We start from the raw sequence: 72,089 nt of genomic DNA, 5'->3' as shown, positions 1-72,089 counted from the left end.
CTATCTGTCTCTCTCTCTCTCACTGTCCACTCTGCCTGTCAAAAAATAAAAAAAAATAAACATTGAGGTGCAGACAGTTCAATTTTTTGCCAATTTAATTTCCTTTGGGTAAATTCTGAGGAGTAGGCTGGCTGGGTTGTGTGGTAGGGTTATGTTCAGGTTTCTGAGGAATCTCCAGACTGATCTGCATAGTGGCATTACCAGTTTGCATTCCCACCAACAGTGGGTTAGTGTCCCTTTTTCCCCACATCCTCACCAGCATCTGTTGTTGGTAGATTTCTGAATGTGAGCCATTCTCATCGGGGTGAGGTGAAATCTCATTGTGGTTTTGATTTGCATTTCCCTGATGGCTAGTGATCCTGAAATTTCTTCATGTGTCTGTTGGCCGTTTGGATTTCCTCTTTGAAAAATGTCTATTGAGGTCCATGGCCCATCTCTTAAGTGGGTTGTTTGTTTTGCTGTTGTGGAGTTTCTTGATCTCTTTGTAGATTCTGGTTATTAATTCTTTATTGGTTGCATAATTTGCAAATATTTTTCCCACTCTGTTACTTGCCTCTTCACTTTCTTGACTTTTTAGAAAAACTTCTCAAACTTCTCAATATGATGTAATCCCAGTTGTTAATTTTGGCTTTGACTTCCTGTTCCTCTGGGGTCTTTTCCAAGAAGTCTTTGCCTGTGCCTATATCTTGCAGGGCTTCTCCAATGTTCTCTAATAATTTGATGTTGTCGGGTCTCAGGTTTAGATTTTTAGTCCGTGTTGAGTGGATTTTTGTGTAAGGTGTAAGGTAGGGGTCTTGCATCATGCTTCTGCATGTGGAAATCCAGTTTTTCCAGCACCATTTTTTGAATAGACTCTCCTAGCTCCAGGAATTGGTTTTAGATCCTTGATCAAATATAAGTTGGCTGTAGATGTTTGGGTTGATTTCTGGTGTTTCTCTTCTGTTCCATTGGTCTATCCATCTGTTTCTGTACCAGTACCATGCTGTTTTGATTACAACTGCCCTGTAGTAAGTCTTGAAGTATGGTATTGTGATGCCTCCGGCTTTTTTTTTTTTTTTTGTACAAGAATGCTTTAGCCTTTCGAGGTCTCCTGTGTCTTCATATGAATTTCAGCATCAGTTTTTCCAGATCTGAGAAGAATATCTTTGGTATTTTGATTGGTATCACATTGAATCTATAAATTGCTTTTGGGAGAACGGACATTTTGATGATATTGATTCAGTGTGACTATTGATTAGTAGTGACTTTGCCCTGCCATTTTCCCAAAGATATTTGTGATATATGCTTTGAACTTCCAGTGATCTTTCACTGGGAGATTTTCTTCCTTTACCCTCTTTCGTATATATGGCCGTTTTTCTGTGTTTCTGTGTGTAACACATCTTTAATCATCTTTTTCAGGACTGGATGTGGTGACAAATTCTTTCAATTTCAGTTTGCTATGAAAGGTCTTCATTTCACCTTCATTCACAAGTGAGAGCTTTGCAGGATATAATATTCTGGGCTGGCAGTTTTTTTCTGTTAGTACTTGGGCTATATCTCGCCATTCCCTCCTAGCCTGTAACGTTTCTTATTAGAAGTCAGCTGTGAGTCTAATTGGAGATCCTCTGAGTGTAATCTGATGTTTCTCTCTTGCACATTTTAGAATCTTTTCTTTCTGTTTCACTGTGGTGAGTTTGATTACAATGTGTCATGGTGAGGCTCTCTTTTGGTCCTGTTTATTGGGGGTTCTGTGTGCTTCCTGTACTTGGATGACTCTTTCTTTCTCCAAACCTGGGAAGTTTTCTGCTAGTATCTCACTAAAAAGGCCTTCTAATCCTTTCTCTCTCTCCATGCCTTCAGGAACTCCTAGAACCCGAATGTTGTGTTTTTTAGATACTATCCTGAAGATTCCCTAATTTCCTTTTCTTGTCTTTGGTTTGACTGTATACTTTCCTGTGCACTGTCTTTTAAGTCCGTTATTCTCTCTTCTGCCTCACTGATTCTGTTTTTATGGCTCTCAACTGTATTTTTTATTTGTTCTACTGAATTCTTCATTTCATTTTGATTTCTCTTTAATATCTCAATTTCATGTTCTATTGAATTCCTCATTTCATTTTGATTTCTTCTTATTATTTCATTTTTATGAGAGAGATTTTCTGTCCTGTCCTTTATGGGTTTCTGTAGTTCATACATTTGTTTTTGATTACTTCCAAATGTTCTTATCATAATTTTTTTTGAATTTTGCATCTTGCATTTCTTCTATCTCATCATCTTCATAATCTTGTACTAGATTGTCATGTTTATTTGGGAGTGTCATGTTGTCTTCCTTGTTCTTGTTTCCTCAGTCTTTGCATTTGTTGTTTGGCTTGTGGAGATATTCTTTGGTTTCTTCTTTTTTTTCCACTGTAGTGGCTTTTCTCATTGTACTATTACTCTAGATTAAGTGGACTCTCTGCTTTTGGTGAATCTCTAGTGGCTTGTGGTGGGTGTGGCCAGAGAGCTCTATTCAGTTCTTCAGGGTTAAGGGTGTGCCAAAGGTGACACACCCAGGTTTGGTGTGGTAATTCTCTCTGTCTCTCTCTCTCTCTGTCTGTCTCTCTTTTATTCAGAAGGGTAGTAATTCTGCTCAGGTGAGCTCTTCTCGATTTCAATCGGTGCCTGAGCGCTAGCCCCAGTGGATATAATATTCATCTGTTCTGTCTCAAGGAGCACACAAAGGATCTGTGCAGTTTTCAGTGTAAGCTCAGATTCCACTGCAATGTCTCTCACTGGGTAGCCAAGGCCACTCGAGATTGTGAGTCTCCCACCGAGACTACTCACCTCTCAGCCATACTGTGAGTTCTCCCACACACCCTCAATTTTTTTTTCACAGTATGGTTCATAAGCTCCACACATTCACTAGGTCCTGTTATTACTCCCCTCCAGAGTCAGGTGTTTCTGTTTGGCTGAGCGTGGGTGCAGCCCTGAGCTGACACAGCGGTCACATATGTCCAAAATGGCACCTGCTCTATTGTCTTTCATGCCTTTGTAAGGTGTGTGGAGTGAGAGAATCGTCCGTACCATCCCTTTTATTTTTTTTTCTCTCCTGTAGTTAATCTGGTGTACTTTACCCACCTGGCTTCAAGCCTTGTTCCCTCTAGGCTCTTCCTGCTGCTTTTCCACCAGTGTCTCAGGCTGCTGTGGTTTTGCCTCACCTCTCTTTCCAGCGCTGGTGCAGAGGAGACTCTCGGCAGCAGGGCTCCTGAGCCATGGGTGCCCATGCCCTCCACGTCGATCCACATGTCCCTCTAACTCCGGAACAGTTCCCTGTGCAGTTTTTTCCCAAACTCAACCCTGAGACTTCACTATCTCCACTTTTATTAAAGTATCTTTTCCTGAGGGAGGTGCCTTTCTCTGAAGGGAGGAGAGAACCTCCACTTTGACTATGACCGTGTCTAAACAAGATAAGAGTCGGAGAACTCAAGGGGCTTCCATAGCCTTGGAAACTCATAACTGGTGCATGGGGAGATTACTGATGCCATAAACAGGAGTGTCAATTTGTAAAGTCAACAACAGGAGTCACTGTGCACTTACTCCTCATGTAGGATCTCTGTCCTTAACGTGCTGTACACTGAGGCTTAATGCTATAACGAGTACTCAAACAGTATATTTCACTTTGTGTTTCTATGGGGGTGCGAACGATTGAAATGTTTACTTAATGTACACTAAACTGATCTTCTGTAAAAAAAAAAAATTATCAATTCCCAACTTGACTCTCACTGGGATTAAACATGACAATAGGTCTGATTTGATTTCATCATCATTTAAAAAAATCATCTATTATTTTTCACTTTATGTTTCTGTGTGGGAGCAAACTGTTGAAATACTTACTTAAGGTATACTAAGCTGATCTTCTGTATATTAAGATAATCGAAAATGAATCTTGATGTGAATGAAAGGGGAGAGGGAGTGGGAAAGGGGAGGGTTGTGGGTGGGAGGGACGGTATGGGGGGGGAAGCCATTGTAACACATGAGTCGTACTTTGGAAATTTATATTCATTAAATAAAAGATTAAAAAAAATAAAGTATCTTTTCCTGGACTATCAGTGAGCTCTCTCCCTATTCCACCATCTTGGAACCCCCCTCCCCTCATTCTTTATACAGAATATTACACAAAACCATGACTATAAAAGCCACAATGTGCTATGTGACACTGGGACTTGTGACTTCTATCTGTCCAACAGTTTTTTTAAAATATTTTATTTATTAATTTGAGAGGTAAAGTTACAGAGAGAGGGAGAGACAGAGACAGAGAAGTCTTCTCTCTTCTGGTTCACTCCCCAAACAGATACAACGTGGGGAGCTGAGCTGATATGAAGTCTGGCGTCAGGAGACTCTTCTGGGTCTCCCACATGGGAGCAGAGGCCCAGGCACTTGTGTGTCTTCTACTGCTTTCCCAGGCCATAAGCTGAGAGCTGGATTGGAAGAGGGTGTGAACTTGTGCTCGTATAATGTGCTGGCACCACTGGTAGCGTCTTAACCCACTAAGCCACAGTGCTGATCTTCTTGGAATTGTACATGTGAAATACATGAAATCTGTTCTCTTTGTATTAATAAAACATTTTTTAAAATGATGATGATGATGATGACAATGATGATGATAGGGATAAACATTTACCTGCTTTCTTTATAGTTACTCGTCTTGTAACTAGATGATCATACTGACTGGCTACTTATATACTGTAAGTCAGCGGCATCACAAGGATGGATTTACACCCTTATTACTCTCTGTGTGGGATTTGATGAGTGCATCCCTTTGGAACTGATTTTTTTTAAATTTAAAAAAAATTTTTTTTATTTTTATTTTTTGACAGGCAGAGTGGACAGTGAGAGAGAGAGACAGAGAGAAAGGTCTTCCTTTGCCGTTGGTTCACCCTCCAATGGCCGCCGCGGCCGGCGCGCTGCGGCCGGCGCACCGCGCTGATCCGATGGCAGGAGCCAGGAGCCAGGTGCTTTTCCTGGTCTCCCATGGGGTGCAGGGCCCAAGCACCTGGGGCATCCTCCACTGCACTCCCTGGCCACAGCAGAGAGCTGGCCTGGAAGAGGAGCAACCAGGACAGAATCCGGCGTCCCGACCGGGACTAGAACCTGGTGTGCTGGCGCCGCTAGGCGGAGGATTAGCCTAGTGAGCCGCGGCACCGGCTTGGAACTGATTTTAAAGACAGGAACTTACAGCTATTCATGCCAGGCATATGTTGTAAGCTGAGGACAGCTTTATTATTATTATGTAGCCAACACTGTCATTTCTATCAATTTAACTCATTTGCATATTACCTCCTTTCTTAACTCACTTTTCAATTATTATAAGGTAGGAGAGATCCCTCATGTCAAAGCGTGTTCAGTTCCTAATGGCAGAATCTGTGGGTTTTGGCTGACTCCACCTGGGGCTAGTGTTGGTGTCTCCTCGTTCCAGGCCACATAGAGTCACTGCCCCAGTGGTGATATGATCACCATGCTGCTTATGTTTGAGGCTTGGGAGCAGTGCACAGAAAATAATTGTGGGAGAAAGGGGGAAGAAATTTAGACAATGAGAAAAGAGAATTTGAGGGCTGCATATGCATTAGGGGTCTCCCAGTCCAAATGCCTTACTTTACTTTTTATGACTTATTTACTTATTTTTAAAGTTTTTATTCAATGAATGCATTTTTTATAGATTTTAGGAATATAGTGGTTCTTTGCCCCATACCCGCCTTCCCACCCCAACTCTCATCCTACCTCCCTCTCCCTCTCCCATCTCCTTCTTCATAATGGTTCATTTGTAGTTTGATTTTATATACAGAGGACCAACTCCATGTTAAGCATAGATTTCAACAGTTAGCACTCATGCACACACACAAAATATAGAGTAGAGTTTGGGAACAAAATTTGCAGTCGATTCTCATAGTACAATACATTAGAGGCGGATGTCCTACATGTGGAGTAAGTGCACAGAGACTTCCTTTGTTCCTTTAACAATTAACACTCTTATTTATGATGTCCATGATGACACAAGGCTCTTGCCATGGGCTTCCAAGGCTATGGAAGCCTTTTGTGACCATAGACTCCATCGGTATTTGGACACGCAAATGCCTTACTCTAATCACAATCAGTACAACAGAGAAATTTGGGATCAGGAAATGATGGACTCTGGTCACTGGCATTTGGGACATGTCAATCAGAGGAGGATATGGGGAGGTCCAATGCAGAGACTGGTAACTGTGGATGGGCTTCTTAAGTTCATAAACTCCCTGAGGCTGAGCCTGCTGTGCTGTGTTATTAGAGTGTGGGTATCAGTCAGGTGTTTCATCGCATTTTTCAAGAATCAGTGCACTGTGAAAGATGCTGATAATCTGAGTCTGGGTAAGAGTCACGTGAAGAAAGGCACTGAGAGGATGGCAAGCATTGATCAACAACCCAGGGAATAATGGGGATGGAGCCAAGACATGACTGGGTGTAGCAGAATTTACAATAAATAACTTCCCAGGGAGGAGCTGGTGTTTTTGTGTTGGTAACAAATGGGGGGGAGGTAATCACCAGCTGGCAGTACACATTCAAAGGGATGGGCCCAAGAGTCCAGCACTTCTTCTATTTTAAAGGATTATTTAATTTATTTGTAAAGGTAGAGTTACAGAGAGGCAGAGAGAGAGAGAGAGAGAGAGAGAGAGAGGTCTTTTATCCACTGGTTCACTCCTCAAATGGCTGCAACAACTAGAGCTGCGCCAAACTGAAACCAGAAGCCAGGAGTTTTTCTAGGTCTCCCACATGGGTGCAGGGTACCAAGGACTTGGGGGCCATCTTCTACTGCTTTCCCAGGCATATCAGAGAGCTGGATTGGTGGTGGAGCAACTGAGACTCAAACTGGTGCCCATATGAGACGCTGGCACTGCAGACCAGGACTTTAACCCACTGTGCCACAGTGCCAGCACGTCTGTGTAAAATCCTGACTCAGTCACTAATCAGCTATATAGTCTTGGATGAGTGGTTTCAGTTTTCTTAGGGTGAGTTTCCTCTTCTGAAATCTATTGATAGAAAGATCTCATAGGATTTTGTTAGGATTAAACAAAATTACAAAAATAAACACAATGCCACTCCTTTAGTGGCAGGTACTCCAACGTACTAGGAATTCAACAGACACTTAGTTGTTGATCAGGTTTATTTATGTTCCCCAGGGGGTCCATACTCATATTTTCTGCTGTGAGCATTAAACTTGCTTGGATCATCTTCATTAACTCAGTATTTGATTAATAATACTGAAAATCAGTTCAAAATCTATTTGAAGTACATTTGTATAAATATAAAATTTGTATTTCACGAACCTGATGTTGTTCATGGACACAAGACAGGCACTGTTATATACAGTAAAGACACATTATGAATAAACCAGATAAAGTTCCTGCCCTCATGGCTGATACAAAGAGAAAAATGAGACAAATGTTATAGCATATTAGTTAAGTGCTAGGGGAAAGTAGAGCAGGAAAATGGAGATGGGACTCATGGAGGCAGAGTCACTTCAACTGTGATTTTAGATGTAGGGAGGGGTCACTGCAGGCCTCAAGGAACAAGTGCATGGAGGAAGTGGGGGAAAGTTAGGGTGTACATTTTCCAGCCAAGCTTCAGGTTAGGGAACAGCCAGTGCTAAGGCCTTGAGGTGGAGCTGTTCAAGGAACAATGCAGAAGCCAAAGTAGAGTCCGCTGGAGGAGAGGAATGGGAGACTGGCTCACATGTAGGGCCTGGCAGCCACATAAAGGGTGTGTCAGCCCGGCGGATTAGGGGAGTTCTGGAGGGGAATGCGAGGAAATCACATGTGATTCGTATCTCAAAGGGGGAGGATTTTGGCTACCATGTTGAGAGTAGACTGTAGAGAGTTAGGAATACAAGTCAGGCTGTTGCTGTCATCCTGGTGGAATGATGGTGGTGATGTGGACCAAGGTGGTAATAGTGGATGTGCTGAGAAGTGAACAGATCCTGAGGTGTTTAGAAGATAAAACTCAAAACATTTGCTGGCATATTGAATAGGAATATGAAGAAAAGAAATCAAAGATGATGCCAAAGCTCTGGACCTAAACAAATAGGAAGATAGTGCTGCTGCCAGGTGAGTGCTGATTGATGAGGCTTGTTGTGGTAGGCAGGGGCGGGGAAGATCAGGAGTTTAGTTGAGATGTGTCAGGCCTGAGATGTGGGCTGAGTTCCTAAAAGAGGGCCAGGCTAAAGACAGTTTTGAGAGCTTTGAGTTTAAGGACAGTATCACAAAAGAGACCTCAGGCATGCAAATTCTAACACTACATTTGTGGTTTGGATTTGAAAAAAGACTGGAGAGATATCAATTTAAAAAGAGATATTGTGGGTGATCTGAGTGTATCAGGATGGTGCCATGCAATTTCAGTACCCTGAGGTGGAGGGAATTGTGTGATGGTAACAGGTGGACAAGTAAGATGACAGATGACATCTTTTAAAAATCATTACTGAAGCCTTTGCATTGTTCCTCCATAGAAGAATTTTCACTTTGTTGTATGTTTGTGAAACGTCACTGTCGCTCCCCCTCTTCGTGGAGGAACGACACAGGACCCTGCGCTGTTCTTTTGTCTGCTCGGCCCTCCCCGGGTTTGCTGCTGGTTCTTCCCGGGTTGGCTACTATCCCTTCCACCTCCGTGGAAGGGCAGTTCCCCCTGGCCACATTCCCCACTTCCGCAGGGGAGCGGCACACCGCCGGCCGGCTTTCTCGGGGGCTGCACAGGTGTTCCTTCAGCTAGATGTTCCCCTTAGATGTTCCCCATAGATGTTCCTGGTGCATGCCGTCTCTCTCCTCCTTTATAGTCCTCCTCCGCCAATCCCAACTTGGCTGCCCACACGCCGAGTACGCTGCTCTCCTCCAATCAGGAGCAAGTCCTACAGTTTATTAGTTGAACTGGAGGCAGCTGTGCGGAAGCTGTTTACTTCTCTCCCAGCGCCATATTGTGGGAGAGCAGATGCATAGAATAAGTCTTAATTCCAGTAACTCAGTCCAGTCCGGATTGCTCCCCACAGTCACAATACAGTTTACCACCTGGCTAGGGTGCTTGGCTCTCTAGGCCTGAGAGAACAGCTGGAAGAATCTGGTCCTTCCAGGCATCTAAGACAGCTCTCTGCATTATTAGTTAGCATGACTCTACACCATACTCCAGTAATAAATAAACCACAAAACCTCTGTGAATTAACAAAGAGGACTTTATATCCATCTCACACCGACTCTGATGTGTGTGGGGTGCCCTCCTGTCTGCAGCTTCATCGGCCTTCAAGGAGGCAGTGATGGAAAGGATGAGGAGGTCAAGATGCCCTTTGCTGCCTTGGTCCCACTGCAGAGCATGCAAAAGTCCTGTTTAGAAGGCCAAGGTAACTGTCTGGGTTGCAGATAGTTGTGGGATGAACTAGCATCATGGTGTGGAGATCTGAGAACATAAACTGGGTGGCATCTTTGTAACACAGGTAATGAACTCCAGAGCACATCCCATGCAGAGTGGCTTTGGGAAGCCTGAGGACTCCTGCCTACCATCTCATCCACTATCGTGAACTCAATGTTCACTCCTCTGCCTACTTTGACTATTGCTTTTATTAGTTGAGTTTAATTTTATTTATAAATGACACATGTATACAAATTTATAAAATACAATGTAATCTTAAATAAAGGTGTACTCCATGTTATAATGCAGTATACTTAGTGCAACAGTCACATCAAAAGCTTATGATTTCCTTGAGGTAAAAACGTCAAAATCTTCTCTTTTAACTTTAAATATCCTAAGAAAAGGAGTCAAATGTGAGAGCCATGATGCAAACTGCCAATGCTTGGACTAACCACAAGAGGGCGCATCTTTCTTCAGATGAGGGTTATTTTCCACATGGTTTAAGTGGTTTGACAGGTGCATATTTTGTTCACTCTTCATTGTTGCAACTGCTGCAGGGCAGGAAGGCTGTCTTTCCAAGGAGCAAGGATTTTCCAGGAGATCCTCTCAGAATCCAGGTTCTAAAACTGGAGAGTCACCCTGACATCCGGGGTGCATCCAAGGACTTTGTCTTACTCCTAGCTCACCAGCCATGCTCTCGGTGTCTTGTTCAGTGACTGCGGTGGTCCTGCTGATAACTGTCAGTAAGTGATGTTTGGTTTTTTAAATTATTTTCTGTTCCTAGATCTTGGTGAAGATCTCTAGCCCCACTTTCTCCCTGGACTGTCCTGTTGACATATTCCTAAATTACAACACCTTAATCATTTTAGGAAGGACGAATGGAGACTCAGTGACCCAGACCGAGGGACCAGTTATCCTCTCTGAGGGCTCATCTCTGACCCTGAACTGCAACTACAAAACCGACTATTATTCGGAATTCCTTTTCTGGTACGTCCAGCATATCCATCAAGGTCCTCAGCTCCTGTTGAAGAGCGGAACAGAAAACCAGAGAATGAAGCATGAAGGTTTTCACGCCACGCTTGTCAAGAAGGACAGCTCCTTCCACCTGCACAAATCCTCACTGCAGTTATCAGACTCAGCTGTGTACTACTGTGCTCTGAGAGACACAGTGAGAGGAACCACAGAGGGAGCCGAGCACAAACCCAGAGGCGTGCAGCTGAGGGCTGGGGGTGGGCAGCCCTGGGAGGGTCGAGCTAGGTTTCCCTCCAAAGTCACGAGGTGTCTGCGGACACTCGCAGGGAAGGAACAGATTCCAGCTTTGATGTTCTAGGGATCTGGAGCCCTGGAAAAGTGAGACTAGGAGTGGGAAGAGGAAATCTAATGAACAGGTGAGTTCCAGTTATCTGAGATGATTCTGCTTTCAGTAAAGGTGCCTCTAGTGTTCCAGCAGGTTGAAGATGTTCCCTGGTGTCTGCTGAAGTTTGCAGTGGCTCCTCTGCCAAGAGAAAGGTGGATTAGGTCTCTCCTGAGATATTCTCATCTCTCAGTCTGGGAGATCTGCAAGGATCTCATCATTTTTGCTAAATATAAGATAAGTTAAATTGGATACTAGGGATGCAATCCAATTGAGATCAGCACTGGTGCAAGTCACCCTACTCACAGCCTGAGCTATAGAAACTCTTTCCCCATATTCCAGGACCTTCATTTCCTCTCCAGTTCTCCCTTTGCAGGAATCTTTCCATCTTCTCCCTGTCACGATATACAAGTGCCCAGTCGAGAAATACTGTGAGGGGAAGCTTCCCTTGTCTCTCTGTGTGAGACCCAAGTCAGCTGTGGGTGGGGGTGTGACCCTGGGTTTTGTGTTGCGATTGTTCTTGTTTTTTTGTGCATGAAAGGTACTTTAGTTTCAAGCTTGCTCTTCCTTTTTTTTAGGAGCATATTCTTTTTTTTAAATTATTTATTTATTTATTTGAAAGTCAGAGCTTCAGAGAGGCACAGGCAGAGATAGTGAGAGTGAGAGTGAGAGTGAGAGAGAGTGGTCTTCCATTCACTGGTTCACTCCCAAATGGCCACAATGGCCGGAGCTGTGCTGAAGCCAGGAGCCAGGAGCTTCCTCTGGGTCCCATATAGATTCAGGTGTCCAAGTTCTTGGGCCATCTTCTACTGCTTTCTCGGGCCACAGCCAAGAGCTATATTGGAAGTGGAGCAGCCAGAACTTGAACGAGCACCCATATATCATGCCAGCACTGCAAACCGTGGCTTTAAGGCATGCACCACAGCGCTAGCTCCAGGAACATATTGTTTTAATTATATTGTGCCTTGCTCTGTTCTTTCAACTGCAGGGGGAATCTCTCGCAGAAAAGAAGTGTGTAGGCATCAAAGATATGGGGTCTCAGAGGGCACCCTCATTACATGAAAATAATCTCCTATTTTAGTCCAAGGAGCCCATTCAGAAGTTGTACTTAAGCAAACACCCATCTGCTTGTGAACCCGGAAGTTGAATATAAATGTACCATTAAGTAGGGTGGGCCTGTGGTGTGGCGGGTAAAGCCGTTGCCTTTAGTGCTGACATCCCATTGTTGGGAGTTACAGTACTGAGCGCTCCACTTCCGATCCAGCTCTCTGCTATGGCCTGGGAAAGTAGTGGAGGATGGCTAAAGTGCTTGAGCCCCTGCATCAGTGTGGGAGACCTGGAAGGAGCTCCTAGCTCCCACTTTGGGTCGGCACAGCTCTGTCCATTGCAGACAGCTGGGGAGTGAACCCCCAGATGGAAGACCTCTCTCTCTCTGCCCGTCTCTCTCTCTCTCTGTATAACTCCGACTTTCATATATAAATAAATCTTTAAAAGAAGAAAAAGAGCAATGCCTATTCATGTCCTTTGCACATTCCTTAACTGGATTTGTTGTTGTTGTTGTTGAGCTTCTTGAACTCTTTGTAGTTCCTGGATATTAAACCTTTATCAGTTCCACTGTTTGCAAATATTTTATTTTTTGCAAATATTTTATTTTTTATTTTTATCCCATTCTGCTGGTGGCCTCTTCACTTTGTTGAGTATTTCCTGCTAACAGAAGCTTCTCGGCTTGATGTAATCCCATTTGTCTCTTTTTGCTTTGATTGCCTGTGGTTCTGGGGTCTTTTCCAAGAAGTCTTTGCTTATGCAAATGTCTTGTAGGGTTCCCTGAAGTTTTCTCTGTAATTTGATGGCATCAGGTAAGATTTAGATTCCTAACGAATTGTAGGTTGATTTTTGAAAAGGAGTATGTAGGGGTCTTTATCATAGTTCTGCATGTGTAGTTCCAATTTTTGCAACTCCATTTGTTGAAGATACTGTCTTCTCTCCAGGGATTGATGTTAGCTCCTTTGTCAACGATTAGCTGGTTGTAGATATGCAGATTAATTTCTTGGGTTTCTAATCAGTTTAATTGTTCTGCAAGTCTATATATGTGCCATAACCAGGCTGTTTTGATTATAACTGTCCTGTAAGATGTCTTGAGATATGGTATTGTGGTGCCTCTGTTTTTTTTTAATTGTTGTTGTTTAAGATTGTATTAGCTATTTGTGGTCTGTTTTGTGTCCGTATGAATTTTAGCATCCTATTTTTCTAGATATGAGAAGAATGTTGTTTGTAGTTTGATTGGGATTGCGTTGTATCTACAAAATTCTTCCATTAGTATGGACATTTTGATGATATTAATTCTTCCAATTACGAATATGGAATTTTTTTCCATTTTTTCTGTCTTCTTCTATTTCATTCTTAAAGATTTAAAATTTTTATTGTAGAGATCTTTCACATCCTTAGTTAAATGTATTCCAGGTATTTAAATTTTTTGTACCTATTGTTAATGGGACTGATCTTACAAGTTCTTTCTCAGCCATGGCATGGCCTGTGTATACAAAGGCTATTGATTTTTGTGTATTGATTTGATATCCTGCAACTTTATCAAATTCTCTTATGAGTCCAATATTGTCTTAGTGGAGCCTTTTGGATCTACTATCTACATGATTATGTCATCTGTAAACACAGACAGTTTGACTTCTTCTGTTCTAATTCATATCCCCTTGACTTCTTTTTCTTACCTAATGGCTCTGGCTAAAACTTCCAGAACTATGTGGATAGCAATGGGGAAAGAGAGTATCCTTGTTGGGTTTCAGAACTCAGTGGAAATGCTAACACCCTTCTCCCATTCATTGTGAAGCTGTCCTGGGTTGTCATATATTGGCTTGATTGCATTGAGAATGTTCCGTCATATCCAATATGCTCAAGGTTTTTACTATGAAAGAATGTTGTATTTAATCAAATTCTTTTTCTGCATCTACTGTGGTAATATACTGTTTTTATTCTTCCATTTGTAATGTGATGTATCACATTTATTGATATGTATTTGTTGAACCAAACTTGCATACCAGGGATAGACTTGCAAGTGGTGTGGTGTGAGTGATCTTTCTGATGTGTTGTTGGATTTGATTAGCTAGTTTGTTGTAGTGTCACTCGCCCATTTGCGGAGGAATGACACCGGACCCTGCACTGTTCTTTTTGCCCTGCTCTTCCCGGGTTAGCTGCCATTTCCTCACTCGCGGAGGAACGATGCCGTCCAGGGTTAGCTGCCACCCCCCCGCCTCCGCAGAGGAGCGGCACACCGCCGGCCGGCTCTCTCGGGGGCTGCTCAGATGTTCCTCAGATGTTGCTCGGTGCATGCTGTCTCTCTCCTCCTTTATAGTCCTCTTCCACCAATCCATGCTCTGCCGCCCACACGCCGAGCACGCTGCTCTCCTCCAATCAGGAGCAGGATCAGCTCCTGCAGCTTATCAGTCAAACTGATGAGGCAGCTGCGTAGAAGTTGTTTGCTCTCTCTCAGCGCCATATTGTGGGAGATCAGATGCATAGAATTAGTCTTAGTTCCAGTAATTTAGTCTAGTCTCAGTTGCTCCCCACATTGTAGAGAACGTTTTTCTGCAAAATTTTAAAATATGTGTCCATATTTTTCAGTCTTTTCTATTGTGGCTTAGGTTTTGTTACAAAAGTTCAATGATGTTTCATACTATGAGATCTTCACATAGCATTTCCCAATGATTTCTTCTGTGTGTTTTTTTTTGTTTGTTTGTTTGTTTAACTTTTCAGGTTTGGGTTTAGGGATTCATTTTTCATTTAATGAATTTATTTTGTGTGTCTTTATACTAATAGATAATACCTGGTATTCAACCATTAGATCTTTCTTGCATAATGGTTTTCCTAACATATATATATCTCCATGCATTGGTCTGCTTCTAGGATAATTATCTCCCGCTTCTCAGCAAGAACGTTTTGCTTACCCACCTACTTATCCATGAATTTTGAGTTTTTATAGTATGGCTGGTGGGACCTGCCTGGTCATTCCACTGTGTGAGCACCAGCTATGCTCTGCTTCCTCTAACTCTTTTGGATGGCATTAGTTTGGCCTCCCTCATGCATGCTCCTTGAATACTTGAAAGGAGCCCTGTAACTCTGCAGTTCTCTCTCGTGAGCTTTTCCTCCTGGTAGCTATGTTCTTGGATTCTGTTTGTCATCGTATCCCAGATCCAAACTATCTTCTCAAATCACAAGATGTAAGAAATTCACTACTTCCATCTCCCAATTTATTATTATAGAAATGATGTCATCACAGAAACATTTAACCTCCTTTCTTTCTGCCTTTCCTTCTCTCTGTGTAACTCTGACTTTCAAGTAAATAAATAAATCTTAAAAAAAGAATGAGTGAAAGAATCATAATTTTATTTTTTATTGCTTACTTGAAAGATTGAGCAACAGAGCAAGGGAGGTAGAAAGAGACATCTTCCATCCTCTGGTCATTCTCCAAATAGACACAACAGTTAGAGCTGGAACAGGTCAAAACCAAGAGCCAGGAATTCCATCCAGGCCCCCCCATTTGTGACAGAGACACAAGCCTGCAGACTCCTGGGTTGGTCATCAGCAGGAAGTGACTGGAAGTGGAGACATGACTGTATCCCAAGCACTCTGAAATGGGATGTCTCAAGCAGCAACTTAACTGCTGTCCCACAATGCACATCCTGAATTACAATTAATTAATGAAATTTTGTTAAGTGCATTTATGGTATATACCTCTGCATATATTTTGAAATATGTACATTTCTTTCTATATTAGGAATGTGATTCTGCATAGTCAGCATCTTGGGATGTATAAACTACAGTGTGGATAAGAAATAATATTAATTTCCTATATTTCCTGGAGTTGTATGGACTCAAATCACAGGAGAGGATCTGTTGCTTCTTACACTGATTGAGATTAGGTTCTCTTGAGAGCAGATTTCTCAAGGTCACATTCCCACATGTCTGCTCCACTGATAGGCATTGACTTATCCTTGCCCAGATTTATTCCTGCTGGAATGAACCCAAAGATGCAAGATATTAACACAAATGAGACACAGTTTGGGGAGAGAATTTAAAGGAGTGAAGGATGTAATCATAAGTTGAAATTCTAAACCATGATTTGAGACACTAACAGTAAAATCTAGGGAAGCCTGAATGGTCAGTGGTCAAGGCAACAGCAGGGAGTAATTCTACTGCAGATTATTCAGTAATCAGTTTTGAAGCGGGACCACTCACACTGACATTATGAAATGTAAGCACACCTGGGAGAGATGTACACTTGTTCCCATTACATCTACCTGTAGCCTGATGTTTCTGAGAGTTTCTATTCTTTTCTGTCAATTCTTGCCAATAGATAAACCACATGTCCATAACACACACACACACAATCTGTTCTTCCAGAAGAAAGAATCCTAACATCCACTTTAGGTTTCTCATCACAGTCTACAAGGTATACTCTCCCCATTGGTTACACTAATACAGTTGATTCATGGAAGCTTTCCCTCTGTTCGATCTTTTACTTTACAATTTAGTCATTTTTAATGAAAAAATTTTGCTGTTTTGATCCATGGCATTATTTCCTAGGAATGGCAAGGTCAGAGCAATGCCAGACTTGGGGGAGCAGAGACTGCAGTGGGGTGCATCTGAGATATTTAGCAAAGCTCTCTATTTTATTACAATCTTAGTGGGTACATATGTGACCTGTAGAAAGAGATTTCCTATTAGACTGAATCAAGATGGTTGTTTTGTCTGAGGGATTCTTGTCCAGTTTTAGAAGTCGGAAAGGTAAGAGGAGGAAGGACTTTATTTCTGAAGTAGTCAGTGGATGCCAGTGTTTTCCTGATCAAGTGGACTAATCCTGTTGGTGACAAACCAGTACCCTCAAGTTCATTTAAAATGTCTCTGAAGCGTGCTGAGAAGATGAAGTGGAATCCCGAACCCCACATTTTCACCATGTTTCTTTCTGCCAAACTTCATCATTTCTGACTGGGGACACACTTGGACCTTGGTTTACGTGACTCATGGCTGTTTCCCTTGTTCTCCAAAGATGCCTGTCAGGGTGCGAGGATCTGGGAAGCGGTTTAACAGTTGAGGCTCTGTCCAGAAGAGGGCAGCACGTCTCTGCTGATGCACGATGTGGGACTGGCTCTTTTTGCTTGGCTTCTCTAAGAGCAGGCTAAAGACAGAAGCAGGCTGCTGAGCTGCCAGTTTGAAAAACGACTGGTCTTAGGAGGTCAGGAAGAGACAACTGATAATCGCTGTAGCTTCCCTGACTGGAGATTGCAAGTCCTGATAGGTGGAGCCATGAGGACTCTTTCAGGACTGTTCCTCCTAATCTTGTGGCTGCAGCTGTATTGTGAGTTTGGAGCTTTGGGAAATCAGGGTGATTAGCAAATGTTCTTTAGAAGTCTGAGTGGAGGTTGGCATTTTCTAGGCTGCCTGAAATCATTGTCGAAAAAAATTTGCGGGAATGATGACTTGATGATCGTGTGTGACTTCTCCTTTTGCACAGGTGTGAGTAGAGGAGAGACGGTGGAGCAGAGTCCTTCTTTCCTGAATGTCCGGGAGGGAGACAGCTGTGTTATCAACTGCACTTACACAGACAGTACCTTCAACTACTTCTATTGGTATAAGCAAGAACCTGGAGCAGGTCTCCAATTGCTCTTAAATATTTTCTCAAGTATGGATAAGAAAGAAGAGAAAAGATTCACTGTCTTCATGAATAAGAAGGACAAACATCTCTCCCTGCACATTGCAGCTGCCCATGCTGTGGACTCAGCCACCTACTTCTGTGCAGCCCAGCACAGTGCTCCCCATCCACCCGAAGCCTGTACCCAAACCTGCAGCAAGGCTGTTGCAGTCATTGGGAGGAGTGAACCAGCACCTGTATGATCTCTCTCTCTCTTCTCTCTCTCTCTCTCTCTCTCTCTCTCTCTCTCTCTCTCTCCCTCTCTTTCTGTCTCCTTCATTTATTTTAAAAAATGCAGATTATTTATTTGAAAGGCAGTTGACAAAGAGAATGGGTGAGGGAAGGAGGGAGAGATGGTGAGAGGGAGGGATAGATAGATCATTCATTGCATGGTTCACTCTCCAAATGGTGCTAAGAGCTGTATCTGGGCTAGGCTGATGGCAGTGGAGGTGGCCCAAGAACTCGGGCTGAGTTTTACTGCCTTCTCAGGCATGTTAGCAGAATCTGGTCAGAAATCGAGCAGAGAACTTGAATTGGTGCTGTGATAAGCAATGCCAGTACAGTAAGTGGTAGCTTACCTGCTGTGCCACAGTGCCAGTCCCCACTCATAAATAAATAAAACTCAATGAAAAGAATAATAAAAAAAGAACATCTGCAATGGAATCTGAAGATCTGCTCTATTTAATTTTGACACTTGAGCCCAGGATTTTCAGTACTATATTTTCAATAGATGGACACTTAAAAACATTTGAAAAATTCAGTTTCAAAGTGACCCAATGAATGTTAGAACATTTTGAATGAGTTCTTGTTGGGAGTTAGTGATCTTCAGTGAGATCTCATCTCTCTAGGGTTTACCTTACTGGCAAAAATAAGTTTTCTCCCTTTGTGGACATGTTGTCAAGGTTAGAGAATTCTCTTCTTTTCTTTTTTTCCTTTTTCTTTTCTTTTTTTTTTTTTGACAGGCAGAGTGGACAGTGAGAGAGAGAGAGAGAGAGAGAGAGAGAAAGGTCTTCCTTTTGCCATTGGTTCAGCCCCCAATGGCCGCTGCAGCCGGCGCATCGCTGTGATCCAAAGGCAGGAGCCAGGTGCTTCTCCTGGTCTCCCATGTGGGTGCAGGGCCCAAGCACTTGGGCCATCCTCCACTGCACTCCCGGGCCACAGCAGAGAGCTGACCTGGAAGAGAGGCAACTAGGACAGAATCCGGCCCCGTGACCGGGACTAGAACCCGGTGTGCCAGCACCACAGGCGGATTAGCCTATTGAGCTGTGGCGCTGGGTGAGAATTCTCTTCTTGATTGAAAGGTCTTTATACTTTATTAATAAGTTTATTGATTTTTTCTGTGAAATTATTAAATCATGGTATTAGAAAATAATAAAATAAAAGGTAAAAAATTAAAATGTAATTCTGTCATAAAAAAATAAATTCTCGATTAAAAAAAAACAGGATCCATGTATTACTGCCTACAAGAAATACACTACACCTATAAGGATATACAGTCTGAAAGTTAAAGGATGAAAAAGATATTCCATGCAAATGGAAGTTAAAAACCAAGCATACTGGCCGGAATGACAAACAAATAATTTATATTATTTGGTGACCCATCTTTGTTAAATTTTGATAAAAATTAAATTCATAAGACCGCTATTTTGAATTATTTCCACATATTCTAAATTAAGATCAATCTTGTAAAACTTAATTTTTGCAAGTCACTCTTTTCTTTCGTCTGCCATTCTCCTCCTATCCTTGTGGTGAGGGATGGCATTTCTGAACTCTGATATTACCTTTTATACAGAGAGTTTCTCAAATGCGTGTTTAAGTGCTTTGCCTATTACTTAACTGGGTTGTTTTGTTATTATTGAGTTTCGTGACTCTTTATATCCTCCAGTTTTTAATTCTTTATCAGTTTTATATTTCGCAAATAATTTTTCCCATTCTGTTGGTTGCCTCTTCACTTTGCTGAGTGTTTTTTAAAATTTATTTACTTATTTGAAAGGGAGAATTAGAATGAGGCAGATGCAGAGAGAGAGAGAGGTCTTTCATCTGCTGGTTCACTCCCCAAATGGACACAATGGCTAGAGCTGGGCCGATCCAAAGCCAGGATCCAGGAGCTTCTTCCAGGTCTCCCATGAAGTGCAGGGGCTCAAGGACTTGGGCCATCTTCCACTGCCTTCCTGGGCCATAGTAGAGAGCTAGATCGGAAGAGCAGCAGCCAGGACTTGAACTGTTGCCCACGTTGGATGCCGGCACTGCAGGCGGTGACTTCACACAATACGCCACAACACCGGCCCCTTATGAGTGTTTCTGTTGCAGTGCCGAAACTTCTCAACTTGATGTAATCCCATTTGTCAATTTTGACTTTGATTGCCTGTGCATCTGGAGTCTTTTCCAAGAAGTCTTTGCCTATACCAATATCTTGCTTATTTTCCTCAATGTTCTCTAGTAATTTGGTGGTATCAGATCCATTTTGAGTGGATTTTTGTGTACGATGTAAGGTAGGGTTCTAGTTTCATACTTCTGCATGTGCAGATCCAGTTTCCCCAGCACCATTTGTTAAAGAGACTGTCCTTGGTCCAGGGATTGATTTCAGTTCTTTGTCAAGGAGGAGCTGATTGTAGATGTATGGATTGATTTCTGGAGTTTCAATTCTGTTCCAATGGCATATGAGTCTGTTTTTGTGCCAGTGCCAGGCTGTTTTGGTTATAGGTGTCCCATAGTATGTCTGGAAATCAGGTATTGTAATGCCTCCAGTGTTATTCTTGTTCTAAAAGAGTGATTTAGGGAGTGGTGCTGTGGCGCAGCGAGTTAAAGCTGCAGCCTGCAGCACCAGCATCCCATATGGGTGCTGGTTCAGGTCTTGGCTCCGCTTCCAATCCAGCTCTCTGCTATGGCCTGGGAAGGCAGTAGAAGTTGGCCCAAGTGCTTGGGCCCCTGCACCCACTAGGGAGACCCAGAAGAAGCTCTTGGCTCCTGGCTTCAGATCAGCTCAGCTCAGCATTTTCCATTGCGGTTATTTGGGGAATGAACTAGTTGATGGAAGACCTCTCTCTCGCTCTCTCTCTCTCTCGCTCTATATCTCTCTGTAACCGTCTTTCAAAAAGATAAAAATAATAATAATAAGATTGATTTAGCTATTCAGGGTCTTTTTTGTTTCCATATGAATTTTTTAATTATTTATTTATTCATTTGAATGTCAGAGTTACACAGAGAGATGAGAGGCAGAGAAAGAGAGGTCTTCCATACGATGGTTCACTCCCCAGTTGGCTGCAATGGCTGGAACTGCACCAATCTAGGGCCAGGAGCCAGGAGCTTCTTCTGGGTCTCCCACGTGGGTGCAGGGCCACAAGGACTTGGGCCATCTTCTACTGCTTTCCCAGTCCATAGCTTAGAGCTGAAATTGGCAGTGAAGCGGCTAGGTCTTGAACCAGCCCCTATATGGGATGCCGACGCTTCAGGCCAGGGTATTAATCCACTGTGCCACAGCACCAGCCCCCTGCAGATGAATTTTAGCATCCTTTTTTTCTAGATCTGCAAGGAAAATCATTGGTATTTGGATTGAGATCCCATTGAATTTGTACATTGCTTTTGGTAGTATGGGCATTTTGATGATGTTGGTTCTTCCAATCCATGAACATGGAAGCTTTTTCGTTTTTTAAAATGTCTTCTTCTAGTTATTTCTTTAATGTTTTGTAATTTCCATCACAGACATCTTTGACCTCCTTGATTCAATTTATTCCAAGGTATTTAATTCTTTTTTTTTTTTTTTTTTGACAGGCAGAGTGGACAGTGAGAGAGAGAGACAGAGAGAAAGGTCTTCCTTTTCTGTTGGTTCATCACCAATGGTTACTGCGGCAGGCGTGCTGCAGTTGGCGCACCACGCTGATCCAAAGCCAGGAACCAGGTGCTTCCCCTGTTCTCCCATGCAGGTGTAGGGCCCAAGGACTTGGGCCATCCTCCACTGCACTCCCGGACCACAGCAGAGAACTAGATTGGAAGAGGAGCAACTGGGACAGAATCTGGCATCCTGAGCAGGACTAGAAACTGGGGTGCCGGCGCTGCAGGCAGAGGATTAATCTATTGAGCTGCAGCGCCGGCCTTTAATTCTTTTTGTAGCTATTGTCAATTGGATTGATCTTATAAGTTCTTTCTCAGCCAGGGCATTCTCTGGGTAGAAAAAGGCTATTGATTTTTTATGTTGATTTTACACCCTGCTACTTTACTAAAGTCTTTTATGTGTTCCAATAGTTTGTTAGTGGAGTCTTGGGGTCCCCTATATAGAGAATCATGTCACCTGCCAATAGGGATAGTTGATTTCTTTCCTTCACAATTTGTATTCCTTTGATTTCCTTTTCTTGCCTAATGGCTCTGGCTAAAACTTCGAGGACTATATCAAAGTTCACACCCTTGTCTGGTTCTGGATCTCAGTGGGAATACTTACAGCTTTTCATCATTTGGTAGGATGCTGGCCATGGGTTTGTCATAAATTGCCTTGATTGTGTTGAGGAATGTTCCTCTCATAATCTACTTGCTTAAGGTTTTCATCATGAAAGGATGTTGTATTTTATGAAATGCTTTCTCTGCATCTCTTAAGTAAAATAGCCATCTAGTTTCTGTTCTTCAGTTTGTTGATGTGCTATATCACATCTATTAATTTGCAAGTGTTGAATCATCCCTGCATTTCAGGGATAACTCACACTAGGTCCAGGTGAATGATCTATCTGATGTGTTGTTGGATTTGATTAGCTAAAATTTCTTGAGGATTTTTGCTTCTATGTTAATCAGGGATATTGGTCTATAGTTCTCCTTCTCTGTTGTATCATTTTCTGATTTCAGAAGTATAAGATGATACTGGCTTCATAGAAGGAGTTAGGGAGGATTCCCTCCCTTTCAATTATTTTGAATAGCTTGAGAATTGGAATTTGTTCTTTAAACGTCTGGTAGAATTCAGCAGTAGCAGCTGGCGCTGTGGTGCAGCAGGTTAATGCCCTGGCCTGAAGCACCAGCACCGCATATGGGTGCCAGTTCTAGTCCTGGCTGCTCCTGTTCTGATCCAGCTCTCTGCTATGGCCTGGGAAAGCAGTCGAGATGGCCCAAGCCCTTGGGCCCCTGCACCCATGTGGGAGACCCAAAAGAAACTACTGGCTCCTGGCTTCAGATTGGCACAGCTCTGGCATTGTGGCCATTTGAGGAGTACACCAGCAGATGGAAGACACCTCTTTCTCTCTCTTTCTGCCTCTCCTCTCTCTGCATAACTCTTTCAAATAAATAAATAAATGTTAAAAAAAAGAATTCAGCAGTAAAGCTATTTGGTCCTGAACTTTTCTTTTTTGAGAGGGTCTTTATTACCAATTTAATTTCCATATTGGTTATTGCTTTGTTAACTTTTTCTAAAAAGAAAGATTTGTTTATTTACTTGAAAGTTACACAGAGAAAGAAGGAGAGGCAGAGAGAGGTCTTCCATCTGCTGGTTCACTCCCCAGTTGGTTGCAACGGCTGGCACTGTGCCGATGCAAAGCAAGGAGCCAGGAGCCTTCTCTGGGTCTCCCATGTAGATGCAGGTGTCCATGGACTTGGGCCATCTTCTACTGCTTTCCCAGGCCACAGCAGAGAGCTGGATCGGAAGTGGAGCAGCTGGGACTGAACCAGCGCCCATGTGGTATGGCAGCACTGAAGGTGGCGGCTTTATCTGCTACACCACAGCGCTGGCTCCTGTTAATGTTTTCTATGTCTTCATGACTCAGTTTTGGTAGATTGTATGTATCTAGGAATCTATATATTTCTTCAATGTTTCCCAATATGTTGGCATATTGCTCTTTGTAGTTATTTCTGATTATTCTTTTTATTTCTGTTGTATCTATTGTTTCATTTCCTTTTTTACCTATGGTTTTCTTGATTTTGGTCTTTTCTCTCTTTTTTGTTTGTTAGTTGGGCCAATGGTGTTTCAATATTGTGTAGTTTTTCAAAAAACCAGCTCTTCATTTAACTGATCTTTTGTGTTGTTTTTTGTTTCCATTTAGTTTGTTTCTTTTCTAATTTTTTTTATTTTTTATTTTTTGACAGGCAAAGTGGACCGTGAGAGAGAGAGACAGAGAGAAAGGTCGTCCTTTTGCTGTTGGTTCACCCTCAAATGGCCGCTGCGGCCGGCGTGCTGCGGCTGGCACACCGCGCTGATCAGAAACCAGGAGCCAGGTGCTTCTCCTGGTCTCCCATGCGGGTGCAGGGCCCAAGCACTTGGGCCATCCTCCACTGCACTCCCGGGCCATAGCACAGAGCTGGACCAGTAGTGGAGCAACCGGGACAGAATCTGGCGCCCCAACTGGGACTAGAACTTGGTGTTCGGTTTCACAGGCAGAAGATTAGCCTATTGAGCCACGGCACTGGCTCTTCTCTAATTTTAATTATTTCTTTCCTCCTACTGATATGGTGTTTGTTTTATTATTGTTTCTTTAGGTCCTTGAGATGCATTGATAGCTCATTTATTGGTACCTTTCCAATATCTTGATGTAGGCACCAATTGCTCTAAACTTCCCTCTTAACTCTGCTTTTGTTGTATCCTGTATGTTTTTTTTTTTGTTTTTTTTTATCTTTTATTTAATGAATATAAATTTCCAAAGTACGACTCATGGGTTACAATGGCTTCCCCCCCCATACCGTCCCTCCCACCAACAACCCTCCCCTTTCCCACTCCCTCTCCCCTTCCATTCACATCAAGATTCATTTTCGATTATCTTAATATTCCTGTATGTTTTGATATGAGGTATTGTCATCTTCATTCACTTCCAGAAATTTTTTGATACATCTTTAATTTCTTCTATGACCCACTGTTTATTCAGGAATATGTTGTTTAGTCTCCATTAGTTTGCATCTGATCTATAGATTTCTTGAACTGTTGATTTCTATCTTCATTCTATTGTGGTCAAAGAAGATGCATGAGATGATTTTTTTTTAATTTGTTGACACTTGATTTATGGCCTAGCATATGGTCTGTTTGTTGCATTTTGTTTGTTGCATTTTTTAAAAAGCTTTTATTTAATAAAGGCAAATTTCATAAGTACAGCTTTAGGAATACAGTGGTTCTTCCTCCATACCCACCCTTCCACCCCCACTCTCATCCTACCTCCTACTCCCTCTCCCATCCTATTCTTCATTAAGATTCATTTTAATTAACTTTATATGCAGAAGACCAACTCTATACTAAGCAAAGATTTCAACAGTTTGCACCCCCCCCAACTTAGAAAGTACTGTTTGAGAACAAGTTTTGCAGTTAATTCTCATAGTACAACTCTAAGGACAGAGGTCCTACATAGGGAGTAAGTGCACAGTGACTCCTGTTGTTAATTTAATAATGAACACTCTTATTTATGACATCAGTGATCACCCTAGGCTCTTGTCATGAACTGCCAAGTCTATGGAAGCCTTTTGTGACCACAAACTCCATCAGTATTTAGACAAGGCCATAAGCAAGGTGGAAATTCTGCCCTCCCTTCAGAGAAAAGTACCTCCTTCTTTGATAGCCCCTTCTTTGTACTGGGACTCCTGCACAGAGATCTTTGGTGTAGGATATTTTTGCCACAGTGTCTTGGCTTTCCATGCCTGAAATGCTCTTGTGGGTTTTTCAGCCACATGTAGATGTCTTAAGGGCTGATTCTGAGGTCAGAGTGTTACTTAAAGCAATTGTCATTCTATGAGTGTGCTATGTGGACTGTTTCCTATGTTGGACATTCCCTCCTTTCTGTTCTGCCTATTATTATTACCAGGCACTTGATGTGTAGCATGTCATTAAGCATCTATGTAATGCTGTATTTGTGATGACAAATTCTTTCAATTTCTGTTTGTTGTGGAAGGTCTTTATTTCACCTTCATTCATAAATGAATGCTTTGAGGGTACAGTATTCTTTGTTGACAGTTATTTTCTATTAAGACTTAGACTATATCTTGGCATTTTCCTCTAGCCTATAGGGTTTCTGAAGAAAAGTCATTTTGAGTCTAATTGGAGATCCTCTGGAAATATTCTGGCATTTCTCTCATGCACATTTTAAAATCTTTTTTTTTTTATGTTTTACTGTAGAAAGTTTGACTACAATGTGTAGTGGTGAAGATCTTTTCTGGTCATGTCTATTTAGAGTTTTATATGGTTCCTCTACTTTCTTTCTCCAAATTAGGGACGTTTTCTGTAATTATTTCCCTAAATATGCCTTATGTTCCATCTCTCTTCCAATTCCTTCAGGAACTCCTAAGATTGTATGTTGGTTCATCTGATAGTATCCCATAGATGTCTAATACTTTTTTTAAGTTTTCTATCTTCTTCTTGTTTTTCTTTTCATTGTTTTTAGGTCTGTCTGTAAGATTTCCAAAGATTTGTCTTCTAGTTTGGATATTCTTTCTTCTGCCTCCCCAAGACTTCTGGTAAGGCTTTCCATCACATTTTTTATTTGATCTATTGGGTTGTTCATTTCTACTGTTTCATTTTGATTTTTCTTTAAAATCTTAATTTCCTGGGAAAATTTTTCATTCATGTCATATATTGATTTCTTTAGTTCGTGGTTTTGCCTCTGATTGCTTTTGAGTAACCCTATGACTAAGTTTTGAATTCCATTTCTGGCCTATCCTCCATCTCTTCATCTTCACATTCTGATATTGAAATGTTGTGTTCTCTTTGAGCTTACATTGCCTTCATTGTTCTTTTTTCATGAAATTCTACATTTGTTTTTAGGTATTGGTGGATTTGATGGTTGCTTTTTTCCTCTGATGGCTTTTATCTTTGAGCTATGCCTCTGTGGCTTGATGGATTATCTGTACTTTCAGTGAATACCAAGAGATGTGGGTGGGTGTGGCCAGTGAGCTCTGGTTAGTGCTCTAGGGTGGGGCAAGTATCAAGGGCAACTATACCGAAGTTGGGTATAGTTGATCTCTTGTAAACAGAAGTGGAGGGGTGGGGAATGGTCACCTCTGTTGGTGTGATCACCCCCTCACCTTCTCTCTTCCAAGATGGTTAATGTCTGGGTGTTATTCCAGAATATATTCTACAGTTATCTATTCCACCATATGAACCACACAAATGGTTTGTACAGCCCTCACTGTGAACACAGTTCCCAATGAAATGATTGCTTTATGTAACCAAACGGTATTGAATGTATGGAGCCACAACCAGTGATTGCCCAGAGACCCAGCTACACCCTGTAGCTTCTCATGTAACCACTGAGTCCCCATGGACTCATTATACAAGTTTCCCACATTCACTGGGTGCAAAGGTTTCTCTCTGCCCTGCTTGACTGTCCAGTCAAAAGAGACATATGTTCCCCAAGACAGCTCTGCTTAGGCATCTTGATCTTGGGAGCCTTGGGCATGGTTGCCCACTCACCTCCTACCCGCTGTGGATTGTTCTCTCTGCTAGAATCTCTGGATCACATGCATACACAAGAGCCACTGGCCGAACCTTGTTCTCTCCCTGCCACTGCTGCCAGTAATGTCAAGAAGATGGCGTCCTCTCTCAGCCAGTTGCTATGCGCTCATACAAAGTCTTCTGAAGCCCTGCCCAACCCAAAATGGCACCCGCCCTTTCTCAGCTGGGAAATGGTTGATGTTGTGGGGAAGTGGATGAGATAAATGTGCCTCCTATACATCCATGGGGTCTGTGGGCAACCGCTAGCAACTGCTGGCCCCCAGAGTGCCAGTCCAGACTCTTGCCATGCTCTCCCTACAGCTATAGCACTGTGGTTTGCTGCAGTTCAGTCTTACCTGCATCTCCAAGCTGCCGCCTGATCCAGCTCTTTTCTGCTGTGGTTATTTCCCACAATGGTTTTTTTTTTTTTATGTTGTCTTATTTTTATTTTCTAATGAGAGAGACAGAGAATCTTCCAACCCCTGTTTCACTTTCCAAATGGATATAACAACCAGGACTAGACCAGGCCAAATCAGGGTCCAGGAATTCCATTTGTTTTTGCCATATTGGATCCAAGTACTTGAGCCTTCATCTGTTGACTCCCAGCTTGCACATTAGCAGGAAGTGGTCAGAATAAAGACGTGACTGGAGCCAGTGCAGCGGCTCACTAGGCTAATCCTCCGCCTTGCGGCACCGGCACACTGGGTTCTAGTCCCGGTCGGGGCACCGGATTCTGTCCCGGTTGCCTCTCTTCCAGGCCAGCTCTCTGCTGTGGCCAGGGAGAGCAGTGGAGGATGGCCCAGGTGCTTGGGCCCTGCACCCCATGGGAGACCAGGATAAGTACCTGGCTCCTGCCATCAGATCAGCGCGGTGTGCCGGCTGCAGCGCGCTGGCCGTGGCGGCCATTGAAGGGTGAACCAACGGCAAAGGAAGACCTTACTCTCTCTCTCTCTCTCACTGTCCACTCTGCCCGTGGGGGAAAAAAAAAAGACGTGACTGGATTCCAGGCTCTGACATTAGATTTGTTTGTTCTAGCAGCAACTTAGCTACTGTCCCACAACCCCATCCTGATTATAATTTTAAAATAAAAATTTCTAGAAGGGCATTTAATGTATATACATATATACCTACATTTTTGAAATATGTACATGTTTCTCTATTTTTTTTTAAGATGTATATTTTTTATTTGAGAGAGTTACACACACACATTCACAGAGAGAGAAAGAGAGAGAGAAGAGAGAGAGAGAGAGAGAGAGAGAGATAGGTCTTCTATCCACTGGTTCACTCCCCAATTGGCTGCAGCTGAGCTCTGTCAATCCGAGGCCAGGAGCCCGAAGTTTCTTCTGGTTCTGCCACGTGGGTGCAGGAGCCCAAAAGTTGGGTGATCTTTTGCTTTCTCAGGCCATAGCAGAGAACTGGATCAGAAGTGGAGCAGCTGGGACTTGAACTCTCTCCCATATGACATGCCGGCTCTGTAGGCGGCGAAGTTACTTGCTATGCCGCTGTGCTGGGTCCCATATTTTTCTGTATTAGGAAAGCTATTCTACATAGTCAGGGTTTGGAGATACACAAGGTATACAATGTGTGTGAGGGATTATATTTATTTTCTATATTCCTGTAGATGTATGTTCTTAAAATATAGGGTGGGATCTTTTACTTCTTTATTTAAATAAGATTTTATTTATTTATTTGAGAGGCAGAATTACAGAGAGAGAGAGTGAGATACAGAGAGAAGGTTTCCACCTGATGGTTCACTCCCCAAATGGCTGCAGCAGCCAGAGCTGGGATGATCCGAAGCCTGGAGCCTGGAGCTTCTTCTGGATATCCCACGTGGGGGCAGGGTGCCAAGGACTTGGACCTTCTTCTACTGCTTTCCCAGGCCACAGCAGAGAGCTGGATCAGAAGAGGAGCAGCTAAGACATGAACTGGTGCCCATATGGCATGCTGGTGCCACAGGCAGAGGCTTAGTCCACTCTGCCACAGAGCCAGCCCCCACTCTGCTCAGATTTATTCTGGCTGGAATTATATTAACAGAAATGGGACATGTTTTGGAGAGAGCATTTAAAGTAGTGAAGGGTGTTGTCACAGGAAGATATTCTAAACAATGATTGGAGACACAGACAATACCCTCTAGAAAAATCTAAGTGATCAGTGGGCGAGGCAACAGGAGCGGTGTAATTCCGCAGATTATTCAGTACTCATGTTTGAGGAGAGACTACACACTGTATATATAAAAATGCATCTGGAAAAGTCTTACATTGTTTACATTGTATTAATCTATAGCTTGATGTTTTTGAGGGTTTCCACTCCTTTTTGTCAGTTCATGGAATAAGTAAACCGCATATCTATAACCCCAGGTAATCTGCTCTTCCTGAAGAAAGGATTTCAGAATGCATGTCAGATTTCTCATCACAATCTACTAGGTAAACTCTTCCCTTTGCTTACACATTAATACATTGTACTGACTGATGCCTTTCCCCACTTTAATCATTTACTCCTGTGTAGTCACTCCTGTGTACAGCCATGGTATATGTCTTGAGAATAGGAGTAGATTTTACGTAGTGTATACCTGACATAGTTAACAAAGGTTTCTCTTTTCTTCTAGTCCCTGTGCTTAACATAATCTATATAAGGAGATTTTCTCTGTTAGAGCTGAACCAAGGTGGTTGATTTGGCTGAAGGATTCAGTGGATATTTTGTAAAGTAGGGAGCTAAAAGGTGGAAGAATTTTACTTGTCAACTACTTAGTGGACTCAGAGCTTTTCCTGTTCAAGTAGACTAATCCTGTTACTTAATGAACATTGAAAACCAGTAACCTTAAATTCTCTCTTTTTAAAAAAAAGATTTATTTTTATTTATTTGAAAGAGTTAGAGCTCTTTCATCTGCTGATTCACTCCCCAAATGGCCACAACAGCTGGAGCTGGGCCAATCTGAACCCAGGAGTCAGGATCTTCTTCTGGGTCTTCCACCTGTGTGTAGGGGCCCTAGGAATTGGACCATCCTCTGCAGCTTTCCCAGGCACATTAGCAGGGATTTGTATCAGCAGTGGAGCAGCTGGAACTTGAACCATTGCCTATGTGGGAGGCCAGCCAGGGCTTTAACCTGCTGTGCTACCGTGCTGGCTCCCTCAAATTCTTTTAAAATGACTCAGTAGTGTATTGAGAAGATGAAGTGGAATTCTGGACCCTACATTTTCATTATCTTTGCTTTCTGCTATTCTATAGAACTTCTGATTGGAGACAAACTTGGAACTTGCTTCATGGCCTATTGCTGATTTGTGTATTTTCTCAAAGATATCCATCAGGATGAAAAGATTCTGGTCGGTGGTTTAGTAGTTGAGTGTCTGACCACAAGAGGGCAGAGTGTCTCTGCAGACCCATGGTATAGGACAGGCTCTTTTTGGTTGACTTCTATAGGAGCAGGCTCAAGACAGAAGCAGACGCCTGTGCAGTTGGAAGACCGCTGTGCCTTGGAGCAAAGGAGGAGACATCTGTGATAGACGGAGCTCTCCTGGCTGGATCTCGCAGATCCCGATGGGCAGAACCATGAGGACGCTTGCAGGACCTTTCTTCCTGTTCCTGTGGCTGCAGCTGCACTGTGAGTTGGGAGCTTTTGGGAAAGAGGGAGTTTAGTAAATGTTCATTAGAAGTCTGAAGGAGATGTTGACCTCTTCCAGATTGTCTGAATTACTGTAGAAAAACAATGCAAATTCCGTGGAGTGATAACTTGACGATGCATCTGTCTTCTCCTTTGGCACAGGTGTGAGTGGAGGAGAGACGGTGGAGCAGAGTCCTTCTTTCCTGAGTGTCCAGGAGGGAGACGGCTGTGTTATCAACTGCACTTACACAGACAGTACCTTCAGCTACTTCAGCTGGTATAAGCAAGAACCTGGAGCAGGCCTCCAGTTTCTTATAAGTATTTTCTCAAGTATGGATAAGAAAGAAGAGCAAAGGCTCACCGTCCTCATGAGCAAGAAGGACCAGCGTCTCTCCCTGCACATCGCAGCTGCCCGTCCTGCAGACTCAGCCACCTACTTCTGTGCTGCAGGAGCACAGTGCTCCCCAGGCACCTGCAGCCTCTACCCAAAACCGCAACAAAGGCTAACAACACGCTCAGCTTTTTTTGTCCTTTGAGTTAAGAATTTTTCTAGAGTTATTTTTTATTTGTCTTATTTCAAAAACATCCTTCTAGAAAGTCAACTTCAAAATAACCCAGTAAGTGTTAGGATTTTTGATTGAGCTCCCATTGAGTGTTAATGATCATTGGTTAGAGTTCAAGGCTCTAGGTTTGACCTCATAGTACCATTCAGATTTCTCCCCTCCATGGGCGTCTTGGTAGCAATAGCAGAGAATTCTTTTAGTGACTGAAAGATCCTTTTCTTTCCATAGCAGGATGTATTGATTATAAAATTATTAACTGCATGGTATGGGAAATACAGTAAATAGAAGGTAGAAAATAGATATCTTGTAATCCTGTCATAAAGATACAGCTGGGTGAACATTTAACATTCCTTCCTCATTAAACTTTTATTAAAAATTAAGATAACACAGGCTGGTATTTTGACCTACTTTCATTTAATTTATATCCCAATCTGAGGATATCTCATTTGCTGAATTTTGTAAAAACTTATTTTTCCTGACTCAATACGTCACCATTTTATTTTCATTTGCATAATAGTTTCAGGGTATCCATGCTTTATCTTATATCAAAATTTTATTTCTTTTAAAGGATGACTGAATTGCATTGTACAGATACCCAGCATTTTGTTTATCCAATCATCAGGTGGTGGATGATCTGTGCTGTGATATGATTAGTTTCCTTTGCAAGTAGAGATAATGTAGTAAATGTACAAATCCAGTAGATTGAACACATATAAAGTTGGCCTTAAAGTTTGCTGCACAGATGAAGAAATAAATATTTCTAAAGGTATGCAATGCAATTTGTCATGAAGAATAAATTCAAGCAATCTTTTGGACACAATGTTTACTATAGTGATGGCAGTTAATTGTATAATTTGAAATGTCTTAGAGAGTTGGTTTAAGTGTTCTTACCACAATACGTGATAACCATGTAGATGATTTATATGATGGTGAACTCACTTTGGACATTTCACAATGTGCTCATATTTTGAAGCATTATTTTGTATAGCATGAACAGATACATTTTTCAATGTATAAAATATATAAAAACAATTAAAAAAGGAAAAATAAGTTTTACTTTTGAATTCTTTGGAAATTTAGAGATACTTAGAGCGCTAGCCTTAGGGTTACGATATGAGCCAGCACTTCTCCTTTTCCAAAGGAAAATTGTTCCCTGCTGTCTCAGAGATACATGTGCACTCTAATCACTGCTTTCCTGGTGTTTTGCTCTTGGCCACCTTAGCAGTTCATTCATCTCTATGACCTTGTAGACAAGAATGTCATCTATATTTCAGGATAAAATATTATTTGACTTGGGATGTTAAGTCTGGGTTTATGGTAGATATTTCAGTTAATTATTACAGAGAGTAAATATTGTTATTAAGACCGTGGCTATGAATGCACGCTGCCAATTTCAGAATACTATTTCATACTTAGTCACTTCAGCCATAGAGGCAGTGCACCTAACTTTCTGTGCTTCAGTTTTTTCCTTTGTAAAATGGGAATAAAAAGTGCTCTTCAAAACTGAAAGCTATTATTACTATTTTTCTTTTAAGAAGTTGCCACTGATGCTCTTTCTGGGTTTTCTGTGTTAAGGATGTAATGCTTTTAATTTTTAAAAAAATATTTACTTGTTTATTTATTTGAAAGGCAGGGTTAGAAAGAGAGAGAGAGAGAGAGAGAGAGAATCTTCCATCCATTGGTATACTTCCCAAATGGCCACACAGGCCTGGGCAGGGCCAGGCTGAAGCCAGGAGCCAGGAGCTTCTTCCAGGTCTCCCGTGTGAGTGCAGGGGCCTAGGCAGTTGGGCTGTCTTCCACTGCTTTCCCAGGGACATTAGTAGGGAGCTGAAATGGAAGTGGAGCAGCTGGGACGTGAACTAGCACTCATGTTGGTTGCCAGTGTCACAGGTGTCAGCTTAACCCACTGTACCACAACGTGGGCCCCCAATGCTTTTGACTTTTGTTACTAGGTCTTCATGTGTCTGATAACAGCAGGGTTTTGAAAATGATCCTCTTTTTTCCTTCACACTATTCGTAGGCACTGATTAATGAGGCATTTTCCTATTTTCTTAATTAATTTTTCTGACAGTGGCAATGGAAATGTTAGACATATTGAATATTTTTGAATTTCAGGGTTGCAATGTTTTGTTCATGAAGATTTGTTGGGTTGTTACAGCAATGGGCCTAAATGAATAAAACTCACCAATGACAATAGACTTTTCTTGACCGTGGCGCCTCTGAGATTGAAGGGAAGGGTAGAAATAGCACTCTCAGCTCTAGTCTGCCCTGGGTTACTCCCACAGGGGAACCTCTATGTATGCATGTGTGTGAGTGTGCATGTGTGTGTGTGTGTGTTTGCAAATAGGTGTGGTTCTCTCTGTGTCTCTGTCTCAGTTTGTATGCCCTATTAGTGTGAAGAAAAGGAGAATGGAAGTGAGTTAATTAACCTTGGTTAGCATGTGATGTGAACTGGGAATATTGCCAGGTGCATTTCACAGATCACCTCTTTTGAGTCCCAAGGCATCTTTAAAAACATGGGATCATTCAAAGATTTTAGTTGCACTTGAAACCATTTTTAGATAATTTAAACTGAGAGGTAAACTAAATTATTAGCAGAATTTAGATATGGTTACTGATAGTGATGAAGTAGCTTATAAGGTTTAACTATGTTTGCACAAAATCAGGACAAATGTATTTTGAAAATGCCATTTGAAGGCTCTTGAGATTCACAAGAAAGAACCCTAAACTAGGGGTCGGGAGCTTGGACAGAAGTGCACTGAGTCAGATCCCTTTTAGTGCAGGGCACACGGGCATGAAACTCCAGCAGGAAGCACAAGACTTTCAGGGCTTAGGAGTCACAATTTGGAGTTTGGTCTTCCAGAGTAGTTAGGACTGAGAGAGCAGATTCAGGACATAACTAGCCCACGGAGCTAGTAGTCTGATGTCTATGTGTTACCCACCTTGGTTCATTCCTGATCTGTGTAAGTCAGCACAAGATGCCTGGAAGGAAGGTGGAAGATGACATCTGGAAAGCTAGAAGAGAAAACAGATTTTAGCAGGTGCCCTTCATTAGATAGACTTTGGAAATCAATTGTTCCCAATTGTTAGGGGTTTGGTTCACAGGTTGGACTTTCTAATGAAATCCTGATAGTACCATATGTGGGGCAGGGATTTTTTTTGGTTCAGTGGTTAAGATGTTTCTTGTGATGGCTGCATCCCCTATCAGTCTGCTCCTGATTCCAGCTGCCTGGTGATGTGCACCCTAGGAGGCATCAGGTGCTGGCTGTAGTAATTGGGTTTCTATCACCAACTTCAGAGATTTGGATTGAGTTCCTGGCTCACGGCATCATCTTGAATCAGCCCTGGCTGTAGTAGGCATTTAGGAGTGAACCAGTCAAAGACATGGAATCAGCTTAGGGCTCCATCAGTGATTGAATGGGTAAAGACAATGTGGTATAGGTAGACAATGGAAGGTTATACATTCATAAAAGGAATGAAGTTTTGCCAGTTGTAGCAGAATGGATGGAACCAGAGGAAATTATGTTATATGAAATAAGCCAGACGCAGAAAGAAATTCTGCGTGCTCCCTCATATGTGATGGCAAAAAAAGTGTTCAATTAAAACGTGTAGATCAGTGATTATTAGAGGCTAGGAAGTTGAGAGAGGATATGAAGGAGATAGCAGTAGGTTAGCCAACAGGTACCAAAATACAGTCAGACAGAAATAGTAATGGCTAGTGTTCTGAAGCACGGTAGGGTGACTATAGTTCACCATAGTATATATTTCATGAAGAAGTGGAAGAGATGACTGTGAAGGCTACAAACAAAATAAGTAAAGAGATATAAATGTAACTGCTCTGTTTTCTCAGTACCTGATGTGTACTGTGTTGAGAAATCATGCTGTCTCTTATAAATATGAGCTAATGCTGGCAAAATATTTAAAAGATCATGGGTCAAAGCAAGAGCAGGAGAGATGCAACTGGAATATATCAGAATAATCTTTTATGGGGATTATTATCCATGAAGGATGGAAGAATTATAATTCTGAAATGAAAATTTTAATATATGCATTTAATGTATATACATTTACATATATTTTGAAGTATGTGCATATATTTCTATATTAAGAATATGATTCTGCAGGATCAGTCTTCTGATACAAAAGGTATGCAATGTAGATGAAGAAGTAGAATAAATATCTTCAGTCCTGGAAACACATGGGTTTAAATCCTAGGGAGGGTATTTTGCTTCTAATGTTGAGTCAGACTAGATTCCCTTGGGAGTAGATTTCTCATGGTCACATTCTCATGTCTTTTCCCAGATTTATTTCTGCTGAAATGGAAGAGAAAGAGCCAAGATATTAACATACATGAGATATGGTTTGGAGAGGGAATTTAAAAGAGTGAAGAATGGCCTCCTAGGTGGATATTCTGAACAATGATTTGAGACAAACACTATAAAATTGAGGAAAATGTTTTTGGGTCTGTATTCTGAGTTGGCTGTACTCAAGGCAACAGGAGTAGGGGAGGTGACACTACTACAACTTGTTCAGTAGTCATATCGAGGAAAAGCCACTCACTTTGATATTACAAAATACAAATCCTTAGGGAAGAGACATTGCTTTTATCTATGGCTTGATGTTTCTTAAGAGCTTATGTACTTTTTTAGGTCACTATTTGGTGACCACATATCCATAATCCGTTCTTCCAGAAGAAAGGACTTCAGAGTACATGAAAGACCACAATCTGCAAGATAAACTCTTCCCTTTGGTTACTTTAATACCATTTATTCATGGAAGTGTCCCCCTCTTTTCCTTTACTCCATAATTTAAGCATTTTAACGGAAGGACTGATCCTGTATTGACCTTGGCACTAGCAATTTCCTAGGAATGGTAAGATCAGGAATGTCACACACATGGAGGAGCGTGCACCTGACATACACTGCAAAGCTCTCTCTCCCACTATAGTCATGTGCTTCAACATCACCTGTAGAGTCTGTTTTTGTCTTTAGAGCTGAAGAAAGATGACTGATTTGGTTGAGTGAGTCTCTGGCCTATTTAAACAGTGAGGGAGGTATGAGTTGGAAGGATTTTACTTTCAATTACTTAGTGGACTCAATAGAATTTCCCTGATTTCAAATATGTGGTCCTGTTATTAAATAAACATGAAAAACCTGCCTCATCAAATCGACTTAAATATCTTAGTAGTGTGCCTAGAAGATGAAGTGGAATTCTGAACCTGACATTTATATTATGTTTGCTTTCTGTTAATCTGGATCACTTCTGATTGGAACTTACTTTACTTGACATAGTGCTATTCTTTTGTAGTTTTCCAGAGGCATATAATGATACTATCAGATCTGGCTCACATACAAAATCTACCAACCACAGATGCTGGCGAGGATGTGGGGAAAAAGGGACACTAACCCACTGTTTGTGAGAATGCAAACTTGTAAAGCCACTATGGAAGCCAGTCTGAGATTCCTCAGAAACCTGAATATAACCCTACCATTCAACCCAGCCATACCACTCCTTGGAATTTACCCAAAGGAAATTAAATTGGCAAATAAAAGAGCCATCTACACCTCAATGTTTATTGCAGCTCAATTCACAATAGCTAAGACCTGGAATCAATCCAAATGCCCATCAACAGTAGACTGGATGAAGAAATTATGGGATATGTACTCTATAGAATACTATACAGAGGAAAAAAATGAAATCCGGTCATTTGCAACAAAATGGAGGAATCTGGAAAACATCATGCTGACTGAAATAAGCCAGTCCCAAAGGCACAAATATCATATGTTCTCCCTGATTGGTGACAACTAACTGAGCACCAAAAAGGAAACCTGTTGAAGTGAAATGGACACTATGAGAAATGGTGACTTGATCAGCTCTTGTCCTGACTGTTGATGAACAACTTAATACTTTATCCCTTTTAGTTTTTTTTGTTCTACTTAATACTATTGGTTGAACTCTTTAATTGACACACAATTATTCTTAGGCCTTTACATTTAACTGAAAAATGATCTCTGTTAAATATAAGGGTGGGAATAAGAGAGGGAGAAGATGTATAATTTGGGACAAGCTCAATTGGACTTGCTCCAAATGGTAGAGTTAGAATTGTGCCAGGGGATTCCAATTCAATCCCATAAAGGTGGCATGTACCAATGCCATCTCACCTGTCCAAGTGATCAATTTCAGTTCACAATTGATCATAATGATAGGTCTAAGAGTCAAAGGGATCACATAAACAAGACTAGTGTCTGCTAATACTAACTGATAGAATTCAAAAGGGAGAGAATGATCCAACAAGGGAAGTAGGATACACTGCAGTCTCATAGAATGGCAGATGTCCTAAACAGCACTCTGGCCTCAGAATCAGCCCTTAAGGCATTGGATCTGGCTGAAGAGCCCATGAGAGTATTATAGGCATGGAAAGCCAAGACACTCTAGCAAAATAAAAAAATACCTAAATGAAAGATCTCTGCAAGTAGGATCCCAGTGGAAAGAATGGGCCATCAAAGAAGGAGGTACCTTTCTCTGAAGGGAGGAGAGAACTTCCACCTTGTCTAAATAAGGTCAGAGTTGGCGAACTCAAAAGGCTTCCATAGCCTTGGCAACTCATGACAAGAGCCTAGGGAGATTACTGATGCCATAAACAAGAGTGTCAATTTGTTAAGTCAACAACAGGAGTCACTGTGCACGTACTCCTCATGTAGGATCTCTGTCCTTAATGTGTTGTTCAATGTGAATTAATGCTAAAACTAGTACTCAAACAGTATTTTACACTTTATGTTTCTGTGTGGGTGTAAACTGATGAAATCTTTACTTAATATTGATCTCCTGTATATAAAGAGAATTGAAAATGAATCTTGATGTGGATGGAATGGGAGAGGGTGCCGGAGATGGGAGGGTTGCAGGTGGGAGGGAAGTTATGGGGGGTGGGGGAAAGGCCATTGTAATCCATAAGCTGTACTTTGGAAATTTAAATTTATTAAATAAAAGTGAAAAAAAGATCAGATTTCGTCACAGGGTTTAGCAGTTGGGATCTGACCACAAGAGGGCAGAGTGTCTCTGTTAATGCACAATATGGGACAGGCTGTTTGGTTGACTTCTTAAAGCAGATTAAACACAGAAACAGATGCCTTTGTAGTGAGTTTAAGAAATCTCTGCTTTGGAGGAAAGGAAGACACAACTGACAGACGGAGCTCTCCTGGCTGGAGCTCGCAGGTCCCGATGGGCAGAACCATGAGGGCGCTTGCAGGACCTTTCTTCCTGTTCCTGTGGCTGCAGCTGCACTGTGAGTTGGGAGCTTTGGGGAAGAGGGTGCTTGGAAAATGTTCATTAGAAGTCTGAGGAGGCTGGCCTCTTCCAGATTGCCTGAAATAATGTGAGGAAACAATGTTATCTCTAGGGAATATTGGCCTGATGATTTTTCTGACTTCTGTTTTGCAGGTGTGAGTAGAGGAGAGACGGTGGAGCAGAGTCCTTCTTTCTTGAGTGTCCAGGAGGGAGATGGCTGTGTTATCAACTGCACTTACACAGACAGTGCCTCCGACTACTTCTATTGGTATAAGCAAGAACCTGGAGCAGGTCTCCAGTTCCTTATAAGTATTCTCTCAAATGCGGATAAGAAAGAAGAGCAAAGGCTCACTGTCCTCATGAGCAAGAAGGACAAACATCTCTCCCTGCACATCGCAGCTGCTCGTCCTGCAGACTCAGCCACCTACTTCTGTGCTGCAAGAGCACAGTGCTCCCCATGCACCTGCAGCCTCTACTCAAACCCGCAGTGAGGGCTGAAGGCATCTCATCTGTTGTTGCTGTTGGCGATTGGGATTTTCTGTATTTTAAAAATGTATGGATGTTTTAAAACATGTTTCAAGAATTTCAGCTTCTAAATGACCAAATAAGCTTTAGAATATTTGAATGAATCTGTGTCAAAAGTTTGTGATTTGTAGTTAAATCATAAGGCTGTAGGGTTGACCTAACTGGTGCCCTACAGAATTCTCCCTCCCATGGACACCTGAAATGATGGTCTGAGTATTCTCTTCCAGACAGAAAGTTCTCTGTCTTTTCATAATCCAATTTATTATCATTCAGAGTCTGAAATTATTAACTGCATGGTATGTGAGTACTGTCAATATAGTGTTTAAGGTTAAAATGTCTTGGAATACTGTCATACAAATAAATCATGGCTAGCATTTGGTATTTCTTTTTTGTTAAAATAGTATTACAAATCAAGATCACCAGACTAGTATTTTGAGTCATTGCCCACTGAATATGAAGTCCTAACCTGAGCATCTCACATTTGCTGAATCTTATAAATCTCAATGTTTACTGCTTTTACGTCACTATTTTATTTCTCCTGCATTCATTCTCTTTTTTTTTGGGTGAAAGACTATATTTTTCTTCAGGTACATGTAACATTTTACATAGACAACTTCTTAAATATGAGAAATTCTAAATTTTCACCTGCTCTAGGAATAATTTGCTTCAACAATTACATTGCTCTCTTCCTTCAGTTCTTTTTCCTTCGTTGAAGTGCAGAATTTTGACATGGGCCTCATCATCTTTCCATTTTTCTTATCACTTTGAAGAGAAATGTATGTTTCTAAAACAAAAATTAAGGTTTCTTGTAAGTGTGATGATATTGATTTATTAAGCATTCTTCAGGGGCATACAGTGAAGACAGTGTTGTTCTGAAATCGTCTGCAAAGCCAGACACCAGGAAATGTGTTGCTGCAGCAGAGAGAGAACAAGAGAGAGAAAGAGAGAGAGAGAGAGAGAGATCTTCCATCAGCTGATTTACTCCCCAGATGGCTGCAACCACAGTGCAGGGCCAGGCCAAAGCCAGGAGGGAAGAGCTTCATCCGGGTCTCCCACATGGGTTGGAGGGGCCCAAGCACCTGGATCATCTTCCACTGCATTTCTCAGCCATTAGGAGGGAGTTTGATTGGAAGTGGAGCATCCAGGACAGGAGCTGGCGCTCATATGGGATGCTGGCTTTTCAGGCGACTGCTTTACCTGGTTTGCCACAATGCTAACCCCAGCTTGACAGGTTTTACAACAGTGAGCCAGACCTGGAAAGCTTAACAAAGATGAAAGACTAGAGCCTGTGAGATATGAGGGATGAGAGGATAATAGCACTCTTAAATCTAGTCCACACTGGGTTACTCCTATAGTTGAATATTGTGTGCATGTGTATGTGTGGTTCTCTATGTCTCTTAGTTTGCAAGGCTTATGAGATTAGTGGGCATGTGACAGAAAAAAAGAGAGAGGAAGAGAGAGAGTGAGTGAATTAACATGGGTTGACACTTTATGGGAACTGGGAATATTGCCAGGTACAAATCATAGATTACCTCATTTAAGTCCCAAAATGCCTTTTTTTTTTTTTTTCCAAAATGCCTTTGTTAAGTATGGTAGTGTTCAAAGGTTTTGGCTGCAACCAACAAAACTGATTCTGGATAACTTAATTGTGAAAAAATAACTCAGTTATCAGTAGATTTTAGAATTGGCTACTATTAAGTCATGGATTATATTGGTTAATCCATAGTATCACAAAATCAGGGAAAATACATTTAAAATGCCATTTGAAGACTCTGGAGAGCCAGCAGAAAGATGCACAGACTAGGTGGATGTGACACTTGGACCCAAACACGTAGGCCAGATCCACATGCCAGTGCTTGACATGTGGGACGTGGAGCTCAGTAGGAGGTAGATGACTTCCTGGGCCTAAAGTTTGGAGCCTGGTGCTTCTGCGATTCACAGAGTAAGGAGTCTTGAAGTCTTTAGACATTATGCTTGGTTTATTCCTAAAGTGTGTACGTCAGCTCTAGACTCCTAGAGAACAGGTGGGAAACAATCGCTAGAAAGCTGATGGGGCTGGTGTTGTGGCGTAGTGGGCTAAGCCTACACCTGCAGTGCCGGCATCCTATATGGGTGCTGGTTCAAGTCCTGGCTGCTCCACTTCCAGTCCAGCTCTCTGTTATGGCCTGGGAAAGCAGTAGAAGATGGCCCTTGGGCCCCTGTACCCTTGTGGGGGACCTGGAAGAAGCTCCTGGATCCTGGCTTCAGATCGACCCAACTCTGGCCATTGCAGCCATATGGGGAGTGAACCACTGAATGGAAGATTCTCTCTCTCTCTTTCTCTCTCTCTTTCTCTGCCTCTCTGTAACTCTGCCTTTTCTTTGACAGGCAGAGATGGACAGTGAGAGAGAGACAGAGAAAAAGGTCTTCTTTCTGTTGGTTCACCCCCCAAATGACCACTATGGCCGGCGTGCTCCGCTGATCTGAAGCCAGGAGCCAGGTGCTTCCTCCTGGTCTCCCATGCGGGTGCAGGGCCCAAGGACTTGGGCCATTCTCCTCTGCTTTCCTGGGCCACAGCAGAGAGCTGGACTGGAAGAGGAACAACCGGGACAGAACCCAGCACCCCAACCTGGAATAGAACCCAGAGTACCAGCGCCGCAGGTAGAGGATTAGCCAAGTGAGCCACGGCACCGGCCATGTAACTCTGCCTTTCAAATAAATATATAAATCTAAAAAAAAAAAAAAGGCTGAAGGCGAAAATAAATTTTAGCAACTTCCCTAAACTAGATAACGTTTAGAATTCAAGCTCTGCCAGAAGTGACAACTTTGATTCACAACTTGGGCTTTCTAATGAAATGCTGGAGGGATCACAGCTCCAGGGGGTTCAACTGACACAGCAGTTGAAAAGCCACTTGTGATGCTTGTATCCCATATTGGTGGGCCTGGGTTTATGCCCTGGCTTTGCTCCCTATTCCAGCCTCCTGCTAATGTGTACCCCGTGAGGCTTCAGGTGATGTTCAAGAACTTTGCTTCCTGCCACTGATGTGGTGGTCTTGAATTGAGTTCTGGGGTCCTGGTTTTGTCCTGGCTCAGCCATGGCTGTTGTGGGCTTTTGCGGGAGTGAATAAGGAGACAAAATCTCTCTCTGTGTCTCTGGTTTCTTTCTGCCAGAAAGACCCAAGATATTAAAACAAATGAGACATATTTGGAGAGAGATTTTAAAGGAGTAAAGGCTGTTATCATAGGTAGATAGTTCAAGCAATGATTGGAGACCAAATACAATCTAGGAAAAAGCTTTTGCATCTGGACTCTGAGTCGGCAGTGTCCAAAAAGCTGGAAGGGGTAATTCTATTATATATTATTCTGTAGTCATATTTGAGGAGCAGTTACCAACTTTGTTATTAGGAAATACAAACACGTCTGAAGACACGTATGTGTTTGCCTTATATCCATCTATGGTGTGATGTTAGATCAAAACCTGGCAATAATTAAACCACATATCAAGAGTCTCAGATAATCTGTTCTTCCAGAAAAAAAAAAAGATTTTAGAGTCACATCAGATTTGTCATCACAATCCACAAGGTCAATTCTTCCCTTGGATGTACTAATACTATTCATTCACAGTAGGTCAGGCCCCTCTTGTCTACTCTACTCTATAATTTAGTCATTTTTACTAAAGGATCGTTCCTGTGTTGGTCTATGGCACTGTCAGTTTCTTGGGATAAGATCAGGAGCACACCCACACTTGGAGTTCCAGAGCTGCAGTAGCATCATCTGACATACGTAGCCAGATTCTCGCTAGTGCTACAGTCTTTGTACTTAAATATCACCTGTAGAAAGAGTTTTTCTTAGTAGAGCTGAACCAAGACGGTTGATTTAACTGAGGGATTCCCCGGCCAATTTAAGAAGTTGGGTTGGGAAGAGGAGGAAAGATTTTATATTTTACATTTCAGCTACTTCATGGACTCACTTGTAGTGTTTTCTTTATTTCAAATAGGCTAACTCTGTTGTTGGATAAATGTGGAAAGCTTATAACTCCAAATTAATTTAAAATATCTCACTAATGTCTGAGAAGATGAGGTGGAATTCTGAGACACAGATTTTAGTATGTTTTGTGCCAATATTAATTATTTTCTGATTGAGGACACACTTAGAACTTACTGTATTAGACCTGTTGATTATTTGTGTAATCTATCAAAGACACAGGATGATAAAATTGAATTTGGTGTCCAAGTATAGGAGTTAGAGATTTTACCACAAGAGGGCAGTGTGTCTCTGCAGACCCATGGTATAGGACAGGCTCTTTTTGGTTGACTTCTATAGGAGCAGGCTCAAGACAGAAGCAGATGCCTGTGCATTTGAAGTCTGCTATGCTTTGGAGCAAAGGAGGAGACCTCTGTGATAGACGGAGCTCTCCTGGCTGGAGATCACCGGTTCTCATGGGCAGAACCATGAGGACGCTTGCAGGACCTTTCTTCCTGTTCCTGTGGCTGCAGCTGCACTGTGAGTTGGGAGCTTTTGGGGAAGAGGGTGCTTGGAAAATGTTCATTAGAAGTCTGAGGAGGCTGGCCTCTTCCAGATTGCCTGAAATAATGTGATGAAAAATAATGCAATCTCCGGGAGTGATGATCTGACAATCATGTCTGACTTCTCCTTTGGCACAGGTGTGAGTGGAGGAGAGACGGTGGAGCAGAGTCCTTCTTTCCTGAGTGTCCGGGAGGGAGACACCTGTGTTATCAACTGCACTTACACAGACAGTGCCACCTCCTACTTCTTTTGGTATAAGCGAGAACCTGGAGCAGGTCTCCAGTTCCTTATAAACATTCTCTCAAATGTGGATAAGAAAGAAGAGCAAAGGCTCACCGTCCTCATGAGCAAGAAGGACAAACATCTCTCCCTGCACATTGCAGCTGCCCGTCCTGCAGACTCAGCCACCTACTTCTGTGCTGCAAGAGCACAGTGCTCCCCAGGCACCTGCAGCCTCTACTCAAACCCGCAGTGAGGGCTGAAGGCATCTCATCTGTTGTTGCTGTTGGCGATGGGGATTTTCTGTAGTTTAATATAAGGACATTCTAAAAAAACACTCCAGTGTGAGTATCACAAAGTTGAATATTTGAGAAAAAAATTGACTGGCTGTGAAATTACCAATGAGTAAAAAATAAAGTAAATCAAGTACCTCACGTGATTTTGGATCAAACTAATTAAATCTTGAAGTTCTTAGTAAAAAGGTTAATGTGTATTAATTAAGTAACTGCACAGGGAAGGATTTGTGAGCTTAAAAATAGTGGAAGAAATTCAGAGAAAATTAAAAGGTTCCATATCTAAATGTTAAGAGCAAAATCATTTTGAAATAAATACCTAAATTACATCAAAATGACTGTTGTTATTTTGTCAGTAATTTGACAATTGGTTTGTGATTTTCCTAAATAATTTTATTTTCATAGATGAAAATGAACATGAATATCCAGATAACAGTTCACATGGTATGATGAGGCAATTTGAAAAATCACATTATTCACAAAGAAATGGAAAATTCTTACAGCTATTGATATTGCCAAAAATGTATATAAATATCTTTCAAACCCGATTTTGGAATCCCTGTAATGCTAGTTTGAAACAAGGGTGCTTGGTGTAGTTAGTCGGCCTAGAGGTTAATCCGTAGGTTTAGATGTCTGTGCTTGATGCCCATCTCTGGCTCCTGAGTCCAGCTTCCTGTCAATGCAGAGTGGGTGTCAGCCATATTGGCTCAAGCAGCTTGGTCCCTGCTATTCATGAGTTCTTGGTTCCTGGCTTATGGCCCAGCTCCAGCTATAGGAGGCATCTGAGGACTCAATCAGTGGATAGGATGTCATTCTCTCTCTCTCTCTCTCTTTCTCTCTCTCTCTCTCACTCTCTGTCTTTCTGCTTCTCAAATTAAAAAGAGAAATTTGCAAAGCATGCAGTGATGGTGGCAAACTCTGGTGGGAGGGTACATTTGTTAGCCACTTTGGAAGTAACTAAAATACATGATTTAGTAATCTAAAAATACTCATTTAAATTATCGTATTGTTTTCTTTGATTAACATTAATACCTGTAAATTTATGGGGTATACTAAAATATTTCAATACTTATGCACAGTATAAGCCAATCAACCCATGCAACTAGCACTTCTATTTTCTTATCATTTCTTTGTGTTTGGAGCCTACCAGTTCTTTTTTTTTTTAAATTTTTTAACTTTTATTTTATTTTTTAACTTTTATTTAATAAATATAAATTTCCAAAGTACAACTTTTGGATTATAGTGGCTTTCCCCCCCATAATCTCCCTCCCACTTGCAACCATCCCATCTCCCACTCCCTCTCCCATCCCATTCTTCATCAAAATTCATTTTCAATTATCTTTATATACAGAAGATCAACTTAGTATGTACTAAGTAGAGACTTCAACAGATTGCACCCACACAGATACACAAAGTATAAAGTTCTGTTTGAGTACTAGTTATACTGTTAATTCACATAGTACAACACATTAGGGACAGGTACCTCCTTCTTTGATTGCCTGTTCTCTGCTGGGATCTCACTCATGGAGATCTTTCATTTAGGTCACTTTTTTGCCAGAGTGTCTTGGCTTTCCATGCCTGAAATATTCTCTTGGGGTTTTTAGCCAGATCCGAATGCCTTAAGGTCTGATTCTGAGGCCAGAGTGCTGTTTAGGACATCTGCCATTCTATGAGTCTGCTGTGTATTCCACTTCCCATATTGGATTGTTCTCTCCTTTTTAATTATACCAGTTATTATTAGTAGACACTAGTCTTGCTTATGTGATCCATTTGACCCCCAATCCTATCATTATGAGCAATTGTGAACTGAAATTGATCACTTTGACCAGTAAGATGTCATTGGTACATGCCACCTTTGATGGGATTGAATTGGAATCCCCTGGCATGTTTCTAACCCTCCCATTAAGGGCAAGTCTGATTGAGCATGTGCTGAACTGTACATCTCTTCCCTCTCTTATTCCCACTCTTATATTTAACAGGGATCACTTTTCAGTTAAATTTAAATGCCTAAGAATAATTATGTGTTAATTAAAGAGTTCAACCAAACTTGCATACCAGGGATAAACCTGCAGCTGGTGTGGGGTGAGTGAGCTTTCTGAAGTATTGTTGAATTTGATTAGCTAGTTAGTTGTTGAGAGTCTTTTTCTGAATATTTAAAAAATATGTATGCATAATTTCCAGTCTTTTCTCTTATGGCTTAGGATTCGTTACAAAAGTTCAATGTTCTTTCATACTATGAGATCGTCACATAGCATTTCCCAATGATTTCTTCTGTTTTTTGTTTAACTTTTCCTGATTGGGTTTAGGAATTCATTTTTTACATTTAATGAATGTATTTTGTGTGTCTTCATCCTAATAGACAATACCTGGTATTCAGCCATTAGCTCTTTCTTCCATAATGGTTTACATAACATAAATATATATGCATTGGTCTGCTTCTAGGCTAATAATCTCCTATTTCTGCAGCAAGACCTTTTTACTTACCCCAACTATTTATTCACGAATTTTGGGTTTTACACTATGGCTAGTGGGACCTGCCTAGTCCTGCCCCCGTGTTGAGCACTGGCTGTGCTCTGCTTCCTCTAATTCTTTTGGATGGCATTTGTTTGGCCTCCCTAGTGCATGCTCCTTGAATACTTGAAGGAAGCCCTGGAACTCTCTGCAGTTCTCTCTTGGTGAGCTTTAACTCCTCGTAGCTATTTCTTGGATTCTAGTTGTCATCGTATCCCAGATCCAAACTATCTTCTGAAATCAGAAGGTTTAAGAAATTCACTACTTCCACCTCCCAATTTATTATTATAGAAATGATGTCATCACAAAAACAGTTAGCAATTGTATTTCAGGTAAATTTCTGGATAAACAAATTAAGACACAATTTCAAACCTCTGGATTCCATTTGCTGGTTCTGTCAGGGATTAACTGGACCTGTCACCTTCTGTGAAAGGAAACATTCAATCTGTGAGGAGAGACAACAGAAAACTCTAACCAAAAATAATGATAAACAAATGGAAATACTAACTACCTTGATTTTTTCAGACCACATTGTGTACATGTGTAGAAATATCACACAGTAGCTCAAAAACATGTAAAAGAATATGTAGAAGAGGAATTCAAAAATTAAAAAGGTTTACTGAATATAAAGGCGAGAACTTTAATATATGTACAAAAAGATTTGTCTAGCTAATGCTTTACTCAGTGGCACCTGCAGATTTAAGAAGCCGGGCACATGTGCTTGGTTTTCTGTTGTTAGAAGACATGGAAGAGCAAAGCCGAGAGCATCAGAAGTGAACCTGGGGTTTTGGAAGGTATGTGCCTGAGAGGGGTAAGCTGCTCTGGCCCAGTCAAAAGGAACTTATTTTTATTCTTTGTGGGGTTTATCAAGCACACCAGTGACAGCAATTCTATCATATCATGCCGTCTAAAATGAAGTGGAAAAATTCAAATGGCTTTTTGTTTTGTCAACACTGTTGGACTCTGAGTTACTCTTCCATAATGGAATTATTTTGGGTGGTTTGGATGATTTCAGGATGTTGAGATGCAATTTCAGGTGGAAGGAATTATGTGGTAGAAATTGATGGAGAATTAGTATTTCAGTGCCACATACAGATGACAGCTTTTGGAAATGATTACTGAAAGCTTTCCTTTTTTCAGTCCTAAAAGAAGTTTCACATTATTTTATGTTTTGGAACATCAAAATACAGTTTAACACCAGGCTATGATGCTTGTGTTTTCCAATCCTGAGAGATCATGTGGAAGATCATGTGTACACTGCGTTGTAATGGAGTGTATTTGGTGCATCAGACACATCAAAGGTTTATAGTTACTTTGAGGTAAAACCTTGAAAATACTCCCTTTTAACTTCAAATATACTGGAAAAATGAAGTCAAATGAGAGAACTATGATGCAAGCTGCAGATTCTTGGACTAACCACAAGAGGGCACTTCTTTCTCCAGATGAGGGTAATTTTCATATGGCTTAAGCAGTTTGACAGGTGCATATTTTGTTCACTCTTCATTGTTCCAACTGCTGCAGGGCAGGAAGGCTATCTTTCCAGAGCAGGACTCACCAGGAGTTCCTACCGAGAATCCAGGTTCTGGAACTGGAATGTCACCCTGACATCTGGGGTACAGCCAAGGTTGCCAGGACTTTTTCTTTCTCCCAGCTCACCAGCCATGCTCTCCACGTCTTGCTCAGTGACTGTGGTGGTCCTGCTGCTAACTGTGCGTAAGTGATGTTTTGTTTTTAAATGATTTTCTGTTCCAAGGTCTGTGTGAAGATCTCTAGTCCCACTTGCTCCCAGAACTGTCCTGTTGATACATTCCTAAATAACAACACCTTAATCATTTTAGGAAGGACAAATGGAGACTCAGTGACCCAGACAGAGGGACCCGTTATCCTCTCCGAGGGCTCATCTCTGACCCTGAACTGCAACTACGAAACCAGCTATTCAATGTCCCTTTTCTGGTACGTCCAGTATCTCCATCAGGGTCCTCAGCTCCTGTTGAAAAGTGCAACAGAAAACCAGAGAGTGGAGCATGAAGGTTTTCACGCCACTCTTGTCAAGAAGGACAGCTCCTTCCACCTGCACAAATCCTCACTGCAGCTATCAGACTCAGCTGTGTACTACTGTGCCCTGGAAGACACAGTGAGAGGAACCACAGAGGGAGCCGAGCACAAACCCATAGGCGTGCAGCTGGGGCTGTGGGTGGGCAGCCCTGGGAGGGTCGAGCTAGGTTTCCCTCCAAAGTCATGAGGTGTCTGGGGACACTGGCAGGGAAGGAACAGATTCCAGCTTTGATGTCTCAGGGCTCGGGAGCCCTGGAGTAAGTGAGACTAGGAGTGGGAAGAGAAAATCTAATGTACAGGGGGAGGTCCAGCTATCTGAGAGGATCCTGCTTCCAGTAAAGGTGCCTCTAGTGTTCCAGCAGGTTGAAGATGTTCCCTGGTGTCTGCTGAAGTTTGCAGTGGCTCCCCTGCCAAGAGATTTCTGTATTTGGTCTCTCCTGAGATCTCCTCTTCTCTCGGTCTGGGAGATCTTCGAGGATGTCAACATTTTTGCTAAATATAAGATTTCAGTCCTGTGTGCTCAATTTCCAATTCAGTTCTCTGTTATGGCCTGGGAAAGCATGGAAACTGCTTGAGCCCCTGCACCATCGTGAGAGACCTGAAAGAACCTGCTGGCTCCTGACATCGGACCTGCCCAACTCCTGCTATTGTGGCCATTTGGAGAGTGTACAGCAGATCGAAGATGGTTCTGTCTTTCCCTCTCTCCATCTGTAATTCAATCTCTCAAATGAAAAATAAATCTTTGTTTTTAAAGATTTCTTTATATATTTGGAAGTCAGAGGTACAAAGAGAGAAGAAGAGGCAGAGAGAGAGAGAGAGAGAGAGAGAGAGAGTTCTTCCATCTGCTGATTCACTCACCAATGGGCCTCAACAGCCAGACCTGCGCTATCCGAAGCCAGGAGTCAGGAGATTATTCCAGGTCTCCCACTTGGGTGCAGAGGCCAAGGACTTGGGTCATCTTCTACTGCTTTCTCATGCCATAGCAGAGAGCTGGATCAGAAGTGCAGCAACCGGTACTCGAACTGGCACCCATATGGGATGCCAGCATTGCAGGCAGTGGCTTTACCTGCTACGGCACAGCGCTGGTACAGAAAATATATCTTTAAAAAAGTACCATAAGGTAATGCTTTAGGAACACAATTGCATCATTTTCAATGTAGTATTTAGACAGAGCTGAGAGAACTGGCTAATGAAGCTCAAAAAACATGTCTGAAGTTAGTGAGCAGCTTAGGCTGTCTGCCTAGGATGCCCACATCCCATTCCTCTGAGTCCCTGCTGTTCTGTTTCCAGTCGAGCTTCCTGCTAATGCTCATAGGAGGCAGCAGAAGGTGCCCCAAGTCCTTGGGCCCCTCCACATGGTAGGAGACCTGGGTGGAGTTCCTGGCTCCTGTCTTCAGCCTAGCCTAGCTCTGTCTGTTGTAGGCATTGGTGGAGTAAACCACCTGATGGAGGATCTCTTTGACTTTCCCTGTGTCTTTGCAAGTCTGCCTTTCAAAGCACTCATAAATAAATCTTATATAAAAAAAGGAAAGAAAAATCTGAAAATAACTAAAATCCTATGCATGATTGGATGCCCAGATTCATCCTTTCAACAAATATGTGAGTACCTATCATGGTTCAGGAGTTGTTTAAATTATGAAACCTTCTCTATAAGGTGTCTCCTTGTTAATTGAAAAATGCTGCTTCACAACATTTATACATTGGAGTATTACTGTGAAACTCACCAAATGGTCCTGTTCCCTGAAGTTGGAAGATGACTTGTGCTAATGGCTTGCATTGGTGACTCCCAATTATATTGAAATCTGAATCTGTGTCAGGTCAGAGTTCCTTTGCACAAAATTTTCAATTGTACCAGGTACTGACAATCTGAGTTTTGAGCTGTTATTTCAGCCATTCTGCTCCTTAGGGTAGATTTTGTCAATTCTGTTTCCTCACATCCTCCACAGTCTTGGTGTTTCCAAAGTTAAAAATGTTGATCTAAGTGGTAAAGTTTCCACAAGTTGAGGTTCCTCTTTGTGGAGTTCCCTGCTCTTTTGGGTAATTCACCACTCTCTCTGTGATTCCTAGGTGTATGTTATTGGGTCTTGATAATAACTGGTGTAATCTGCCTTAAAATTGTCTTCTGTACATGACTTCCTTTTTGTTATTTATAGTTATTTTCAGAATATATTTTTGTTAATATAAAGAGAACAGATTTCATGTATTTCATAGGTACAATTCTAAACAAAAACCATGTTCCCTTTGCCTCTCTGTCCCTTCCTAAAATGACTACTTCCTTCCCATCTTTTTTGTCTTTTAAATTTTCTGCAAATATGTAATTTCAATCCACTCTATAATCATAGGCTTAATGCACCACTAAATATAAAATCAAGAAGTAAAACTAGAAGAGCACAGTATTTCAACAAAGGCTAATATCAACAATCAAATCACCAGATGTTCATTTTATTCCTATATTTTTTTTGGATTCCCTATTAAACACTGCATATAGGGGAGGAGCCACAATGGCAGAATAGGGAGGGAGCTTACTGATAGACTGGGAGAAGACAGATTAATAAAAGTGAAGATAGTGTAGTCTCAGGGAAGAATTAGGGGAAAAAGTGCAGAAGAAACTCTTCTGTAACTAGAGGGACACGGTGGACCTTTGTGGAGAGCACTGGTGCCCGTGGCTCAGGACCCAGTTGCCGAGAGGTCTAGGAGTGGGAAGAGGAAATCTAATGAACAGGCGAGTTCCAGTTATCTGAGAGGATCCTGGTTTTAGTAAAGGTGCCTCTAGTGTTCCATCAGGTTGCAGATGTTCCCTGGTGTCTGCTGACGTTTGCAGTGGCTCCGCTGCCAAGAGAAATGTGGATCTGGTTTCTCCTGAGATATCTTCAAATCTCCATCTTTGATTTCTGCAAGGATCTCATTTTTTGGTTTGTATAAGATAAGTTAAATGGGATATCAGAGGTGTAATCCCATTGATGTCAGCCTGGTGCAAGTGGCCCTCCTCACAGCCTGAGCTACAGAAACTCCTGCCCCAGTTCTCAGGACCTTCATTTCCTCCCCAGTTCCTCCTTTGCAGGAATCTTTCCATCTTCTCCCCATCACAACAGACAAGAGCCCAGTTGGGAAAGACTGTGAGGGGAGGCTTCCCTTGTCTCTCCATGTGAGACCCAAGTCAGCTGTGGGTGGCGGTGTGACTCTGGGTTTTGTGCTGTGACTATTCTTGTTGATTGGGGGTGAAATGTACTTTGGTTTCAAACTAGCTCTTTCTTTTTTAGGAGAATATTCTTTTTAAAAATGATTTATTTATTTATTTGAAAAGCAAGGCTACAGAGAGGCAGAGGCAGAGAGAGCGATAGTGAGAGAGAGTGGTCTTCCATTCACTGGTTCACTCCCCAGTTGGCCACAATGGCCAGAGATGTGCTGTGCTGAAGCCAGCAGCCAGGAACTTCCCTGGGTCTCCAACGTGGGTGCAGGTGCCCAGGTGCCTGCTTTCTCAGGACACAGCAAAGAGCTGGATTGGAAATGGAGCAGCCAGAACTTGAATGAGCACCCATAAAGGATGCCAGCACTTCAAATCTTTGTTTTAATGCATGCACCACAGAGCCGGCTCCAGGAGCATTTTTTTAACTTTTATTTAATGAATATAAATGTCCAAAGTACAGCTTATGGATTACAATGGATTCCCCCCCATAACGTCCCTCCCACCCACAACCCTCCCCTTTCCTGCTCCCTCTCCCCTTCCATTAACACAAGATTCATTTTCAATTCTCTTTATATACAGAAGATCAGTTTAGCATATATTAAGTGAAGATTTCAACAGTTTGCACCCACATAGAAATGCAAAGTGAAAAATACTGTTTGAGTACTAGTTATAGCATTAAATCTCAATGTACAGCACATTAAGGACAGAGATCCTACATGAGGAGTAAGTGCACAGTGACTCCTGTTGTTGACTTAACAAATTGACCCTCTTGTTTATGGCATCAATAATCTCCCTAGGCTCTTTTCATGAGTTGCCAAAGCTATGGAAGCCTTTTGAGTTCACCGACTCTGATAATATTTATACAGGATCGTAGTCAAAGTGGAAGTTCTCTCCTCCCTTCAGAGAAAGGTACCTCCTTCTTTGATGACCTGTTCTGTCCACTGGGATCTCACTTGCGGAGATCTTTCATTTAGGTCATTTTTTTTTTTTTTTTTTTTTTTTTTGCCAGAGTGTCTTGGCATTCCATGCCTGAAATACTCTCATGGGCTTTTCAGCCGGATCCAGGAGCATATTTTTAAAAATTATTATTGTGTGCCTTGTTTTGTTTTTTCGACTGCAGGGGGAATCTTCATCACAGAAAGGAAGTGTATAGGGCTGTGACATCAAAGACATGGGGTCTCAGAGGGCGCCCTCATTGCACGAAAGGAACCTCCTATTTTAGTCCAGGGATCCCTTTAAGAAGTTGTACTCAATCAAACAACCATATATTTGTGAATCTAGAAGTTGAGTATAAACGTACCATCAAGTAGGGTTGGGGCTCTGTTGTGGGAGGTAAAGCCACTTCCTGAAGTGCTGACATCCCAGTGTTGGGATTTCCAGTCCTGAGTGCTCCAGTTTCAATCCAGCTCTCTGCTATGGCCTGGGAAAGCAGTAGAGGATGTCCAAAGTGCTTGATCCCCTGCACCAGTGTGGGAGACCTGGAAGAAGCTCCTGGCTCCTGGCTCCTGGCTCCTGGCTCCTGGCTCCTGGCTTCAGGTCGGCACAGCTCTGACCATTGTGGCCAACTGGGAAGTGATCCTGCAGATGGAAGAACCCTCTCTCTGCCCGTCTCACTCTCTCTCTCTTTGTAACTCCTTCTTTCAAATAAATATATACATCTTTAAAAAAGAAAAAAGAAGAAAGTTAAATGCCTATTCATGTATTAAAAAATTATGGGATATGTACTCTATAGAGTACTAGACAGCAGTTAAAAAAATGAAATCCGGTCATTTGCAACAAAGTGGAGGAATTTGGAAAACAGCATGCTGAGTGAAATAAGCCAGTCCCAAAGGGACAAATATCATATGTTCTCTCTGGTCAGTGACATATAACTGAGCACCTAAAAGAAAACCTGTTGAAGTGAAATGGACACTATGAGAAACAGTGACTTGATCAGCCCTAGTCCTGACTGTTGATGAACAACTTCATACGTTATCCCTTTTAGTATTTTTTTGTTCTACTTAATACCATTGGTTGAACTTTCAATTAACATACAATTATTCTTACATGCTTAAATTTAACTGAAAAGTTAAATGTAAGAGTGGAATAAGAGAGGGAGGAGATGTACAGTTCAGCATATGCTCAATTGGACTTACTCCTAAAGGGAGAGTTAGAATTGTGCCAGGGGATTCCAATTCAATCCCATCAAAGTGGCTTGTACCAATGCCATCTCACCTGTCCAAGTGATCAGTTCAGTTTATAATTGATCATAATGATAGGATTAAGAGTCAAAGGGATCATACAAGATCACACAAACAAGCTTAGTATCTGCTAATAGTAACTGATAGAATTAAAAAGGAGAGAACAATACAAATGGGAAGTGGGATACACAGCAGAGTCATAGAATGGCAAATGTCCTAAACAGCACTCTGGCCTCAAAATTAGCCCTTAAGGCATTCAATCCAGCTAAAAAGCCCATGAGAGTATTTCAGGCATGGAAAGCCAAGACACTCTAGCAAGAAAAAAATGACCTAAATGAAAGATCTCTGTGAGTGAGATCCCAGTGGGAAGAATGGGCAAAGAAGGAGGTACCTTTCTCTGAAGGGAAGAGAGAACTTCCACTTTGATTATGGCCTTGTCTAAATATGATCAGAGTTGGCAAACTCAACAGGCTTCCATAGCCTTGGCATGTCATGACAAGAGCCTCAGGTGATTACTGACGTCATAAATAAGAGTGTCAATTATTAAATCAACAATAGGAGTTACGGTGCACTTACTCCCCATGTAGGATCTCTGTCCTTAATGTGTTGTACTATGTGAATTAACGGCATAACTAGTACTCAAATAGTACTTTATACTTTGTGTTTCTGAGTGGGTTCAAACTGTTGAAATCTTTACTTAATAAATACTAAATTGATCTTCTGTGTATAAAGATAATTGAAAATGAATCTTGATGTGAATGGAATGGGAGAGGCAGTGGAAGATGGGATGGTTGGGTGTGGGTGGGAGGTTATGGAGGAATAATCTGCTATAATTCAAAAGTTGTACTTTGGAAATTTAAATGTATTAAATAAAAGTTTAAAAAAGAAATATCACACATAGCTCAAATACATGTACAATGATAATGACACAGGAATTTAAAAATTAAAAAAAGTTTATAGCTTATAATGGCAAAATTTTAATTATATGTCTGAAAACATTTTTCTTCCTAATACTTTACTCAGTGGTATCTGCAGATTTAAGATGCTATTATGCACCCAGGGACATGTGCTTAGTTTTCTGTTGTTAGAAGAGATGGAAGAGCACAGCCAAGAGCATCAGAAGTGAACCTGTGGTTTTGGGAGGTTGTGCCTGAGAGGTGTAAGCTGTTCTGGGCCAGAGTCAAAGGGAACTTCTGGTTTTATTTTCATGGGGTTTATCAATCCCACCAGTGACAGCAATTCTATCATATCATGCCATTTAAAATGAAGTGGAAAAATTCAAATGGATTTCTGTTTTATCAACACTGGTGTACTTCCCGTTACTCTCCCATAATGGAATTCAATTGGATGATTTGGATGATATCAGAATGTTGTGATGCAATTTCAGGTGGAAGAAATTATGTGATAGAAATTGATAGATAATTAGTATTTCAGTGCCACATACAGATGACAGCTTTAATAAATGATTACTGAAAGATTTCCTTTTTTTGCCCCTAAAAGAAATTTCACATTATTGTATGTTTCTGAAAGATTATATACAGTTTAATACCTGGCTATGATGCTTGTGTTTTCCAATCCCTAGAGATCATGTGGAAGATCATGTGTACACCGTGTTATAATGGAGTGTATTTGGTGCATCAGTGTTATAAAATGTTTATGATTTCTTTGAGGTAAAGCATTAAAAATCCTCTTTTAGGCTGGCGCCGCGGCTCACTAGGCTAATCCTCCGCCTAGCGGCGCCGGCACACCAGGTTCTAGTCCCGGTCGGGGCGCCGGATTCTGTCCCGGTTGCCCCTCTTCCAGGCCAGCTCTCTGCTGTGGCCAGGGAGTGCAGTGGAGGATGGCCCAGGTGCTTGGGCCCTGCACCCCATGGGAGACCAGGAAAAGCACCTGGCTCCTGGCTCCTGCCATCGGATCAGCGCGGTGCGCCGGCCGCAGCGCGCTGGCCGCGGCGGCCATTGGAGGGTGAACCAACGGCAAAGGAAGACCTTTCTCTCTGTCTCTCTCTCTCACTGTCCACTCTGCCTGTCAAAAAATAAAAAAAAAAAAATCCTCTTTTAACTTCAAATATACTGGAGTAATGAAGTCAGATGTGAGAGCCATGATGCAAGCTGCTGAATCTTAGACTAACCACAAGAGGGCGCATCTTTTTAAGATGAAGGTTATTTTCCACATGACTTAAGTGGTTTGTCAGGTGCATGTGTGGTTCACTTTTCACATGTTTCAATTGCTGCAGGGCAGAGAGGCTGTCTTTTCAAGAAAGAAGGATTTTCCAGAGGTACCTACCCAGAATCCAGGTTCTGGAGCTGGAGATCACTCTGACATTCAGGGAGCATCCAAGGCTGCCAGGACTTCGTCTTTCTCCCAGCTCACCAGCCATGCACTCTGCGTCTTGCTCAGTGACTGTGGTGGTCCTGCTGCTAACTGTGCGTAAGTGATGTTTGGTTTTTTAAATGATTTTCTGTTCCAAGGTCTGTGTGAAGATCTCTAGTCCCACTTGCTCCCAGGACTGTCCTGTTGATATATTCCTAAATAACAACACCTTAATCATTTTAGGAAGGACGAATGCAGACTCAGTGACCCAGACAGAGGGACCAGTTATCCTCTCCGAAGGGTCACCTCTGACCCTGAACTGCAGCTATCAAACCAGCTATTCAGGGTTCCTCTTCTGGTACGTCCAGTATCTCCATCAAGGTCCTCAGCTCCTGTTGAAAAGTGCAACAGAAAACCAGAGAGTGGAGCATGAAGGTTTTCACGCCACTCTTGTCAAGAAGGACAGCTCCTTCCACCTGCACAAATCCTCACTGCAGCTATCAGACTCAGCTGTGTACTACTGTGCCCTGGAAGACACAGTGAGAGGAACCAGAGGGGGAGCCGAGCACAAACCCAGAGGCGTGCAGCTGGGGCTGTGGGTGGGCAGCCCTGGGAGGGTCGAGCTAGGTTTCCCTCCAAAGTCATGAGGTGTCTGGGGACACTGGCAGGGAAGGAACAGATTCCAGCTTTAATGTCTCAGGGCTCTGGTGAGACTAGGAGTGGGAAGAGGAAATCTAATGTACAGGGGAGGTCCAGCTATCTGAGAAGATCCGGCTTTCAGTAAATGTGCCTCTAGTGTTCCAGCAGGTTGAAGATGTTCCCTGGTGTCTGCTGAAGTTTGCAGTGGCTCCCCTGCCAAGAGAAATGTGAATTTCATCTCTCCTAGATATTCTTATCTCTCAGTCTAGGAGATCTGCAATGATCTCATCATTTTTGTAAATATAAGATTCCAGTCCCAAGTGCTCCAATTCCAATCCAGGTCTCTGCTATGGCCTGAGAAAGCCTGGGAACTGCTTGAGCCCCTGCACCATCGTGAGAGACCTGAAAGAACCTGCTGGCTCCTGACGTCGGTCCTGCCCAACTCCTGCTGTTGTGGCCATTTGGAGAGTGTACAGCAGATGGAAGATGTTTCTGTCTTTCCCTCTCTCCATCTGTAACTCAACCTCTCAAATGAAAAATAAATCTTTTTTTAACTTTTATTAAATAAATATCAATTTCCAAAGTACAGCTTTTGGATTACAGTGGCTTTTCCTCCCCATAACTTCCCTCCCAACCACAACCCTCCCATCTCCCGTTCCCTCTCCCATTCCATTCATATCAAGATTCATTTTCAATTATCTTTATATACAGAAGATCAATTTAGTATATATTAAGTGAAGATTTCAACAGTTTGCACCCATACAGAAACTCAAAGTGTGAAGTACTGTTTGAATACTAGTTATAGCATTAATTCACATTATACAGCACATTAAGGACAGAGGTCCTAGATGAGGAGTAAGTGCACAGTGACTCCTGTTGCTGACTTAGCCAATTGACACTCATGTTTATGGTGTCAGTAATCTCCCTAGGCTCTTTTCATGAGTTGCCAAGGCTACGGGAGCCTTTTGAGTTCACCAACTCTGATCTTATTTAGACAAGATCATAATCAAAGTGGAAGTTCTCTCCTCCCTTCAGAGAATGGTACCTCCTTTGATGGCCTGTTCTTTCCACTGGGATCTCACTTGTGGAGATCTTTCATTTAGGATTTTTTTTTTTTGCCAGAGTGTCTTGGCTTTCCATGCCTAAAATATTCTCATGGTCTCTTCCCCCAGATCCAAATGTCTGAAGGGCTGATTCTGAGGCCAGAGTGCTGTTTAGAAATCTGCCATTCTATGAGTCTACTGTGTATCCCGCTTCCCATGTTGGATCGTTCTCTTTTTAATTCTATCAGTTAGTATTGGCAGACACTAGTCTTGTTTATGTGATCCCTTTGACTCTTATTCTTATCATTATGATAATTATGAACTGAAACTGACCACTTTGATTAGTGAGATGGCATTGGTACATGCCATCTTGACAGGATTGAATTGGAATCCCCTGACACATTTCTAATTCTACCATTTGGAGCTAGTCATATGAGCATGTCCCAAATTGTACATCTCCTCCCTCTCTTATTTTCACTCTTATATTTAACAGGGATCACTTTTCAGTTAAATTTAAACACCTAAGAATAATTGTGTGTTAATTGAAGAGTTCAACCAATGGTATTAAGTAGAACAAAAAAATACTAAAAGGGATAAAGTATTACATTGTACATCAACAGTCAGGACTAGGGCTGATCAAGTCACTGTTTCTCATAGTGTCCATTTCACTTCAACAGGTTTCCTTTTTGGTGTTCAGTCAGTTGTCACCGATCAGGGAGAACATATGATATTTGTCCCTTTGGGACTGGCTTATTTCACTCAGCATGATGTTTTCCAGATTCCTCCATTTTGTTGCAAATGACCGGATTTCATTTTTTAACTGCTGTATAGTATTCTATAGATTACATATCCCATAATTTCTTTATCCAGTCTACCGTTGATGGGCATTTGGATTGATTCCAGATCTTAGCTATTGTGAATTGAGCTGCAATAAACATTAAGGTGCAGACAGCCTTTTTATTTGCCAATTTAATTTCCTTTGAGTAAATTCCAAGGAGTGGGATGGCTGGGTTTTATGGTAAGGTTATATTCAGGTTTCTGAGGAATCCCCAGACTGACTTCCACAGTGGCTTAACCAGTTTGCATTCCCACCAACAGTGGGTTAGTGTCCTTTTCTCCCCACATATTTGCCCGTATCTGTTGTTGGTGGATTTCTGTAAGTGAGCCATTAAAACTGGGGTGAGGTGAAACCTCATTGTGGTTTTGATTTACATTTCCCTGATTGCTAGTGATCCTGAACATTTTTTCATGTGCCTGTTGGCCATTTGGATTTCCTCTTTTGAAAAATGTCTATTGAGTTCCATGACCCATCTCTTAAGTGGGTTGTTTGCTTTGCTGTTGTGGCATTTCTTGATCTCTTTGTAGATTCTGGTTATTAATCCTTTATCTGTTGCATAATTAGCAAATATTTTTTCCCATTTTGTTGTTTTCCTTTTCACTTTCCTGACTGTTTCTTTTGAAGTACAGAACCTTCTCAATTTGATGCAATCTCACTCTCAGAAATACTCCACATTCAGAAATAGACAGATCAACCAGACAGAAGATCAACAAGGAAACAACAGATTTAATCGACACTATAGCCCAAATGGATCTAACAGATATATACAGAACTTTCAATCCTACATTTAAAGAATTTACGTTCTTCTCAGTAGTGCATGGAACTTACTCTAGGATTGACAACATACTAGGTCATAAAGCAAGTCTCAGAAACTTCAAAAGAATTAGAATCATAACATGCAGCTTCTCAGACCACAGTGGCATGAAGCTGGAAATCAGCAACTCAGGAATCCCTAGAGCATATGCAAACACATGGAGACTGAACAACATGCTCCTGAATGAACAGAGGGTCACAGAAGAAATAAAAAGAGAAATCAAAAACTTTCTGGAAGTAAACGAGGATAACATCAAAACATATCATAACTTATGGGATACAGCAAAATCAGTGTTAAGAGGAAAGTTTATAGCAATAGGTGCCTACATCAAGACATTGGAAAGGCACCAAATACATGAACTATCAATACATCTCAAGGATCTAGAAAAATTGCAGCAAAACAAACCCAAAACTAGTAGGAGAAGAGAAATAATTAGAATTTGAGAAGAAATCAACAGAAGTGAATCCAAAAAAACATTACAAAAGTTCAGCCAAACAAAGAGCTGGTTTTTCGAAAAAATAAAAAAAATTGACACACCATTGGCCCAACTAACTAAAAAAAGAAAAGATGCAAATCAATAAAATAAGAGATGATAAAGGAAATGTAACAACAGACACCACAGAAATAAAAAGAATCATCAGAAATTACTACAAGGACTTGTATGACAGCAAACAGGGAAATCTATCAGAAATGGATAGATTCCTAGACAAATGCAACCTACCAAAATTGAACCATGAAGGCATAGAAAACCTAAACAGGCCCACAACTGATACAGAAATTGAAACAGTAATAAAGGCCCTCCCAACAAAGAAAAGCCCAGGACCAGGTGGATTCACTGCTGAATTCTACCAGACATTTAAAGAAGAACTAACTCCAAACCTTCTCAAACTATTCAGAACAATCAAAAAAGAGGGAATCCTCCCAAGTTCTTTCTATGAAGCCACCATCACCTCAATCCCTAAGCCAGAGAAAGATGCAGCACTGAAAGAAAATTATAGACCAATATCCCTGATGAACATAGATGCAAAAATTCTCAATAAAATACTGGCCAATAGAATACAACAACACATCAGGAAGACATTCCACCCAGACCAAGTGGGATTTATCCCTGGTATGCAGGGATGGTTAAACATTCGCAAATCAATCAATGTGATACACCACATTAACAAACTCCAGTAGAAAAACCATATGATTATCTCAATTGATGCAGAGAAAGCATTCAATAAAATACAACACCCTTTCAAGAAAAAAACTCTAAATAAATTGGGCATAGAAGGAACATTCCTCAATACAATCAAAGCAATTTATGAAAAACCCACAGCCAGCATCCTATTGAATGGGGAAAAGTTGGAAGCATTTCCACTGAGATCTGGTACCAGACAGGGATGCCCACTTTCACTACTGCTATTCAATACTGTTCTGGAAGTTTTATCCAGAGCCATTAGGCAAGAAAAAGAAATGAAAGGGATACAAATTGGGAAGGAAGAAGTCAAACTATCCCTCTTTGCAGACGATATGATTCTTTGTTTAGGGGATCCAAAGAACTCTACTAAGAGACTATTGGAACTCATAGAAGAGTTTGGCAAAGTGGCATGATATAAAATCAGTGGACGAATTTCAACAGCCTTTGTAATCACAGACCATGCCATGGCTGAGAAAGAGCTTCTAAGGCCAATCCCATTCACAATAGCTGCAAAAACAATCAAATACCTTGGAATAAACTTAACCAAGGATGTCAAAGATCTCTACAATGAGAATTACAAAATCTTAAAGAAAGAAATAGAAGAGGATAGCAGAAAATGGAAAAATCTTCCATGCTCATGGATTGGAAGAATCAACATCATTAAAATGTCCATTCTCCCAAAATCAATGTATAGATTCAATGTGATACCAATCAAAATACCAAAGACATTCTTCTCAGATCTGTAAAAATGATGCTGAAATTCATATGGAGGCACAGGAGACCTTGAATAGCTAAAGAAATCTTGTACAACAAAAACAAGCCGGAGGCATCACAATAACAGATTTCAGGGTATACCACAGGGCAGTTATAATCAAAACAGCAATGGTACAAGTACAGAAACAGATGGATAGACCAATGGAACAGAATAGAAACACCAGAAATCAATCCAAACATCTACAGCCAACTTATATTTGATCAAGGATCCAAAACCAATCCCTGGAGTAAGGACAGTCTATTCAAAAATTGGTGCTGAGAAAACTGGATTTCCACGTGCAGAAGCATGAAGCAAGACCCCTACCTTACACCTTACACAAAAATCCACTCAACATAGATTAAAGATCTAAATCTATGACCAGACACTATCAAATTATTACAGAACATGGGAGAAACCCTGCAAGATATAGGCACAGGCAAAGACTTCTTGGAGAATACCTGGATGCACAGTCAGTCAAAGCCAAAATTAACAATTGTTACTGCATCAAATTGAGAAGTTTCTGTCCTGAAAAATAAATCTTAAAGAAAGTACCATCAGGTAATGCTTCAGGAACACAATTGCATCATTTTCAATGTAGTATTTAGACAGATCTAAGACAACTGGCTAATGAAGCTCAGAAAACTTGTCTGAAGTTAGTGAGCAGCTTAGGCTGCCTGCCTGGGATGCCCACATCCCATTCCTCTGAGTCCCTGCTGTTCTGTTTCCAATCGAACTTCCTGCTAATGCTCATAGGAGGCAGCAGAAGGTGCCCCAAGTCCTTGGGCCCCTCCACATGGTAGGAGACCTGGATGGAGTTCCTGGCTCCTGTCGTCAGCCTAGCCTAGCTCTGTCTGTTGTAGGCATTGGTGGAGTAAACCACCTGATGGAGGATCTCTTTGACTTTCCCTGTGTCTTTGCAAGTCTGCCTTTCAAAAACTCATAAATAAATCTTATAAATACAAGAAAGAGAAATCTGAAAATAATTAAAATCCTATGCATGATTGGATGCCCAGATTCATCCTTTCAACAAATATGTGAGTACCTATCATGGTTCAGGAGTTGTTTAAATTATGAAACCTTCTCTATAAGGTGTCTCCTTGTTAATTGAAAAATGTTGCTTCACAACATTTATACATTGGAGTATTACTGTGAAACTCACCAAATGGTCCTGTTCCCTGAAGTTGGAAGATGACTTGTGCTAATGGCTTGCATTGGTGACTCCCAATTATATTGAAATCTGAATCTGTGTCAGGTCAGAGTTCCTTTGCACAAAATTTTCAATTGTACCAGGTACTGACAATCTGAGTTTTGAGCTGTTATTTCAGCCATTCTGCTCCTTAGGGTAGATTTTGTCAATTCTGTTTCCTCACATCCTCCACAGTCTTGGTGTTTCCAAAGTTAAAAATGTTGATCTACGTGGTAAAGTTTCCACAAGTTGAGGTTCCTCTTTGTGGAGTTCCCTGCTCTTTTGGGTAATTCACCACTCTCTCTGTGATTCCTAGGTGTATGTTATTGGGTCTTGATAATAACTGGTGTAATCTGCCTTAAAATTGTCTTCTGTACATGACTTCCCTTTTGTTATTTATGGTTATTTTCAGAATATATTTTGTTAATATAAAGAGAACAGATTTCATGTATTTCATAGGTACAATTCTAAACAAAAACCATGTTCCCTTTGCCTCTCCGTCCCTTCCTAAATTCGCCTACTTCCTTCCCATCTTTTTTGTCTTTTAAAATTTCTGCAAAAAATGTAATTTCAATCCACTCTATAATCACAGGTTTAATGTACCACTAATTTTAATATTCAACAAGTAAAAACTAGAAGAGCACAGTAGTTCAACAAGGGCTAAAACCAACCATCAAATCACCAGATGTTCATTTCATCCCTATACTTTGTTTTTGATTCCATATTAAACACTGTATATAAGAGAAAACATATATTTGTCTTGTGGGACTGGAATATTTCACTAAGCATAATTGTTTCCATCTGTGTCTATTTTGTTCCAAAGACAGGATTTCATTCTTTTTTGAAGACTGAGTAGTGTGCTGTTGTGCTTATATATATACCACATAATCCAGTAGTCAACTGATGGGCATATGGGTTGATTCCATATCTTTGGTATTGTGAATTGAGCAATATACATGGGAATACAAATAATTCTTTCATATGCTGATTTCATTTGTTTTGGTAAATTTCCAGGAATGGGATGGCTGGATCTATGGTATATTTAATTTCAGATTTCAGAGAAATCTCTATATGGTTTTCTAGTTGTACTAATTTACATTCTGCAGTCAGTCTATTTTTCCACATCATCAACAGCTTACATTATTTTGGATTAGAGGAGAGGAACTAAAAAACTCCAACCAAAAATAATGATAAGCAAATGGGAATACTAACTACCTTGGTTTGTGAAGGACTCGTTGTGTACAGGTGTTGAAATATCACACAGTAGCTCAAAAACATGTACAGTGATTATGTAGACCAGAAATTTCAAAATTAAAAGAGTTTTCTGCCTATAAAGGCAAGAATTTATTATATATCCACAAAGATTTGTCTTCCTAATGCTTTACTGAGTGGTACCTGCAGATTTAAGATACTATTATCAACCCGGACACACGTGCATAGTTTTCTGTTGTTAGAAGATATGGAGAGGAAAGCTGAGAGCATCAGAGGTGAACCTGTGGTTTTGGAGGTATGTGCCTGAGAGGGGTAGGCTGTTCTGGGCCAGAGTCAAAAGGAAGTTCTAGTTTTTTATTCTTTGTGGGGTTTATCAAGCACACCAGTGACAGCAATTCTATCATATCATGGCATCTAAAATGAAGTGGGAAAAAATCAAATGGCTTTTTGTTTTGTGAACACTGGTGTACTCCCAGTTACTCTCACATACTGGAATTTATTTGGATGATTTGGTTGATCTCAGTATACTAGGATGTTGTGATGCAATTTCAGGTGGAGAGAATTATGTGATAGTAATTGATGGAGAAGTCATATGGCAGTACCCCATACAGATGACAGCTTTCAGAAATCATTACTGGGGCCAGTGCTGTTGCATAGCGGGTGAGACCAACTGCAGTGCTGGCATCGCATGTGGGTACCGGTTCGAGTCCCAATGCTCTACTTCTGATCCAGCTATCTTCTATGGATGGGAAGCCATGGAAGATGACCCAAGTCCTTGAACCACTTAACCCCCCATGGAGGACCCAAAAGAAGCTCCTGTATCCTGGCTCCCGCCTTTGGATTACAATAGCTCCTGCCATTCTGGCCTATTGTGGAATTGAACTGGCAGATGGAAGACCTCTCTCTCTCTCTCTGTCTCTCCTTTCTCTGTGGCTCTGACTCACAAATAAGTAGATAAATATTTTTTAAAAAATGAATCATTACTGAAAATATTCCTTTTTTCATCCCAGAAAAAAATTTCACATTTTTGTATGTTTTTGAAACATCAAAATACAGTTTAACACCTGCCTATGATGCTGGTGTTTTCCAAGCCAAAGGCATAATGTGTACACCGTGTTATAATGGAGTGTATTTGGCGCATACATCACAAAAAAGGTTTATGGTTACTTTGAGGTAAAACCTTAAAAATCCTCTTTTAACTTCAAATATACTGGAGTCGTGGAGTCAAATATGAGAGCATTGACACAAGCTGACGATGCTTGCACAAACCACAAGAGGGCGCATTTTTCTTCAGATGAGGGTTATTTTCCACATGACCTAAGTGATTTGACAGGTGCATGTTTGGTTCACTCTTCATTGTTTCAATTGCTGCAGAGCAGAGAGGCTGTCTTTCCAAGGAGCAAGGATTCTCCAGGAGTTCCTACCCAGCATCCAGGTTCTGGAGCTGGAGTGTCACCCTGACATTTGGGGTACATCCAAGGCTGCCAGGACTTTGTCTTTCACCCAGCTCACCAACCATGCTCTCTGCGTCTTGCTCAGTGACTGTGGTGGTCCTGCTGCTAACTGTGCGTAAGTGATGTTTTGTTTTTAAATGATTTTCTGTTCCAAGGTCTGGGTGAAGATTCCTAGCCCCACTTCCCCCCAGGACTGTCCTGTTGATATATTTCTAAATAACAACATCTTAATCATTTTAGGAAGGACAAATGGAGACTCAGTGACCCAGACAGAGGGACCTGTTATCCTCTCCGAGGGCTCATCTCTGACTCTGAACTGCAACTACCAAACCAGCTATCAGGAATTCCTTTTCTGGTACGTCCAGTATCTCCATCAGGGTCCTCAGCTCCTGTTGAAAAGTGCAACAGAAAACCAGAGAGTGGAGCATCAAGATTTTCATGCCACTCTTGTCAAGAAGGACAGCTCCTTCCACCTGCACAAATCCTCACTGCAGTTATCAGACTCAGCTGTGTACTACTGTGCTCTGAAAAACACAGTGAGAGGAACCACAGAGGGAGCCGAGCACAAACCCAGAGGCGTGCAGCTGGGGCTGTGGGTGGGCAGCCCTGGGAGGGTCGAGCTAGGCTTCCCTCCAAAGTCATGAGGTGTCTGGGGACACTCGCAAGGAAGGAACAGATTCCAGCTTTAATGTCTCAGGGCTCAGGAGCCCTGGAGTAAGTGAGACTAGGAGTGGGAAGAGGAAATCTAGTGAACAGGTGAGTTCCAGTTATGAAATGATGCTGCTTCCAGTAAAGGTGCCTCTAGTGTTCCAGCAGGTTGAAGTCCGGCAGTGTGCTGTCCTCCTCTGCCAAGAGAAATGTGGCTCTGGTCTCTCCTGAAATCTCCTCATCTCTCAGTCTGGGAGATCTGTGAGGATCTCATTTTTTGCCTTGTATATGATAAATTAAATGAGATAGCAGGAATCTAATCCGATTGAGATCAGCCTTGTGCAAGTGGCCCTCCTCTCAGCCTGAGCTACAGAAACTCCTGTCCCAGATCCCATTCCTTCATTCCTTTGCAGGAATCTTCCCATGTTCTCCCCGGCACAACAGACAGGAGCCTAATCGGGGAAAGACTGTGAGGGGAGCCTTGCCATGTCTCTCTGTGTGAGACCCAAGTCAGCTGTGGGTGGCGGCATGACTCTGGGTTTTGTGCTGCGACTGTTCTTGTTGATTTGGGGTGAAAGGTACTTTGGTTTCAAGCTAGATCTTACTTTTTTAGGAGCATATTCTTTTTTAAAATAATTATTGTTTTTGAAAAGTAGAGCTATAGAGAAGCAGAGGCAGAGAAAGCGATAGTGAGAGAGAGAATGGTCTTCCATTCACTGGTTCACTCCCCAATTGGCCAAATGGCCAGATATGTGCTGTGCCGAAGCCAGCAGCCAGGGACTTCCCTGGGTCTCCAACGTGGGTGCAGGTGATCAAGTACTTGGGTCATTGTCTACTTCTTTCTAGGTCACAGCAGAGAGCTGGATTGGAATGGAGCAACCAGAACTCGAACAAGCACCCATTAAGGATGCCAGCACTGCAAACCGTTTCTTTAATGCATATGCCACAGTGCCAGCTCCAGGAGCATATTCTTTTAATTATTATAGTGCCTAGCTCTGTTTTTTCGACTGCAGGAGGAATCTTCATCACAGAAAGGAAGTGTAAGGGCTGTGGCATCAAAGACATGGGGTCTCAGAGGGCACCCTCAGTGCACGAAAAGAACCTCCTATTTTAGTCCAGGGATTCCATTCAGAAGTGGTACTTAATCAAACAACCATATATTTGTGAATCTAGAAGTTGAGTATAAACGTACCATCAAGTAGAGCTGGGGCTCTGTTGTGGGAGGTAGAGCCACTTCCTGTAGTGCTGACATCCCATTGTTGGGATTTCCAGTCCTGAGTGCTGCAGTTTCAATCCAGCTCTCTGCTATGGCCTGGGAAAGCAGTAGAGTTGTCCAAAGTGCTTGATCCCCTGCACCCCCGTGGGAGACCTGGAAGAAGCTCCTGGCTCCTGGCTTCAGGTCAGCGCAGCTCTGATCTTTTCAGCCAACTGGGAAGTGATCCTGCAGATGGAAGAACACTCTCTCGCCTGTCTCTCTCTCTCTCTTTGTAACTCCTTCTTTCAAATAAATATATACATCTTTAAAAAAGAAAACAGAAGAAAGAAAAATGCCTATTCATGCCCTTTTTACATTCCTTAACTGGATTATTTGTGGTTTTTTTGGTGGTTGTTGTTGAGTTTCTTGAACTATTTGTAGATCCTGGATATTAAGCTTTTATCAGTCACATTGTTTGCAAATATTTTTATCCCATTCTGCTGGTGGGCTCTTCACTTTGTTGAGTATTTCCTTTGCTAACAGAAGCTTCTTATCTTGGTGTAATCCCATTTGTCTATTTTAGCTTTGATTGGCTGGGGTTCTGAAGTCTTTTCCAAGAAGTCTTTGTGAAAATGTCTTGTAGGGTTCCCTGAAGTTTTCCTCTAGTAATTTGATGGCATCAGGTAAGATTTAGATTCTTGAGGCTTTGTGGGTTGATTTTTGAAAAGGAGTATGTAGGGGTCTTTATCATACTTCTGCATGTGTAGTTCCAATTCTTGCAATTCCATTTGTTGAAGATGCTGTGCTTGCTCCAGGGATTGATTTTAGCTCCTGTGTCAAAGATTAGTTGGTTGTAGATTTGCAGATTAATTTCTGGGGTTTCTAATCAGTTTAATTGTTCTGCAAGTCTATTTATGTGCCATTTCCAGGGTGTTTTGACTATAACTGTCCTGTAATATGACTTGATATTTGGTATTATGATGCATCTTTTTTTATAGTTGTTGTTGTTTAAGATTGTTTTATCTGTTTGGTGTCTGTTTTGTGTCCATATCACTTTTAGCATCATATTTTTCTAGATATGAGAAGAATGTTGTTTGTAGTTTCATTGGGATTGCATTGAATCTACAAACTGCTTTCACTAGTATGGACATTTTGATGATGCTAATTCTTCCAATAAATGATGATGGAATATTTTTTCCTTTTTTGTGTCTTCTATTTCATTGTTAAAGATTTAAAATTTTTATTGTAGAGATCTTTCACATCCTTAGTTAAATGTATTCCAGGTATTTAAATTTTTTGTACCTATTGTTAATGGGACTGATCTTACAAGTTCTTTCTCACCCATGGCATGGCCTGTGTATACAAAGGCTATTGATTTTTGTGTATTGATTTGATATCCTGCAACTTTATTAAATTCTCTTATGATTTCCAATATGTCTTAGTGGAGCCTTTTGGATCTACTATCTACATGATTATGTCATCCATAAACACAGACAGTTTGACTTCTTCTTTTCCAATTTGTACCCCTTTGATTTCTTTTTCTTACTTAATGGCTCTGGCTAAACTTCCAGAACCTTATGGATAGCGATGGGGAAAGTGAGTATCCTCGTTGGGTTTCAGAACTCAGTGGAAATACTTCCACGCTTCTCCCAGTCATTATGAAGCTGTCCTGGGGTTGTCATATATTGGCTTGATTGCATTGAGAATGTTCCTTCAATATCCAACTTGCTTGAGGATTTACTAAGAAAAGATGTTATATTTAATCAAATGCTTTTTCTGCACCTACTGAGATAATATCCTGGCTATTTTTCTTCAATTTGTAATGTGATGTATCACATTTATTGATATGTATTTGTTGAACTAAACTTGCATACCAGGTATTAACTTGCAAGTGCTGTGGTGTGAGTAATCTTTCTGAAGTGTTGTTGGATTTGATTAGCTAGTTAGTTGTGGAGAGTTTTTTTTTTGAATATTTTAAAGATATGTATGCATATTTTCCAGTCTTTTCTCTTATGGCTTAGGATTTGTTACTAAGGTTCAATGTTCTTTCATACTATGAGATCTTCACATAGCATTTCCCAATGATTTCTTCTGTATTTTATTTAACTTTTCCATTTAGGTTTAGGAATTCATTTTTTACATATAATGAATTTATTTTGTGTGTCTTTATCCTAATAGATAATATGTGGTTCAACCATTAGATCTTTATTCCATAATGGTTTTCCAAACATACATTAATATAGGTGTGTGTATGTTTGTGTGTATCCATGCATTGGTCTGATTCTAGGTTAATGATCTCCTACTTCTCAGCAAGACCTCTTTGCTTTCCCCAACTATTTATACACAAATTTTGAGTTTTACACTACAGCTAGTGGGACCTGCCTAGTCCTGCCCCCATGTAAGCAGCAGGTCTGCTCTGCTTCCTCTAATTCTTTTCGATGGCATTTGTTTCACCTCCCTCATGCATGCTCCTTGAATACTTGGAGGAAGCCCTGGAATTCTCTGCAGTTCTCCTTTGTGAGCTCTTTCCTCCTGGTAGCTATGTTCTTGGATTCTAGTTGTCTTCTAATCCCAGATCCAAACTGTCTTCTGAAATCACAAGGTGTAAGTAATTCACTACTTCCACCTCCCAGTTTATTATTATAGAAATGATGTCATTACAGACACAGTTAACAATTATATTTTAGGAAAATTTCTGGATAAACCAAGAGAAATTAAGACATAATTTCATCACCTCTGTTCGCTGGTTCTGTCAGGGATTAACTGGACCCATCAACTTCTGTGAAAGGAAACATCCAATCTCTGCCACTGTTTTGCTTCTAGTCTGCACTTAATTTCGAACTCGGCCTTCACCCATTTTCTGGAGAATGAAGCCAAAAGGCACTTGGAGATTTGCACATTATAAGTATTTTTAAAGAGCTAAAGGGAGAGACAATAAAAAATTCTAATCAAAAATAATGATAAACAAATGGAAATACTAACTGCCTTGATTTTTTCAGAACACGTTGTATACATGTGTTGAAATATCACACAGTAGGAGGGCCCCAAGATGCTGGAATAGGGAAGGCGCACACTGATAGTCCGGGAAACGATAGTTTAATAAAAGTGGAGATATTTCAGTTCCAGGGAAGAGTTAGGGAAAACACTGAAGTGGAAACTCTCCTGGAATTAGTGGGACATAGTGGACCTACATGAGGGTATGGACGCCCAAGGCTTGGGACACCAGCTGCCGAGTCTACACACCAGCATTTGAAAGGGAGGTGAGTTGATACTGCAGTAGCCTGAGACACTGGCAGAAAAGCAGCAGGAAGAGCCTAGAGAGAATGCGGCTAGAGGCATGTGGGGAAAGTACACCAGCATAACATAACTAGAGGAGAGAAAAATAAAATAAAAGGGACCGGTAAGGACACGATTCTCTCTCTCTACTCACCTTACAAAGGCAAGCAAGACAATAGAGCAGGTGCCATTTTGGACATATGTAACAGCTGCACCAGCTCAGGGCTGTACCTGCCCTCAGCAAAGCAGAAAATTTTGACTCTGGGGAGGAGACATAATAGGAGACTAAGACCTAGTGAATGCGTGGAGCTTATGAACCGGGACTGTGAAAAAAAACTGAGAGTGTGTGGGAGAACTCATGGTGTGGCTGAGATGTGAGTAGTCTCTGTGGGAGACTCCACAAATTCTGGTGACTTTGGCTATGCATTGAGAGACATTCCAGGGGAATCCGAGCTTACACTGAGGTCTGCATAGAGCCTTTGTGTGGCCCTTGGGACAGATTATACATATTATAATATTATAATATACATATTATACCCACTGGGGAGAGTGCTTAGGCACTGATTGCCATCCAGAAGAGGAGATCAGCTGAGCAGAATTACTTCCCTTCTGAATAAAAATAGAGAGAGAAAAAAGGTTTACCATACCAAACCTGGGTGTGTCACCTTTGGCACAGCCTTAACCCTGAAGAACTGAACAGAGCTCTCTGTCACACACATCACAAGCCTCTAGAGATTCACCAAAAGCAGACAGTCCCCTTCATCTAGAGTCATAGTGTAATGAGAAAAACCACCACAGTGAGAAAAAAAAAGAAACCAAAGAATATTTCCACAATGCCAAACAACAAACATAGAAACGGAGGAAACAAGAACAAGGAAGTCATCATGATGTTCCAAAATGAACATGACACTCCAATAAAGATTTTGAAGATGATGAGATAGAAAATGGAAGATACAGATTTCAAAAAAATTTATGGTAAGAACATTTAGAAGTTATCAAAAACAAATCCATAAATTACAGAAATCCATACAGGACAGGAAAGGAAATCTCTCTTATAAAAATGAAATCTTAAGGAGGAACCGAAATGAAATCAGGAATTTAGTAGTACATGAAATTGAGATATTAAAGAGAAATCAAAATTAAATGCGAATTTAATAGAACAAATAAAAAACACATTTGAGAGCGCTGAAAACAGAATCATTGAAGCAGAATAGAGAATATCAGACTTAGAAGACAGAGCAACGGAAAGTATACAGTTAAACCAAAGACAAGAAGAGGAAATTAGAAATCTAAAAATTATTGTTGGGATTCTACAGGATATTATTAAAAGACCCAACATTCAGTTTCTAGGAGTTCCTGAAGGCATGGTTAGAGAGAAAGGATTAGAAGGCCTTTTTCGTGAGATACTAGCAGAAAACTTCCTGGGTTTGGAGAAGTAGACATCCACCTACAGGAAGCACATAGAACCCCCAATAAACATGACCAAAAGAGAGCCTCACAATGACACATTGTAATTAAATTCATCACAGTGAAACACAAAGAAAAGATCCTTAAAATGTGCAAGAGAGAAACGTCAGATTACTCTCAGAGGATCTCCAATTGGACTCACAGCAGACTTCTCATCAGAAACCCTACAGGCTAGGAGGAAATGGCGAGATACAGCCCAAGTAATAAGAGAAAAAAACTGTCATACCAGAATATTATATCCTGCAAAGCTCTCATTTGTGAATGAAGGTGAAATGAAGACCTTTCATAGCAAACAGAAATTGAAAGAATTTGTCACCACTCATCCAGCCCTGAAAAAG

The 72,089-nt window shown here is 41.4% G+C and overlaps 6 gene segments (V, D, J or C); all 6 read left to right on the top strand.

Annotated features, from left to right (window-relative positions):
* Window positions 1-16,476: 16,476 nt before the first annotated feature.
* LOC127483798 (T cell receptor alpha variable 5-like) lies at window positions 16,477-17,632 on the top strand. The segment is given in 2 exon segments: window positions 16,477-16,525; window positions 17,253-17,632. Coding segments are annotated over 2 exon segments (429 nt in total).
* A 12,710-nt stretch (window positions 17,633-30,342) lies between these two features.
* Window positions 30,343-30,942, top strand: LOC100340519 (T cell receptor alpha variable 5-like). The segment is given in 2 exon segments: window positions 30,343-30,406; window positions 30,569-30,942. Coding segments are annotated over 2 exon segments (438 nt in total).
* Window positions 30,943-38,187: 7,245 nt separating this feature from the next.
* Window positions 38,188-38,744, top strand: LOC100340777 (T cell receptor alpha variable 5-like). The segment is given in 2 exon segments: window positions 38,188-38,251; window positions 38,407-38,744. Coding segments are annotated over 2 exon segments (402 nt in total).
* A 4,652-nt stretch (window positions 38,745-43,396) lies between these two features.
* Window positions 43,397-43,759, top strand: LOC138844798 (T cell receptor alpha variable 5-like). The segment is given in 1 exon segment: window positions 43,397-43,759. A coding segment is annotated over 1 exon segment (363 nt).
* A 3,949-nt stretch (window positions 43,760-47,708) lies between these two features.
* Window positions 47,709-48,563, top strand: LOC127483850 (T-cell receptor alpha chain V region RL-5-like). The segment is given in 2 exon segments: window positions 47,709-48,020; window positions 48,146-48,563. Coding segments are annotated over 2 exon segments (675 nt in total).
* A 7,544-nt stretch (window positions 48,564-56,107) lies between these two features.
* Window positions 56,108-56,689, top strand: LOC138844797 (T-cell receptor alpha chain V region RL-5-like). The segment is given in 2 exon segments: window positions 56,108-56,159; window positions 56,286-56,689. Coding segments are annotated over 2 exon segments (456 nt in total).
* Window positions 56,690-72,089: the final 15,400 nt, after the last annotated feature.

The sequence above is a fragment of the Oryctolagus cuniculus genome, chromosome 12, assembly GCF_964237555.1.
Source record: "Oryctolagus cuniculus chromosome 12, mOryCun1.1, whole genome shotgun sequence".
Classification (NCBI taxonomy): Eukaryota; Metazoa; Chordata; class Mammalia; order Lagomorpha; family Leporidae; genus Oryctolagus; species Oryctolagus cuniculus.
This window is presented reverse-complemented; position numbering and strand designations above follow the sequence as displayed.